Genomic DNA, 72,089 nt, shown 5'->3' with positions numbered 1-72,089 from the left:
AGCAGCCCTCCTAAATGGGCGCAAGGTGCTAACTCAGGGTGGTTTTGATGTGCTTTTCCCTAATGCCTCCTTTAAACAGGGTCTCTGCTCCCCACCTGCCCCAGACCCTGCTGCTGTGGATCCACGTCCCCTACGATGCTGACAAGCGTCAGCGGCATTTTGTCATCACACTTGTCTTGCTGTTGTCTCAGGGTAGTAAGAGGAGCATGAAGTCATTTTTGCACCCAAGTTTCTATCAAAAATTAGGGAATGGAAGATTAGAGGACAAGGTTGTGTATTTCATAAGAAATACGAGGTCTCTGTACCCCTGGGGATAAAAGTATATTATATGTTTATAAAAAATTTAAAAATTAAAAAAAAAGAAATACAAGGTCACATTTCTTTCTGGGAGTGAAGAATATCCCTTTATCTTTAATAAGTAAATAAAGTTTCTCTATACTTTAAGACTTCATTATCAAAGAGATCACAGTAAGAACTATGATGAGCATCTATAAAAGATGAGTGCTGGAGAATTAATGAAAATAAAGAGGATTAAAATTTTAGGGAAGCCTGGGTGGCTCAGTCGGTTAAGCATCTGCCTTAGGCTCAGGCCGTGATCCTGGGGTCCTGGGATTGAGTCCTGCATGGGGCTCCCTTCTCAGCGGGGAGCCTGCTTCTCCCTCTCCCTCTGCCTGTACCCTCCCTCCCACTCATGCTTTTTTTTTTTCTCTCTCTCTCTCAAATAAATAAATAAAATCTAAAAAAATTAAATTTCAGAAAGGTTTGTCTTTGAAAGTCTGTAAGTGATATTGCCACAGAACTGTTCTAGCACATGCTATCCCACAGATTTCTGTGGGGACAGATCACTGCTTTTCAGTGAGTGCAGTTGTTCTTATTGTTGAAGAGACCTTACTAGACAATAGTCACTCATCAAACCTGCCATGACAATTCTTGGGCATAAAAGATAAGTCTGAGACCTCGGCCAATGCAGTGGTCAAGTTTTCCTGGGTCAGAAGCAATAGAAACTGCGCCTGACTCTTAGGCAGTAGAGAGCCTTGCAGGAGGCACATGAGCTAGTGGACGGAAGAGCCCGGTCTCAGGGAGGACAGCACAGGAAGGAAGGGCCAGCATGACCTGCTGTTGGCCTGGCTTGGCGGCTCCAGCTGTTTTGGTTTCTCAATCTCTTGGCTCAAGACTCAGATTCCAGGGGACGGGAGGACCTACAGGGCCTGGCTGAGGTTACAGATCCACCCCCGGGCCTGCAGGAATAGCAGGCCTGTGCAGTGTTAATAGCTCCAATTCACAAAACGAGGGGATAGTGAGGAGGTTCCGTGAAGTAGAAAAATACTGGTTAAAAATAGGAGCATAAATGCTGTAACTCAGACAGAGAGAGGCTAGGACTCAAATCTGATTGACTCATTCTGGGATAAATGATTCTGAGTGAATGATGAGTTCAAGTAAGTAAACAAACAACAGCAACAAAAAAATCCAAAGATGAAACAGGATGTACAACAAAGGACTACCTGGAAATTATATTTTCCTCTACTGGGAATCTATTTGTCTAATCTCTAATGTGTGCTTTGTTATAAAGCTCAGTCCCTTTTGGCTTTGAGCTGCAGACTAGGTGGTCCGAAGAGCCTTCTTGCTGAGAGACAGGGCAGAGGACACACCCTTTGAGTTATCTTTGCTCGTCATAAACTACAGGAGAAGATTCCGGGAAGAGTGGGCTGAGGCCAGAGCGCTAAGGGCTGGGAAAGGAAGGGTGGCCTTAGGGCAGGGGCTTCAGTAGTACAGCTGTTTAAATTCTGAACTAGTGGAGAGGTTGAGAGACCTCTGGAACAAGATCAAGTATACCATCATTCGTGTTATAGGAATCCCAGAAAGAGAAAGAGAGAAAGAAAGGAACATAGGAGAACTACGAAAAACGAATGGAGAACCAATTAACAAAATGGCAATAAGTACACACCTGTCAATAATTATTTTAAATGTGAATAGACTAAACACTCCAATCAAAAGACACAGCGTGACTGAATGGATTAAAAAACCAAGATCCATCTGTATGCTGCCTACAAGAAACTCACTTCACCTAAAGAGACACATATAGACTGAAAGTGAAGGGATGAAAAAACATATCCCATGCATATGGAAGCAGAAAGAAAGTTAGGGTAACAATACTTACATCAGACAAAATATACTTTAAGGCAAAGATTAACAAGAGGAATCAATTCAATAAGAGGCTATAACAATTATAAATATATACATGACCCAACATAGGGGCATCTAAATATATAAAGTAAATATAAATGACATAAAGGGAGAAATTGACAGTAATACGTTAACAGGACACTTTAACACACAACTTAACATCAATAGATAGATCATCCAGAGAGAAAATCAGCGAGAAAATGGTGGCTTGGAATGATACATTACACCAGATAGCCCTGACATACACTGAACATTTCATCCAAAACCAGCAAGATATATATTCTTTTCAAGTGCACATGGAACATCATCAGGGAGGTGTCACATGTTAGTCCACAAAACAAGTCTCAGTAAACCTGAGAAGACTGAAATCATATCAAGCATCTTTTTTGACACCAACAGTGTGAAACTAGAAATCAATTATAAGAAAAACAAACAAACAAACAAACATACAGACACATGGAGACTAAACCACATGCTCCTCAACAATGAATGGGTCAATGAAGAAATCAAAGAAGAAATAGAAAAATACCTGGGAGGGGATGTTATATGCAACTAAGGAATCGTTGAACACTACCTCAAAAACTAAAGATGTACTATATGTTGGCTAATTGAACATAATAAAAAAATACCTGGGACAAATGAAATTGGAAACACAATGGTTCAAAATCTTTGGGATGCAGAAAAAATTGTTCTAAGAAAAAGATTATAGAAATACAGGCCTACATCAAGAAATACGAAAAACTTCAAACAAGCGATTAACCTTATACCTAAAGAAACTAGAAAAAGAACAAACAAAACCCAAGGTTAATAGAAAGAAGGAAATAATGAAGATTAGAGTGGAAATAGATGAAATAAAAAATAAAAAAGCAAAAGAAAAGATCAATGAAACTAAGAGCTGGTTCTTTGAAAAGACAGAATAAAAATTGATAAATCTTTAGCCAAACTCATCAAGAAAAAAAGGAAGAAGACTCAAACAAAATCAGATATGCAACTGAAGTTACAACTGATATCACAGAACAAAAAATTATAAAGGACTACTATGAAAAATTATACACCAACAGACTGGACAACTTGGAAGAAATGGATACATTCCTAGAAACATAAAATCTTCTTAGACTGAATCAGAAAGAAATAGAAAATGTGAACATATCAAATAAATGAAATTGACACAGTAATCAAAAACTCCCAACAAACAAAAGTCAAGGACCAGATGGCTTCACTGGTGAATTCTGCCAAACTTTTAAAGAAGAGTTAATACCTGGTGGGGACCCTGGGTGGCTCAGTGGGTTAAAGCCTCTGCCTTCGGCTCAGGTCACAATCCCAGGGTCCTGGGATCGAGCCCTGCATAGGGCTCTCTGCTCAGCGGGAAGCCTGCTTCCTCCTCTCTCTCTGCCTGCCTCTCTGCCTACTTGTAGTCTCTGTCTGTCAAATAAATAAATAAATAAATAAATAAATCTTAAAAAAAAAAAAAAAGAGTTAATACCTGGGAAGCCTGGCTGGCTCATTTGGTTAGGCATTTTTAACTCTTGATTTCAGATAAGGTCATGATCTCAGGGTTCTGAAATTAGGCCCCACATTAGGCTCTGTACTGGGCATGAAGACTGCTTGAGATTCTCTCTCCCTCTCCCTCTGTCCCTCCTACTTGTGCTCTCTGTCTCTCGAATAAATAAATAAAATAAAAAATAAACCAAAATAAAGAAGAGTTAATACCTATCCTTCTCAAGCTAGTCTAAAAAGTTAAAAAGGCAGGAATAGTTCCAAATTCATTCTGTGAGGCCAGCATTACTTTGATACCAAAAACAAACCAAAATACTACAAAAAAATTACAGGCAAATATCCCTAATGAACATAGATGCAAAAATCCTCAACAAAATATTATCAAACTGAATCCAACAATACATTGAAAGGATCACTAACCATAATGAACTGGGATTTATTCCAGGGATGCAAGAGTTCAAGATCAACACATCAATCAATGGGATATACCACAATAAAATGAAGGATAAAAATCGTATGATTATCTCAATAGATGCAGAGAAGCATTTGACAAAGTTCAAAATCCATTCATGATATAAACTCTCAACAAAGTGAGTATAGAGGTAACATGCCTCAACACAATAAAGGTCATATACGACAAACCCACAGCTAACATACTCAACGGTGAAAAGTTGAGAACTTTCACTCTAAAATCAGGAACAAGACAAGGATGTCCAGTCTTGCCACTTTTATTCAACATCAAACTGAAATTCCTGGCCACAGCAATCAGACAAGAAAAAAAAAAAAAAAAGACATCCCAATCAGTAAGGAAGAAGTAAAACCATCACTATTTACTTATGACATGACACTACATATAGAAAACCCTAAAGACTCCAGAGGCCCCTGCGTGGCTCAGTCAGTAAAGCATCTGACTCTTGGTTTCAACTCAGGCCATGATCTCAGGGTCATGAGATTGAGCCCAGCATCAGGCTCCATGCTCAGTGAAGAGTCTGCTTAAGATTTTCTTTCTCCCTCTCTCCCCCACTGTTCCTCCCCTTGCTCATGCTCTCTCTCTCTTTCTAAAACAAACAAACAAAATCTTTAAAAAAAAAAAAAAAAAGCAAGCAAGCAAGCCCTGGGATGCCTGGGTGGTTCAGTTGGTTAAGCATGTGCCTTCAGCTCAAGTCATGATCCCAGGATTCTGGGATCAAGTCCCATATTGGACTCCCTGCTCAGTGGGGAGCCTGCTTCTCTCTCTGCCTGCCACTCCCCATGCTTGTGCTCTCTCTCACTGACAAGTAAATAAATAAAATCTTAAAAAAAGAAAACCCTAAAGACTCCACCAAAAAACTATTAGAACTAATAAGTGAATTAAGTAAAGTTGCAGGATACAAAATCAATACACAGAAATCGGTTGCATTTCTATATATGAATAACAAGCTACCAGAAAGGAACAAAATAACCCCATTTAAAATTACATCTAAAAGAACAGAATACCTTGGAATAAGCTTAACCAAGGAGGTGAAGGATTTGTACTTTAAAAACTGTAAGACATTGATGAAGGAAATTGAAGATTATACAGATAAATGGAAAGATAGAATCATGGACTGGAAGAGTTAATATTGTAAAAAATGTCCATATTATCCAAAGCTAGCTACAGATTAAATGCAGTCCCCATCAAAATACCCATAGTATTTTTCACAGAACAAAAACAAATAATCCTAAAATTTACATGGAACTACAAAAGGCCCCAAAAAGCCAAAGCAATCCTGAGAAATAAGAACAAAGGTGAAGTATCACAATCCCAGATTTCAACTATACTACAAAGCTATAGTAATCAAAACAGTATGGTATTTGCACAAAAATGGACACCTGGATCAATGGAAGAGAATACAGAATCCAGGAATAAACTCATGCTTATATGGTCAATTAATCTACAACAAAGGAGGCAAAAGTATACAATGAAAAAAAGATAGTCTCTTCAATAAATGGTGGTAGGAAAACTGGAAAGCTACATGCAAAAGCATGAAACTCGACTACATTCTTATACCATATACAAAACTAAAATCGGAATGAACCAAAGACCTAAAATGTAAGACCTGAAATAATAAAACTCCTAGAAGAAAAGATAGGCAACAAAATCTTGGGCATTGGTCTCAGCAATATTTTTTTGGCTCTGTCTCATCTGGCAAGTGCAACAGAGGAAAAATGAACAACTGGGACTACTTCAAACTTTTCAAGCTTTTGCAAAACAAAGGAGATCATTGGGGTACCTGGGTGGTTCAGTGGGTTGAGCCTCTGCCTTCAGCTCAGGTCATGGTCTCAGGGTCCTGGGATCAAGCCCCACATCAGGCTCTTTTCTTGGCAGGGAGCCTGCTTTCCCCTCTCTCTCTGCCTGCCTTTCTGCCTACTTGTGATCTCTCTCACTCTGTCAAATAAATAAAGTCTTCAAAAAAAAAAAAACCCCAACCAAACAAAGGAGGTCATCAACCAAATGAAAAGACAAATGAATGGGAGATGTTTGCAAATTATATATCTGATACAACTCAATACCAAAAAAAACCTTAAACAATCCAATATAAAAATGGGCAATGGACCTGGGCATCTTTTCAAAGAAAACATACAGGTGGCCAAAAGACACATGAAAACATGCTCAACATCACTAATAATCAGGGAAATGCAAATCAAAACCACTGAGATATCATCCCACACCAGTCAGAAGGGCGAGAATAAAAAAGACAGGTGTTGGTGAGGATGTGGAGAAAAGGGAACACTTGGGCATTGTTGGTACATGGTAAAGTGGTGCAGCCACTGTGGAAAACAGTTCAGAGTCTGATCAACTAACTAAAAATAGAAATACCATACAATTCAGTAATTCCACTGGTGAGTATTTCCCTGAAGAAATTGAAAAACATTAATTTAAGAAGGTATATGCACTCTTATGTTCATTGTAGCATCATTTACAATAGTCAATATACGGAAGCAACCTAAACCACTGGTAGATGAGTGGATAAAGAAGATATGGTATATATAGGAATATATATATATATATATATATATAATATATATAATATTATATATGACATATATATATGTCATATATATTATATATTCCATTATATATATATAATATATATAATGGAATATTACTCAGCCATAAAAAAGAATGAAATCTTGCCATTTGTGACAAATGAGTAGACTTAAAGGGTATTATGCTAAGTGAAATAAGTCAGATAAGACAAATACTATATGGTTTCACTTAAATGTAGAATCTTAAAAACAAAATATATGAACAACAACAACAAAAAACCCCAAACAGACTTAGGTGAAACAGGTAAAGGGGATTAAGAGTACACTTAGAGTGATGAGCACTAGGTATTGCACAGAATTGTTGAAACACTATGTTTCACACTGAAACTAATATAATATTGTATGTCAACTGTAATTTAATTTATTTAAATAAATAAAGTCTATGTTCAAATAATGAAAAAAATAGAAGTAATAAAAAATGGAAGTGATAATAAGATATGAAAGATAGACTGAGAAAGTCTAACACATCTGTTTGGAATCCCAAAGATAAAGAATAAAGAGCCTGAAGAAGCAGCAACATTTGAAAAGATAATGTCTGAGAGAGTTCCAGAATCTTTAAGAAACTATAAATACACAAAACCAGGAAGCATAACCTATCTTAAGCAGAATAAATAAAAATAAATTCATACTTCAGTTCACTTTCATGAAACCACAGTACGCCAGAAACAAGATGGTCTTAAAAAGGCCAAGAGAGGAAGAATCTTTTTCATAAAAAAATACAATTAGACTGAGAATAGAGTTTTCCAAAACAACGGAATCCAGAAGACAGGGAAAGAACATCTTCAGAGAACTGAGAGGAAAGGATTCCCAACCTAGAACTGTGTACCACCAAAGCAACTTTTCAAGAAAAATGGTACCAGAAAAAGACATTTACAGGCTAGCAAAGACTGAGAACATTCACCATCAAGAAATCTGTACTAAAGACACTTCTAAAGGGTGTTCTTTAGGGAAGAGATATAAGCCATAGATACAAGCTCTAGAATACAACTGGAATAGAAAACAAATGGCATGTAAATACTATTTAAAACCAAACATTGAATAAAATAATAATAGTATAATGTATGGGGTTAAAAAAAAATATGGGATGAAAATAGCATGTAATAGCATGACAGGTAGACTGGAGTTAAAGCATACCAAGGTTTTAGTTTTATCAAGGAGGAGTTAAGACAGTAATTGATGTTAGGGGTGATTAAATTACATGTACATGGTAAAATTTCAATGGTACCCTCTACAAGAATAGGAATAGAGTGTATGAATTCCAAATGTGTAGCAAGAAAATTTGGAATAAGCAAAACAAAACAAAAACAAGAAAGGCAAGAAAGAATGGAGTGGGATACAGAAAAAGCAGAACAAATAATTTTTTAAAGGAAGATAATAAAGCAATTCTAAATATATCAATAATTCCCCTAAAATATAATCGTATATTTGCCAGTTAAAAAAGCATATTGTCAATTTAATTTCTTTTTTTAAAAAAATCTAGCTGTGTATTGTTTATAAGCGATTTATCTGAAGCATAAGGATACAGAAAGTTTGAAAGTAAAAAGGTAAAAGCATGGAAAAAGAAATAGCAACAAATAAAATGCAGGCATAGTTATTTTCATATCAGATAAACTTTAAGAAAAAAGGTATTATTAAGGATAGAAATCAGTGATGCCTGTGGCTCAGTTGGACTAGCATCTTCCTTCAGTTCAGGTCATGATCCCAGGGTCCTACATCAGGCTCCTTGCTCAGTGGGGAGCCTGCTTCTCCTTCTGCCTGCTGCTTCCCTTACTTGTGCACTTTCTCTCTCTCTGACAAATAAATAAATAAAATCTTTAAAAATAAAATAAATAAGTCTTTAAAAGGGATAGAAATCATAAATATAGTTGGTCCATATTATTCATGGATTCCATAATGCAAATTTGCCTACTCGTTAAAATTTATTTTAACTCCAAAATCAATACTTGCAGAGCTTTGCAGTCATCTGTAGACAGGCAGAGAGTGCCAAAAAATTTGAGTCACTCAATGCACACATTCACAGTTGAGGTTGAACAAGGTGACATTTTGCATTCTTGTGGCAGCACATCCTGCAAACAAGTTTCCTTTTTGCATCTATATGATGCTACATTTTGGGCATTTTTGTGTTTTTCATTGATTTTGCAGTTCACAGTGTCCCCCAAGCATATTGCTGAAGAGAAGCCTATTGATCCCATGCACAAGAAGGCTGTGAGGTGCTTTATGGAGAAAATACATACATGCATTATATAAGCTTCATTCAGGCATGAGTTACCGTGCTGTTGGCCATGAGTTCAATGTTCATGAATCAACAACACACATTAAATGAGATACCTTTAGGGGTGCCTGGATGGCTCAGTTGGTTAAGAGGCTGCCTTCGGCTTGGGTCATGATCCCAGGGTCCAGGGATCAAGCCCCACGTAGAGCTCACTGCTCCACAGGGAGCCTGCTTCTACCCTGTGTGCCGTTCCCCTGCTTGTGCATGTTCTCTGTCTCTCTACCTTGTTCTCTCTGTGTCAGATAAATAAACAAAATCTTAAAATAATCACCACAATAAATGAGATGCCTTTAGACAGAAGCACACATAAGACAAGGTTATGTATTTACTGACTAATGAATATGTTATGACCACAGACTCATAGAAACCTAACTCTATATTTTCCCTAAGAGCAATTGTTCAGTATTCATTAACTTTGTTTTTGCCATACTCTACAGAGCATAATTACAGAGAAAAATGAGAATCAATTGTAGTTCAATTCACAAAGATATGGCAATTCTTAATTTGTATATATTAAAAAAACACTCAAAACATATAAAGCAAAAATTGCTATAACTATAGAAAGACATTGCTAAATTCACCATCATAACAGGAGACACCTTTCTTTTGCTTTTGCTAGGTTAAGCAGACAAAACAAATCAAGAAAGATACAGAAGATTTGAAAAAAACATTAACAAACCTAAGGCTAATTGATGAGTATGGACATTACACGTTTTCCAGAAGCAAACATGGAACAGTTTTTTATCACATCCTAGGCCACAAAGCAATTATCAGAGAATTTGAACAATCAGTATTACACAGATGTTCTCCAACTAGTTGGGTTAGAAGGGGATATTGAAAGTTAAATAAGTTAAATAAAGTTAAATAAAGCTATCCACACATTTAGAAATTTGAAAACATACGTCTAAATAGTTCAAGAGTAACACATATAATGAGATGCAAAAATACTTAGAACTGAATGATAAGGAAGGAGCAATGTATCAATACTTAAGAGATGCCAGGAAAGTGGGACCTAATAGGAATTAGATAACTTTAAAGTTTTATTTCAGAAAAGGGGAAAAATTAATGAGCTAAATGTCCAGCTTGAATTTTAGAAAAAGAACACAAGATAGACTCGAAGAAAGCTAGAAGAAAAAGATAATAAATAAAAAGGCAGAGAATAACAAACTAGAAAACAATGACCAAAGTAATAAAGCAGTACTGGTACTGGCAATAAAAAAGATACTACTATTAAGCTACAAGATAAAGGTACAAGATACAAAAAACAAACAAACAAAAAACAAAACAAAGAAATGATCAACAAAGACAAAAGTTTATCCTGAAAATACAAACTGGAACTCTGGAGAAAATGATAAAGAATAGATTAGAGGCATGAATGAATAATATTAGGAATGAAAAAAAGAATATTAAATTTAAAAATGGAGATTTTCAAAGATAGTAGTATAATCTTGGTGCCAATACATTTGAAACAAAATGGAAAGGTTCCTAGAAAAACAACTTATCAAATCTGTCTCAAGATAAACAGCAGATAGTCTTAGAAACACTAAAAATAAAAATCAATTAAGCAGCTGCTAGAAATTGCCCCACAAACTAAACACCAGGCCCTGATAGTTTTCAGATGAGTTCTGCAAACATTCAGATAACAGACCATTTCCATCTCCCCAGCTAATTCCACAAGGCCAGTAAAACCAATAAGGAACATACAAAAAAGGAAAATTACAAAACAATCTAATTCAAAAACACTGATGCCAAAAACCCTATATAAAACATTGGTGACTAGCAGTATATAAGATGATAAAACATTAATCCTTGAAATTCAAGAAGCTTAACTTGAGAACATCTTTAAGTTCATTAATCATATTAATAAAGAAGAAAAACCATATGATTATCTTAATAATGCCAAAAAATTACTTGACATAATTCAACCCCAGATTTTGATTAAAAAAAAAAAGAAACTCTAGAAATAAAAGAGTAGTTCCTTAACCTAACTAAGGAGATCTACTTAGCAATCTATACCATACATTATTTTAAATGACAAAGTGTTAGAAGACAAGGATGCCCACTTTTACTGATCTTATTCAACTTTATACTGGAGGTCTTAGCCAGGGCTGTAAGACAAGAAAAAGAAATGAAATGCATAACAATTGTAAAGGAAGAAACAAACTGTCATTATTGGCAGGTGATATGATTCTTTACATGGAAAACCCCAAAGAATCTAACAATAAATTACTACAAATAACAACAGTTTAGTAAGAAATGGTTAAAAAGCATAATGAAAGAAGATATCATTGAACTGCAACCAAAAAAGTATAAATACCTAGAAATAAATCCTATCAAAAGATGTACAAGACCATTATGGGGCAAGTCATAAAATTTTATGATCTAAATTGAGTTAGTTAATGACCTAATTAAATTGAGAGAGACAGTGTGCTTATGGATAAAAGGATTCAATATTATAAAGATGTTAACATAGACACAAATTGAACTGTTGATGCAATGCAATTCTAATCCAAATCTTAGAGGGTTTTGTTGGTTGGTTGGTGGCAATTGCCAAGTTGATTCTAAAACACATAAAAGTGCAAATCAGAAATAGTTAAGACATTCCTCAAGAAAAAGAATTACAGCACTTGCCTTGCTGAATAGTAAGATGTTGCAAAGCTGTAATTCTTATGATTGTGTGGACTTAGCATAAGGCTATGGATAAAATGACCAGTGTAGCAGGAGAGAGCGCTCAGAATCAGTCCCAGCACGTATGTCTGAGGTCACACTGGAGACCTGTGGAAAAACAAACAGTGCCATCACTGGGTAATCCATGTGGAAAAAGTGGGTCTACACCATGCAGAAAAAATATTCCAGACAGATTGAGGACTCACGTGTGAAGAACAAAACTTTAAATATTTAAGATGATATGGTAGAATAGATTGCTAATGTGGATCTAGGGAAAGATTTCTTACACAAGACACAAAGAGACTTAACCTACAATACAAAGAGACACAAAGAGACTTAACCGATACTAATACATTTCACTTCATTAAAACAGAAATTAAGACTTCTCTTTATCTGAAAACATAAAGAAATTAAAACACAAATCACAGTCCAGAAATTGGTAGAAGATACAATACATATAGTGAACAATATTCAGAATGTATTAAGAATTCCTACACTTCAATTTTTAAAAAAAAGGCAAGCAACCCAATAGGAAAGAAAGACCAAAGACATAAGCATTAACTCATACAGGCAATAAACACATGGGAAAATATCCTCAACCTTACTAGTATTGGGGAAATCCAACTTAGCAATGAGATATCATTTTATACGCATTGGATTGTCCAAAAAATAAGGCTGACAGTAGTTAAGTATTGGAGAGGACATACATGGATCACCTTACATTGGATCATATAGGATCACCTTACATTGCTGTATGAATGTAAACTGGTTCAACTATCTTGGAAAAACAACTTAGCAACGAGGCATATCCTAACACATTCTCTGACCTAGCAATCCTATTCCTAAGTATATACACCCTAGAAAACCTCAGCAGATAGTTTAGGCATACATACCTATGGATAAACTTGTTAAAGAGTAAGAAAATGAGAGAGAGGGTGGAACATGTCGGTAGGTACAAGATAATGGTAATGGTCTAGCTCTAGTGTTGTAAGTTAGATGACATAAAGAAATACATTTCCTAAATGTTCCTTTTAAATGGAATAACTTAAAATGGGAATTTTGCCAATCTCAAAGATTACTGATTGGGTAATTTGACTTGCAGGGGCCAGTGGCTAATGAAATGCATTTCATTTAGATAAAAACTGAAAAACAGGGGTGCCTGGGTGGCTCAGTGGGTTAAAGCTTCTGCCTTCAGCTCAGGTCATGATCTCAGGGTCCTGGAATCGAGCCCTACATCGGGCTCTCTGCTTAGCAGGGAGCCTGCTTCCTCCTCTCTCTGCCTGCCTCTCTACCTACTTGTGATCTCTGTCTGTCAAATAAATACATAAATAAAATATTTTTAAAAATAAAAATAAAATTAAAAACTGAAAAACTCTTGCACACAAGCTCTTTCTTTACCGGTTAAGAATATGATAAATATGACATTCTGTTTCAAAAACTTTGGGGAAAATAAAAATGTTCTATGGATGATATATTTAACAAAAAATCTGCAAATCCAACACAGATTATCTAAAATAAAAGTGCCAAATAACGTCAGGAAACTATTAAAGACCTTTTATCATTTTCATTCACACACAATGACCTCTTTGGTGTATAAATTATAGACATATTTTTCCAGAATGAGGGCATTATAATGCTTTCCAAGAAACTCTTGTACTTTTTTGCTCAATGTAGAAGATATTCAAATGACAAAAACCTAATTCAAACTTATACTCTTCAGCATAAACATCAGAATGCTGCTAGGAAGCTTTCAGTGAGCATTGATAGTAATGAAAAATAATTCAAAGAAAATGCAGCATGAACTATTGACAAAATTCCTGTTCAGAAGACTTTGTGGGATGTTGCATCTGTATGAAGTCATACTATACAGTACGCAGTAACTAAGACATATTTGGGCTGGCAGGCATCTTGCTTAATAGTCCAACAAACCAAGGATCAGTAGCAGGCCACACTTGGAAAATGTGTGATATGTAAATGAACAAGTACTTGATTTTGTTGTTGTTGTTCTGTTAATTTCACAAGAGAAGAGGTTTTGAAATGCAGTCAAGCTCATCGGCATGTTTCTCCCAAAACTGCAACAGAACATCAAGACCTATTTTCCAGATGGAAAAGCAAACCAAGTGATTTAGAAATTCAACCATCATTGTCTCCTAGGATGAAACTTGCAAACTACTCAGAAGAAGTTTTCAACACCCCAGGTTTTGAGCATCATGGGCAGGCTATGAATAATTGAAGGCAATCATCAGCAGAGTGAAAAAACCTCTCTCCACGATTTTGGAATCCACAGTCAACCTGAATATCCAGAACTATCTGCCAGAGTTTCCAGAACTTGCTGTAACTTCAGATGTCCTTTAATTGAGAGTTAGGTTTTTCTTTTCTTTTTTTTCTTTGAGAGTTAGGATTTTCTAACTTCATAAAAATAAAGAGTAAAAATAGAAAGTGACCTGTTGAGAAACTACATGTTTCATGCTGTCATGATCCTGGATATGCAGCCCATAGCATAAGATTGTTTTTTTGTTTTGTTTTAAGATTTTATTTTATTTATTTGACAGACAGAGATCACAAGTAGGCAGAGAGAGAGGCAGGCAGAGAGAAAGAGAGAGAAGCAGGCTCCCCGCTGACTGGAGAGTCCAATGCAGGGCTCGATCCCAGTACCCTGGGATCATGACCTGAGCCGAAGACAGAGCTTTAACCCACTGAGCCACCCAGGCGCCCCCATAGCATTAGATTGTAAATGAATTTCCTCTCCAAGATATAAAACTATTATTACCATTATGATTATTAATCTTAAATAATTAAATAGTTATTTACAAAATGATGATGGGTCCTTTAAAATTTCACCCAATGTTGCTGTGTCTGCATTAAGTGACCCTTGGAGGCTGAAGATTTGAGGTCCTCTGTTCATACGGTCCGCTGGGCCCCCGCAAGATTCTGAGTCTTTATCATTATCAAGTTATGCTAGACAGCTCCTGTTAAGAGTGAATGTTTTTGGTGGCCTCCACATGGCTTCCTTTCATGCAGGAATTAAAGAGGAATTGGAGAGAGCCAGCGTCTTGTACACTGCCGTCAGCATCCCCACTCAAGGAGCAGACCCTGGAGTCCATAGTCTCTCATGGTTTGTCTCTCACTCTGATTTCTCCCCCTTCATTGTTCCTTTCCTTCTCCTAATGTCTTCCATGCTATTCCTTATGTTCCACAAATAAGTGAAACTGAGGGTTTTTAGAAGGGAGGGGTTGGGGAATGGGTGAGCCTCGTGATGGGTGTTAAGGAGGGCACAGATTGCATGGATCACTGGGTGTTCTATGCAAGCAATGAATTATGGGACACTACATCAAAAACTAATGATGTACTATATGGTGACTAACATAACATAATTAAAAAGAGAGAGAGAGAGAGGGAGCAGCTCCTGGCTTTGCCCTAATCACCACTTCTGCCTCAGTCCCCTATCAGGCAGCACAAGATCCAGGCTGAGAAATGCAGACTTGGACACAGCTCACCATCCTGGAGTTGGAGGGATCTGGGTTGGAGTCCTGCCCCAGCCACTCTCTGGATGTGTGGCTGTAGGGAAGTGACTTTTCCACTCTGAGCCACCATGTTCCCATGGGGAAAGCCCACTTAATTCCTTCATCCTGGCGCGGTGACTGTAAATCATGAATAAGAAAATACATGTGAAAGCGTTTTGACACCGTGATGAGGAACAGACTTGAAGGGTCAACTTCCGTATCTTCCACTGCCCCAAATCTTTCCCATTCTGCTCTTCTCCAGCAGAAGCCAACCATTGCTCGGTGTTAAAAGTGACAGATTATCATGAGGCACGAAGAATGTCAGGGGGAGTCTTGAGGGGAAGGAGATAGTGACTACCTTCTGAGTCAGACTTCGCTTCTGTCCAGCTGTCTTTCTTTCTATTAGCCATTCACCTACCTGTCTAACAAACATCTTTCATGCAACTGAGCTGGCAGCCCGGGATTCCGCGGAGTTACGTGTTACCACAATGTTGTCAACACTTCTCTCAGGTTCTGGAATTTGTGCTGAAACCAAAGCTGCTCTTGAGGGCTGGAGTGCAGATCCTATCTGGCCCCGTGGTTTGGCACAGGGTGGCTTAACTCAGACCTGCAAGCTGAAACACTAAGGGAAACTGAGCCCCAGAAAACCACACTGAGAGTGTCAGAATGCTTGTGGGGGTTGGAAAAACCCAACCCAGCCTAGTTATGGGCTTCTTCCATCCAATCTGACAAAGTCATGTAGACACAGGGCGGGTGCCTCAGCACCCACTGAGGACGTAGACAGACCACGGCCACACGGACCGGGCTTTGTGATCCAGCAAAAGGGATGTCTTCTTCTTCTTCTCCAGAAGAGCCCTGCCAAGTTTAGGAAACAGGCAGGCTTTTCATCCCGGCTCCTCCTAGGTCTCCATGTCTAGACGTTTGCTTGGTGACACCATGGTAACGATGATGCCACAATGGAACATTCTTCCCAAGGTGGCAGAAGGAATCCCTCTGTTGAGCTCTGCTGTGTAAGGTCAGAGTGAGTTCATTTCTCCTTAGGCAGTAGCAGTTCACAGAAGACTCTGAGAGCCATCCAGACAACAAGAAACATCAGTGTCATGAGTGGAACATGGTGACTGAGAACGGCCACTGGGCATTGTTTGAGGCAAGGGTGGGCCCGGTGGTATGGTGGATGGTGAGACACGTGTGGGCTTTGAACTCAGACGCTAGTTCAAATTCCAGCTCCACCACTTGGCAGTTGTGTGACCTTGGACAGGCTTCTCAGTGTCGGAATGTCAGTTTCTGGATCTGTAAAATGGGGACAGTGATACTGTCTACCTCACAGCGTTATTATACACATTAGCTGAGCTAAATGTTGGGCAGTTGCTATGTAGAATTACAAGCTGTCAGTGGTTAGAAGAAATCCCAGCATTAGTGGAGCCCTCCGAGTGCAGGAGGACAGGCAAACCGGGAATGGGCTTGCACTTAACCCTGCTTTTTCTTTCAGCAGCATTTTATGGCTACAGAGTTAAGAAAAGGGTCGAGTTCCATGAGTCAAGAAACAACTCTTTTCTGAGCCCCAACTCTCTGGGAAGCCCGGGGACCCTGGCTGGGTCGAGGAGAAAACTGACAAGCAAGGGCTTCCTCCCCTCCGTGGGCCACCCTTCCAATCCCAAGACTATCAGCGCTGGGCAGCTGGGCCCGGAGCTCTTCACTGCACGGAACCAAGCAATTGGGACGTGACAGGTCTGGTTTCCCACATCTTGGAAGCTTTGTCAGTGGAAAGGAAAGAGGCAGGGCATCTGACGCTGGGGGTTGGGGGTGGAGGGGAAATCGCCGCTTTGGGGAGGAGAGGAAAAGCCTGTGCCTTTGGATGTTGTGTTTTCACAGCTGCCCATGGTGTCCGCTGCAGTTCGCTTTGGGGATGGCAGAGATGCGAGGGATGCTCCTAGTTCTGCTGTACGTCTCGCACTCTTCCGCCAGTGAGTACACGCCTCGCTGTGGGGACTCGAGCTGCTCGTGTCACAGGGCAGGGGGAATGGGCCAGAGAAAGGCCCGGGATGCCCAGAGAGGGACCCAGGGGGAAGCTGACTCACAGGGCTTTGCTTGGATATCAGGCATGGGGGTTGGGAATCAGGCAAAGAAAGGGAACTGGGGTGTGGATATAGGCAACTGGCTTCCCCAGTCTGATGTCAGAGCTGATCCTCCGGCGAGACTGCCATTAGGAAAGTAAGCCTCGGGCTACCGAAAGGCCTGTTCAGAAAGCCCACCCTGCTCTTCCTGGGGCTCATCCCCCAGGCACCATGAGGTAGGGATGTCCTTCCCCCTGCCGGGGTGGGGCCCTGTGGGCAGCTGGTACCCTTGGGAACCACGCCCTCCCTGTGTTTCTACTTCGGTAATATTGTCCCAGTGAAACCTTTTCTCTCTAATCCGAAAGAGTGTATTGCCGAACAGACCCTCAATTGCAGGGCTGGACTCAGGAGCAAGGACGTACCTGGGAGCCTACTGGGGCCTCAGTCTTTCCTTTGACCTCCTGGTTGTCCAGGACTGAGATTCCAGCTAGAAAGGGGCAGGTGGCAAGAGGGGGCACCTGACTCAAGCAAGCTCTGTGGCTCTGGCTGCCACCAGCTGGCTCTGTCCTAACTTCCTGGAGTTCTATGAGAGACATGACAGAGCATCCACTCTCCTCCACCCTACCCCCCACACACCAACACCCCAACATCAAGGGTGAACCCCCTACCTTCCTAGCCTACTCCATTTCCTTTCAGCCCCCAAAAGACCAAGGGATGCCCACAAAACAGAAAGGGCCTCTCCTCCCTCTTAAAAAGCCTCAGGCAAGTGACCCAGGGCAAACATTTCATTTCTGGGTCAGATTTCCTCATTATATCCAAGGGTTTTATAATGTCAAATAAACTAGCCAACTAGAGCTTTCAGAGAGCAATAGTCATCACCCATCTGTTCTTGTTGGGCTGCGTGAGAGTCATAACCTTGTTCACTAGAGACTACCAGTGTCCCATGAATTGAATAACACCGAAAACATAGCCACCAATGATCTGACCCATAGCTGGCTAGTGGTGCCCACCGTGTCACACCTCTCACCCAGGGCCACCAATTTAGAAACAAGTACCAAGTACTTGTGGTCTGGGATTCATAAATAGCAACCAGAGTAGTGGTTTACATTAAAAAAAAAAAAGGAATCATCCCTTTTTGGGATGCCTTGGGTTTAGCATTATCAGTCATGAGGATAGAATTTGCAAAGCACCTTCCCATATCGTCTCCTCATGTGATCTTTGCAACTCCAAGAGATGTGTCACCACACATTTCAAAAGAGGAAACTGAGGCCCAGAAAGGTGAAGTGGCTTGTCCCAGGTCTCACGGCATAGGGGCCAACTGTACCTGGGACTCTGCCTCCAGGGCCCTCCCAAAACACTCGTGGCTCTCAACCCTGAATAGGCATTAGAAACTACCTGGGGAGGCTGTATGAAATACCAGTGCACCAGCCCATCCCCAGGGGCCTGGGAAGTGCTGGGCAGCGCAGGACTGCAACATGCAGCTGAGCTGAGAATCCTTGCAGTCTACTCTGTGTACCGAGGATGAGACAGATACCTCTAGGTCCAGTAAGGAGGCTGGGCTTGGGGACGCTTGGGACAGGAAGAGTGGCATGGGAGGTAGGACACAGGGCGGGGAGGGAGTCAGCAGTCCACAAGAGCAAAACACCCCACGTGTACGCCATCCCATAAGGTGCCTGGGAAGTAGGAGGCTTGGCTCACCCAGTCTGGGGCTTTGTGCTTCAAGGGTCCTTCCTGCTCTGTCACAGCTACACTCTCCATGATTCTATGTATATGGACTTCTTTTTTAAAACAGAGCAATACGGGGACGCCTGGGTGGCTCAGTTGGTTAAGCAGCTGCCTTCGGCTCAGGTCATGATCCCAGCGTCCTGGGATCGAGTCCCACATCGGGCTCCTTGCTCCGCAGGGAGCCTGCTTCTCCCTCTGACTCTGCCTGCCACTCTGTCTGCCTGTGCTCGCTCTCTCTCTCTCTGACAAATAAATAAATAAAAAATCTTAAAAAAAAAAAATACAGAGCAATACGGCATCTTGGGTGAAACCAGGCCTGGCAGGAGGAGAATATTATTTAAAACTTTAGGCAACATTTAACTCTCATTTGAAACAGAATCCAGACTCCCCAAGAGACTGCCCAGTGGGAGGCAACTCATTTGAGGGCTTGAGAAGGCAAAGGCCAAGCTTGCCTGAATAGGCCAGGTACAGTCTCCATCTAGTGGGACCCTTTCGCCCCTTGATGACAAGACTTCAGGAAGTGCTTGATACGGCAAAATGCTCTTATTCATTCACCAGATGATTTACTGAGCACTTACTGTGGGCCAGGTGGGCCAGGTGTATCCCTCTAGGGATATACCGGCAAGTAAAACAGACATGGGGGAGCCACTCATGCCAACTGCTGAGGTAGGGAACAGCAAGGACAAATCTGAGGATATGAAATGTTGGCTGGAACAGGGATGGTGAGGGGTTGAAGGTGTTTGGAGTATGATTCTGGCCCTGTAGCCTATCGGCTGTGTAACTTGGACAGTGCTTACCAGCTCTAGAACCTGATGCTCTCCCCTGCAAATGGAGAATGAGAAAGTCCATCTTCATTCTGCTGGAGGAATTATATGAAGTAGTATATATCAGCAGTGTTCAAACATTTTGGTCTTGGGACCCCTTTATATTCTTAAAAATTATTGAGGACCTCCCCCCCCAAATTTTGGTTATGACGCTGTATATTCCCATCTTTACCATATTAGAAATTAAAAGCTGGGAAAATTGTAAAACAGAAGAACACACAGGTTCACATGTGCTATTAGCCATCAGAGTGATGACATCATGTAGCCTCTGGAAAATTCCCCTGTACACTAGTGATAAAATGAGGGCGAAAAAAACAAATACTGTCTTAGTGTTCTTATGAAAACATTTAAATCATAAAGACCCTGGAAAGGGTCTTGGGTCCCAGAGGTCCCAGACCATGTTGAGAACCACTGATGTATGTAAAAGCTTTCAGATACTGTCTCGAGTGTGCTGCTAAGGGCCCAATGGATGAGAGAGATCATCGGTAGCCTAAGGTTATTTCTAGACTCAAAGATGTCATCAAGCATCTTTTATGGAGAAGAAGACCCACTAGGAAAAGAAACAAGGGGGCAGTGGCAGAGTTAGTGGTGACGGAGATGGAGAGCCAGGAGTGCAGAACCAGCAGGAGAGGGGGTCCTGAGGTCAGATGCAGTGATGGTGTCCACAGGCCACCGACTCCTTGCCCTAACAGTGAGGTCCCCACACACCTTCCCCACAGGTTGTGGCATCCAGAAAGCCAGCGTTATAGAAACTTCCGAGGAGGGTTTGGTCAACGACAAGGAATTCCCGTGGGTGGTGTCACTGCAGGATTCCCAGTACACCCACCTGGCTTTTGGCAGCATCCTTAGTGAGTTCTGGATCATCAGCATCGCATCCATCTTGCAGAACAGGCCAGTACCCCTGCCTTTGGGATTACACAGCCCCCCGGGGGTGGGGGTGGAGGGATCTTTTTCTGTTCAGCTTAGGGAAGCCTGGAGGTGGATTCCTGGTAACAGGACAACAGGGCTTCTTACTGTCTCAGCACTTGCTCGCCAGGACTCTCGGGTTCCTAAAATCACCAGCTGTCAAAGTCATGCTGTCCAATGTGTTGGCTGCCATGGGGACTGCAAGGTGAAATGAAATCCTTCCAGCCTCCAAAGGAAGGATATCCATCCCCATGTTACCACAATCTCAGGCACTGACTCCTGATACTAGAGGTCCTGACTCTAGTCTTGTTAAATGAATTGCTAGGAGCCCGCACCTAAAAATCTTAACCTCAAGCCTTAACAACATGTCTGCCTCAAACATATGCACACAGAGAAAAGACTTGAAGGAAATGAGCGAACGTTTTAGGAGCACTTATCTCCTAAATGCTGAGAATGCATATGATTTCCATTTTATCTTTGAACTTCTCAATTCCTCAAGTTCTGTACAGTAAATATGCATTCTTGTAAACCAGGAAAAAGAAACCTCAAACAGTATTAAGGGAATAATTTTTTTGTAAAACATCTTACTTTTTGACCCCATGATTTCACTTTTGGGAATCAACATTAAGGAAGTAACTTCAGCCACTGGAAAAATTTTATGCACAAAGTTCATAGGATAGTTTGCTACACATAAAACACTGCAAATGTAATGTCCAATTATCATGGATAAATAAATTATAGTTACTCTTTCATAGATATAGCATATAACAAACAGTATATAAATAATATATAATTACATATCTATCTCTCTTTATACTATTTATATGCCTTATAGGTGTATATAAATGTATATATACATACAAAGTATGGGGAGAGAGATTATAATTACTATAATTGGCTAAATAAGTAATAGTGTAAACTCTTAATGAAATATTGTATAGCTGCTGAATTTTTCACACCTATGATTTATATTATTTGAAAACACTTGCCTTTTTTTAAAAATACATGCATTCAAATGAAAATACATATATATAGTATAATGTTCAGGAGGAACCAAAGGGTATACAAGGAAAAGCAGCTCCTTCTTTCCTCTGGCCTTCAGAGACTAACTCCTTCCCTTAAGCCATAGCCTGTCATCAGTTTCTTGAAAACTCTTCCTTAATTAATGTATTTATGGTTATCTATATATCCATAGGTCTATCTGTATTGATTCTTACATCCATTGACAGAGAAAGAATTTTCCTTCCCCCTGTATTAATCTGCTAGAACTGCCATAAGAAAATGCCACAGACAGGGTGGCTTAGACAAGAGAAATTTCTCTCTCACCATTTTGGAGGCCGAAGTCCAAGATCAAATCCAAGATCAGCAGGACTGGTTCCTCTTGAAGATTCTCTTAGGCTTGCAGACCACTGCCTTCTCACTGTGTCCTCACATGGCCTTTCCTCAATGCGAGTACTCCTGGTGTCTCTGTTCCTTCTTACAAGGACAGCAGTCCTATCAGATTAGGGCCCCATACTTAGGAGCCCACTTGATCTTAATTACCTCCTTAAAGGCCCTCTGTCCAAATACAGTCACCTTTGGGGCTAGGACTTCACCTACAAATTTGGCAGGACACAGTCCAATCTATAACAACCTCCATACAGTTGGTAGCACACCAACACAGTGTTACACTCATAGTCCTTTTCATTCTACCGGGAATGTGGAGCCAACTTTTCTTACCATTACATAGAAAGCACCCACATTTATCAGCTGCACAATATTCCAAGATGGATCTACTATAATTGCATAGTCCTCTATGAATGGAAATTGGGGTTGCCTCCGATCTTTAACTGGTACAAAAATGCTGCAGTAGATATACTTGTACATATGTTATTCCACACACATGCAATGTCCTGTAGCATAAATAACCCAGGAGTGGAAAGACTCAGCCAAACAGTAGTAGCCATTGCAAACTAGCCTTCCAGAAAGGTTCTGCTTTCCGTGTTGTGTTTTCATTAGTGCTGTTTCCTATCTGGTCTGTTTCAGTTTTGATTTCTCTTTGCCTTAGAGTTTTATTAAAGACAGAGTTTTTAAATACCCAGGTTGTGGGGTGTTTTCTCTATTTTGTTTTCTGACATTATTGAATTTTGAGTTATACTTCATGGTGAACTGAACTATTTAAGGAATTTGTTGGAGTTGTCCTTGTGGTCTACTATATGTGATCCATGTGAATATTTCCTACAGTTAAAATTCAAATTTCATTCTGTCTTTGGTGTACAATTTAATATATAAAACCAGGGGAGGTAATCTCCTTGATCGTCCTAGGCTGCCAAAGGTAAATGAAAATCTATCACAAACAAGCTTCAGGCTTTTTCTGTTTCCTGAGTGTTCCCTTTGTGAACATTATGTCATGGGCTGCAGATGTTTATGACTATGACATCTTCACTGTAGACTGCAGACTGAATTCTTTCTCATCATTAAGAGCCTCTCTTTGTCTTACTTTGTGCTCTTCTGCTCTGAATTGACGGTCAGAATGAAACTCCTGCTTCTTGCTTTATTTTAGGTGATGTTTTCTGCTTTTGTTGCTTCTTTTCTTTTCACACTATTGCCTTTGTTCTGTTTTGTATGTCTCTTCTGACAAATTTGGGAAGTTTGAGTTTTTGTCTTGGTGTTCATTTTAGAGTTATAATTTCATGGAAGATGACTATATCCTCAGTTTCTTTCTGGACTGTCCTCTTAGACTCTGCTATAGTTCCTTGGGTGATTCCCAAGAGGAGAAAGGGAAAACACCCAGAATGAATTCCATCATTATTAAAATCGGAATTTCTCTGAAGAGTATTTACAGAGTATATAATATGAAAAGATAAGATGTTTATGTTAACATGTTAAGTGCTAAAATCGAGTCAAGTTTACATCTTGGCCGTAACAATGACCGTGTAGAAAAACAAAAAATAAAACCATGGGAAAAGCATGAAAAAAAGATAATCAGCCACAACTTAATGATTATTTTTGGGTGGTAGGACAAATGATGTTCGGATGGAGGATTCCCAAGATGCAATGGGCTCACAAGGGAGGACACAAGCCTCCCTTCTGAACAAGGGTTCAGAAAAGATTTCCTAGGGACTGGGGCCAAAGGGGTCAGTAAAAATTAGCCCAGGAAAAATGAGTTGAATGAGTATTCCAAGCAAAACAAAAACAAAAACCCAGTAAATAGGAAAACAGGGAAGGGTGACTCTTTCATCATGCCTTGGCTTCTCAAGTTTCCCTTGCTCTCTCTCTAGGAAGAACGTCATCGTTATAGTTGGTATAGCTAAGATGGATGCCAAAGTGATTTCTCATGAAGAGTATCCAGTCAACACCATCATCATCCATGAGGATTTTGATAATGAAACCATGACGAATAACATAGCCCTCCTGAAGACAGACACGGCAATAGAGTTCAGCAGCCTGGTCCAGCCCATCTGCTTCCTCGGCAGAAAGCTGCATGTGTCCCCAGTCTTGCGGAATTGCTGGGTGGCAGGATGGAATCCCACGTCCGCAGTTAATGCCTTCCTTCTCCTAGAGGAGGCTGTGTGTGTGCTAGCGGTGGGGGTGACTTGGATGAACCATTCTGGGGCTTATCTGAATAATTCAGGCTGCTCAAGATTCTGGAGTTGGGCTGGAACCCTCATGTAATCAGTCAAGATTTGCAATGCTTGCCTTATCTGTGACCGTTCTTGCATTTGGTCCTTTTTCTTCTAGTCCTACACCAAAATTAGAAGTACATAGGCAGGGAACGACCTGAAGTGAGTGCCAAGTTAGGGAGGGGTTAGGGAATCTTATTCCCTGAACTGATTATCCTCTTGGGTAAGCCATCTTTGTTTCTGTGGGACATGAACAAGGAAATGTATTCTCTGTGGATGTGGAAGAAGGGTGGAATATGTACATTTTCAGATTCAAGTTCAAAGCAAAGGTAGTTTTCAGAAAAACTCAGACACATGTTCTGATTTCTATAAGGAAAAGGAGTTTATCAGAACATTTTCTACTCATTCCCCTCTGGATATGTGAGTTGTAGTTTATTTGACATAGGCAAATGTCTTCTTGTTAATAATTCCTGGCTCTCTGTTGCATGGTCCAGACAGGAAATCACATGACGATGAGTATCCTGAGGAAAATCTCCGTGAAAGACATCGACCTGTGTCCTTTACACAGAATCAAGAAAACAGGATGTGGCAATCACGTAGAGCAGGAAACTGATGCTGTCTGCTTGGTAAGAACATGACGGAGTAAAAGCTGAAGTCTGAGATTAAGCAATGGTCATTTCAAGGAAGCCTTGGGCCTCTCCCTTGTTGCATGGTGAACTCCATGGGAACTGGAAGGGTCTGGCACTGGGGATTCCTAACTGTCTCCCAGCGCTTGGCAGACAGCAAATGCTCCATAAAAATCTACTGAATGGCCTAAACAGGCACCATTTTCAGTGTGACATGATTAAGCATGTCTAAGTCATAGACGTTTTCTCACTGGCTGGAAGTTTGGAAGTGTGAGCTCAAACCATGATATACTTGCAGCGTGTCCACAGGGTGGGGTCCTCGTCTCCAGCTTCTATGGAGCCTAGACTCTGATGCTAGGGGCTCATCAGTTATCGAAGTTTTTTTCTGTAAGAAGCCCTGCCCTCCATCTGCATGCAGGCTGTATAGATGTGCTTCTGCTGCCTCAGCAAAATGGCCGAAATGCACAAGCCCTTGGCCCAGGCTCCCTCACGTCCACACCCAGAGAAGGTGCAGTTTACAGAGGTCACACAGTTAAAAAACGTTAGGGTAAGGATGAAAACATAAGTCCACCAGATTTCCAGGTGCTTTTTCTCCTCTGTAAGTGCTGATCATCCACTCAGGATTCCCTGGTGGGGAAATTTATTTTCCAGATGATCTAGGGAAAGTATTTTAGAGAAAGAGGGGAAAATACCTTTATGCAGACAATTTTTTCTAAAAGTAATTTTATTGCGAATGTTTGAAGGACTGTGTTTCATTAGGCAGTAAGTTTGACCTTCCAAAGTTGGTTCAACATTTATTGAGGGCCTACTGTTTTAAAGATTTTATTTACTTATTTATTTTAGGGAGAGAGTGAGTAAGAGAAAGAGAATACAAGCCAAGGGTGGGGGAGGGGCAGAGGGAGAAGAAGACTCCCCACTGAGCAGGGAGCCTGACTCAGGGATGGATCCCAAGACTCTGTCTGTGATCTTAACACTTAACACTTAACCCACTGAGCCACTGTGGTGCCCCGAGTGCCTACTTTGTACTGGACTCTCTACCAGGTGGAAGACTAACAACTTTTTAAAGTAGATAATGTGTTACCATACAGTAGAAAATATAGCTATTTATCAAAATCCTGCTATCAGCCATTCCATCAATCCAGCACCTTATTTCCTTAAATCTAAGATCCTAAGTTGTAGAATACACCATTTTTTCTATGGAACATCAAGTGAGAAAATGCTGCCAGTTGAACTCTGATATCAACCAATTAAGAGACACATTTCATTCCAAAGATGCTAATTTTTCAAGAGCATCTTAGATTCAATGGAATATGGTAAGCTGCTCATACTCTAAATGATTACCTCTTTAAATCTATCTGCAAATAGATTGGTTTTTACCTGTTGGTTTTTAACTGGAGCACACCTGCAGTCAGTCCTTTGCTTTTGAACTGTGCTTGCAAATTGGCTCAGACAAACAGTGACTTGTCTACCTAGGATCCTTTCCTCTCAGAAACGTGTTCTAGCGTCCAGAGATCCTCAAAGTCATTCAAATATGTAGATGACGGTACAATAAATCACCTAAATCCAGTATCTGCCTAATGGGTGTCCAGAAACCCAGCCCAAAGTGGAATCACTCAGAATTCGCCGCCCCCCGTTTCCCCACAACCGTTAGGGCTTTTGTTCACTGTCAAGGTTGAGGATCACGAAAGGAAAGAGCCCCTCTAAGCCAGGGCGGCTCCCCTGGGAGATGCTCATCAGAGGAGCCCCTGTCCTACTTCTCTCAGCTGCTTGGGCTACAGATTCCGGTTCCATAGATTATGAGGAAGAGAAAAAGCGGTGTATTCCACCCCCACAAGACACGGCAACTTGCAAAACCATGCCACAGCCAGGAAAGTCTACCCCACACTCATTCATCAAACCATTTGTCCTAAATTGTGTTGTTGTTCTTCCTCAAGCTATGAAACCACAGTTTAAGTAAACTGGGGGTGGGACTGGTGACAGGAGGGGAGACCACGCTATGCTTGGCCCGAGAGCCTCTGTGCCCCAGGTAGACATGAGCAGGTGCAGACAGGAGCCAACTCGACAGTACTACCACTGCCAGCCAGAACTCGGGATGAAATCTCTGCCCTCTGCTCCCTGGCAGCACGGGACAGGAAGAACGACGTGTGCTTGCCCTGTCCTCCTACAGAGGCAGCCATGCAGATCAAAGGGGCTGGCTAGCCTTTGAATGACAACCCCTCTTGGGCCAAGATGGACCACCGAGCTGGAATGGGGGTCAGGTATTCCCTGAAGGGGAACCTCGGGGTGGGGCAGGTAAGGTAAATAATACCTAGAAGTTGTCTTGTTGCTATTCCCATATTTCTCAGCTTTTCACAGAGAAGTGATGGCCTTTTCTAGACACCAGGATAATGACAGCTGATTCTTTACTGAGCGCAGACTGTATGCCAGGCATGGTGTTAGGAGTTCTGCCCCTGGTACAAACACTTTAACTCAGAGACCAGTAGGTGACTCACTGGGGTCGTCATGTATGTAAGGGAAGCGTGCCAAGCTCCCACATGCTCCCTTGAAGGGAGATAAGGTCTGTGTGGCGGAGCACTTCATTTGGGAGCATGGGCAGGGCTGAAGAGCAGGGGCGTGGACAGACAGCTGCCCTGGGTGGACAGGCTGTGAACCTCCCTGGCCAGTGCTCCTGGGGGTGTGTGACTCTGACCTCAGCAGGAGTGTGGGATGGAGGGAGCAGCTTAAATGAAGGACAGAAACAAAGCAGAGAGGAGAAGGAAAAATGTAAGCATTCTAGCCAGAAAAGGGGAGGGGGAGGAGTCAACATTTGAGGAATGAGAAACTAAAAGACAGGGAGGATTTAGTCAAAGGGGCATGAAAATGAAATGGGAACCAGAAAGCTAGAGCCAAACTGCAGAAGCCTACAAATAATTTGCATAATAAAAGAAAAAGTCATTGTGTTGGAATTTGTGGTAGTGGCTGCCTAGTTTGGAATTGGTAGCCTATAATTTACCCCATCTCCAGTGAGTACTAGCGTAAAGCATTTCTAGAACAAATAGTAAATTGCAGAAGGATATATATTTTTTTTAAATAAGTTTTTCTAAGACCTGAAGCCTTCTGTCTTTTGTCACAGGGGGACCCAGGAAACCCAATGATGTGCCAGCTCCAGAAACTGAACATGTGGGTGCTGACAGGAATCTTGTCCCACGGTGGTGAGAAATGCCCCGGCCTATTTCTGTACATCAAGGTGGAAGACTATAGCGACTGGATTATGTCCAAGACTAAGAAAACCAGCCGTCCCCTCTCTTCCTTCCACCACTGGGAGGAATCATTTCCTTTCCCCAGCTACTCATCCCATGTCATCATGACGCCGAAAAAACACTCCGGGCTGGGCCAGGGTGAATGGTCCCAAACATACATGCAAGGACATATAAAGGTCACCTCTCACACATTGCCAACATTGCCAACTTTGCCAACATTTCCAGCATTGCCAACAAACAGCTCTAGAAAGAGTCTAGTCATGGGGGAGAAAGGGTTAGGGGAATTAGGCAGGTCTTCTGTTATGGCCGCACAACCCATGTACTATGACTATTACGGGGAGGCTGGGGACAGCGGTGGGTCTACTTCAGGTCAGAACAGGTTACATTGGCCCCAAGAAATTATCTTGTTTTTCTCTGTGCTGGTTTTCTTTTGCAACGGTATCTAGTCTAGGAGCTAACCCTCCCAAGTGAAGAGTAAGCTCGGGATGCTGAGTGCCCGGCAGCCACCACGCCGTTTTGGTGTCTGTCTTTTTGAGTTGGCACACCCAGGCTGCCACGGACAGGCCCACGGCGCATTCTGGGCTGGCTGGCTCCTCTGCCCCACTCCCGCATGCGGGATGGTCACTTTCCTTTGTGCTTGTGAACTAAATGTGGGCTAACAAGTGTCAAACCATTAGAGTGCCCTGTGGTTCTTTCAGTGTTAACGGCTCCAGAGTCGGGGATACCACGCAGCACAGGGAACAGTGAGAGGACCCCTTGACTGGAAAGGAACTGATGACTTTAATGGATCCCGCTGGTCTGCAGCCGTGGCCTCCCTCAGGCTATTTCTCAGGGGGGCAAATTGCCTGCAACTGCTCATTGGTGGTTTTCATTTTATTCCACACCTTGCGGTAGCCTTTTAAGGACATCTGCAAAAAGGAAAAAGGGGGTGGGGTGGGGAGAAGGTCATTTGGGGAAAAGCAATTGTGATTTTTCCAGAACACAACCTGCATCTAGCCCTGCAAGGCTGCAGGGGGTATGTGTGGGCAATTCGAGGCTGCAAGACTCTTCCAAGAGTTTGTTTCTGTCGGTGAAGGAAGAGGCTGCAGGTTCCTGTGGGGCTGATTCTGGACTCCAAATCTGATGGGCCCAAGCTTGGATACTAATTCACTCCCTGCCACCAAGTGGCCATGGCAAGGGCAAGAGAAAGTCCTGGGAGAAAAGGAGCCTGGGTCTAGACAGGAAAAACCAGGCTTCCAAAGTGACCTGCCTGGGTTTCTGAGCTACTCTGCTGATGTCTTCAGTGTCCTCCGTATGCAACCCGGCCTGTGGCAGACCTGGTGCCTTCCCTTCTTTTTGTCTGACCCTTTGCACCTTTCTCATTTTCTCTTCCACGCTCACAAGGGACTAGGGTGCTCTGAGCACGCTGTACCATACGGAAAGGCTGTGGGGTTACTAAGGATGAAAGACCCATGGCAACTATGTAAATGCATGGAATCAGGTTCTGATATTAAAAATCCATTATCTCATTTTTTAAAAAACTGGCTTCTCCATGTATAAAGTAGCAATGACTAAATCACCAATGGTGGGGGAAGTGATACAGAAACTTCCAGAATTCATTAAGAAAACAAGTAACTAAAAACACAATTACTACCGACTCTCCTCCTGATCACTTGAAAAGACCCTGTCCCTAACACTGAAAAGGCAACTTTAAAAAAAGAAAGAAAGAAAGGGCATCCAAGGGCATCCTTCATTTTCCTATAAGACTTGAAGGGACTGCTGAGATTTCTCATAGACATTACATGTCCAAACATTGGGATTCTTAGCTTGAAAAGCAAAACCCTAGATAAGAATGTGAAGGACATGAAAAGACTGCCTGTCTTGGGGGTTCTCTGGGACTTACCTCAGCAATCTCCACTTTCCTTTCCCACATCTTGATGGTCTTCTCCAGTTCCCCATTGAAGATCTTCTCCCGCACATACACCATCACCTGGGGCGAGCGGAACTCAGCCAGCTGTTTGCGGAGCTTTTTGTTCAAAGCCTCAGCCTTGGCCCGGTCCTGGGTTGGGAAGGACCCATTAAACCAGGGATCCTGGCAGTTCTGGCTTACTGGACTTACTGATCCTGACATCTCTCCCCACTTTCAATGGAGTTCTCAAAATCATGTTGAAATTTTCAAAGAAGTGGAGAGAATCATAAGATTCTGATGATGATTTTTTTTAACAAATGATGATGTTTTCATTCAGTTCAGAAACACAAAGTGCAGTCTAAAAGAGAATTTTTCCCTTCCATCTTTCCTTTATTGAGGAATTTATTTTCCCTGTTGTGATTTCTTAGGTTTGGTGGTTTCTGGGGAAAAACTATGTACTTAAGCACACTTTGATTTGATCAATCTCAACTCACTTTTTGTAAAATATATGTAACATAGAATTTCCTATTTTGAACACTTTTGAGTGTGTAGTTCTGTGGCATTCAGTATATTCACAGTATTGTACGAGCTTTACCACCCTCCATCTCCACAATTTTCTTCATCTTCCAAAACTAAACCCCTGTACTCATGAAACACGGACTCTCCAGGACCCCTTTCCCTAAGCCCTGACAACCACTCATCTACTTTCTGTCTCTATCAATTTCATTCTTCAAGAATCTCATATAAGTGGAATCAGACAATACTTGTACTTTTGTGACTGGCTTATTTCACTCAATATAATGTCATCAGTGTTTATCTATGTTATAGGATATGCAGAATTTCCTTCCTATTTAGGCTGAATTTTATCCCTTTTGTACGTATATGCTACATTTTGCTTCTCCATTCAACTGCCAGTGAACACTTGGGTTCTACCCCTTGGCTACCATGAATAGTGCTGCTGGGAACATGGGTGTGTAAATATCTCTTCCAGCTCAGGCTTTCAGTTCTCTTAGGTATGTACCTAGAAGTAGAATTGCCAGGTCAATAGTTAGTCAATTTTTTGAGGAATATCTTTTTTAGTTAGTTTTTTTTTTTAAAGATATTATTTATTTATTTGACAGAGATCACAAGTAGGCAGAGAGGCAGGCGGGGGGGGGGGGGGGGGGAAGCAGGCTCCCTGCTGAGCAGAGAGCCCGATGCGGAGCTCAATCCCAGCACTCCGGGATCATGACCTGAGCCGAAGACAGAGGCCTTAACCCACTGAGCCAGCTGGGTGCCCCTTTAGTGTTTTGTTTTGTTTTTTTAAGATTATATTTATTTATTTGACAGAGAGACACAGTGAGAGAGGGAACATAAGCAGAGGGAATGGGAGACGGAGAAGCAGGCCTCCCACTGAGCAGAGAGCCCCACGTGGGGCTCAATTCCAGGACCCTGGGATCATGACCTGAGCCGAAGGCAGACAATGACTGAGCCACTCAGACGTCCCTTAAGTTTTATTTTTTAAATTATCATATAGTAAATTAACTAGTCTTTTCCTTTCAGTGGTTTTTTTTTGAACTAGCAATGCCCTGCCTTTCTTTTTGGTTTAAATATTTATTTATTTATTTTTGGGAGAGAGTGAGTACTGGAACAGTAGGGAAAGAGGGAGAGAGAGAGAGAGAGAGAGAGAGACTCCAGCAGATTCCCCACTGAGCACAGAACTTGTCACAGGGCACGCTCTCGAGACCCTGAGATCACAACCTGAGCTAAAACCAAGAGTGGGATGCTTAACTGACTCAGCCACCCAGGCACCCCTTATTTTTTATTTTAACAATTGTTTTGAATAGGCAATACATGCAATTTAAATGGATAAAAGTATACAGTGACAATCTTCCATCCCAACCTGTCTCTGGCTGCACAGTTCTTCCCAGAGGCATGCACTATTTTTAGGTTTTTCATATTCTTCTAGAAATCTATACTCATATAAACCTATTTATTTTACCTTTTTTGTCCAAAGAGTAGCCAATGCTTTCAGTTTTACCCCCTCCAACTTTTTTTTTCACTCAATAAATACCAGCAGAGCTGTATCCACACATTAAAAAACTCATTCTTGGGGCGCCTGGGTGGCTCAGTGTGTTAAGCCTCTGCCTTCTGCTCGGGTCATGATCTCTCAGGGTCCTGGGATGGAGCCCCGTGTTGGGCTCTCTGCTCAGAGGGAAGCCTGCTTCCTCCTCTCTCTCTCTGCCTGCCTCTCTGCATACTTGTGATCTCTCTCTGTCAAATAAATAAAATCTTTTAAATTAAAAAAAAAAAACCTCATTCTTTTTAACAGCTGCATCATTTTCCATTGTGTAGATGTATCCTGATTTGACACGTCCTAACAACAGTTACTCAGCTCCTCAATCCCCTGCTAGTACAATAAACAATCCTGTGATTACTAATCTTCTAGGTGGAGGTCATACTGTAAATATGCAAGTACATCAGGAGGATGAACTACTGCAAGTGAAATTGCCTGCTCAAAGACACTGGTTCTCAACTGCGGGGTGAGGGAGGAGGCAGTTTTGCTCCCAGGAGACATGGCAATGTCTGGAGACTTTCTCTGCTGTCAGAACTAGGGGGGTGCCACTGACACCGAGTAGGTAGAGGCCAGGGATGTCACTAAACTTCCTAGAGGGCACAGGACAGTTCCCCACAACATGGAATTAGCTGACCCAAAATGCCGATGGTGCCTAGGCCCTGCCACGAGCATATAGGTATGTTTGGTACGGAATACTAAAGGGCCTTCTCTGACCATAAGCCAATTCCACCTATGCAGTGATGCCTGAGGTTGCCTGTGTTTTTGCCCATTCTCTCAACAGTCTTACCAATTTTTTTTTTACCATTCCTAATCTAGGAGATGGGGAAGTGGTCTCTCGTTACGATTTATTCTCTATTATCAGTGAGGTAGAATATTTTTCATAAGTTTGAGACTTTCTGGCTTTTCTGTAAACTTTATAAATCATTTACCCATTTTGTCTATTTTTTGGTTAGATTTTTCTTATTAATTTGTAAAAGATATTTGTTTTAAGAAAATTCACTCCTGGGCACCTGGGTGGCTCAGTGGGTTAAGCCTCTGCCTTTGGCTCAGGTCATGATCTCAGGGTCCTGGGATGGAGTCCCGCATCGAGGTCTTTGCTCGGCAGGAAGCCTGCTTCCTCCTCTCTCTCTCTGCCTGCCTTTCTGCCTACTTGTGATTTCTCTGTGGCAAATAAATAAAAGAAAAGAAAAAGAAAAAGAAAATTCACTCCCAGTGGTTTTGGGCAACACATTTTTCCAGTTATTTACTTTTTGTCTTCATATATGATAGGTTTTGCTGTGCACAAAAACTTTGCTTTTATAGAACTGACTTTATATACCGATTTCATGGTTTCTGGATTTTATAGTTCAAAAGCCCTCCCCAACCCAAGATTATAATAAAAATGTTCCACTATTAAGTTTAGGACTTTAATGGGTTTTTATCATTTATATTTAAATCTCTGATACATCTGGATTAATTTCACCATAACATATATAGCTCCAACTTTGTTTTTTCCTAAATGACTATCTAGTCATCCCGGATCATTTATTGAATAATCTGGATGTGCCCCACTGCAATACCTTTACCATAAACTAAATGCACCTATATCAAAATTTTATCAGATACCTGATCATATACATGACATATATGAGATCTGTACTGGGGCTTATCATAGGACTTCTATTTTTTTCTCTGAACTTCCAGTCTGTTCATGAGCTTGTTTTAAATACTGTAACTTTGTATCATGTTTCAGTATCTGGAAGGGCTAGTCCACTCATCTACTTAAGAATTTGGGGGATATTTTTATTTTTCCAAAATAACTTTTTTTTTTTTTAAAGATTTTATTTATTATTTATTTGACAGAGAGAAATCACAAGTAGATGGAGAGGCAGGCAGAGAGAGAGAGAGAGAGGGAAGCAGGCTCTCTGCTGAACAGGGAGCCCGATGTGGGACTCGATCCCAGGACTCTGAGATCATGACCTGAGCCGAAGGCAGCGGCTTAACCCACTGAGCCACCCAGGCGCCCCCAAAATAACTTTTGAACCAATTTAAGTCCTTAAAAAAACAACTTTGTTATTTTAATTGGAATACCATGATTTTGCACCTCAGTTTAAACAGACCTAACACTTTTATGCTGGTGAATCTTCCTGGCCTGGCACTGTCTTCTCATTCTTTGCTTCACAAGGTACAGTCTACGGTACTGGCATCACTTGGGAACTGGAGAAAATGATGACTCTTGTGCCCATCCAATCAGAAGCTGCATATTAACAAGATCCCCAGATGTCTGGTTTGCTCCTTCTAGTCTGAGAAGGACTGCTTTAAATCACTCTGGAGCAAACCAATAAAATTATTTTTAGTTAACATCAGAATGCAATAAAAACTTGTCAAGAAGGATTCAGTGAATATCTGCCATGTCTAGCATAGATATATTCCTGTAGTGAGATCTAAACATGAACCTGGAACCTCACATCTTGTGAGGAAAAAGATGAAAGAATACTTAAGATAAAAATAATGAAGGAACAAGAATCAAGGCATTAAAAAAAGGTTCCACAGAAACACCTGGATGGCTCAGCCGGCTAAGCCGTCTGCCTTCAGCTCAGGTTGTGATCCCAGGGTTCCAGGATTGAGCCCCGCATAGGGCTCCTTGCTCAGTAGAGAATCTGCTTCTCTCTCTCTCTCCCCCTCACCCCCCCACCACACTTGTGGTTTCTCTCTCCCAAATAAATAAATAAAATCTTTTAAAAAAAATAAGTTCTACAGCTTTGAGGGATGTGCTAATACCAGGAACTGTGATCCCTACCCAGCACTCCACTTGTAGAATAGGGCTGTTACAGCAAGACAGGTGGACCACTGTTCCCATCCTGAGATCCACTGCAACAGTACAGAAATTTTGCTCAAGGGGAGAGGCTATAAAACAGAGAGCTCTAGAATGCTGCCTGGAAGGACTGACTTTTTTTGGAAGAAAGTGTGGGGAGTTCATGCCCAAGAAGTTTGTGGAAAACAATGGAGAACTTTGAGGTGAGCAATTAAGAGGCAGATGGAAGTTCCATGATATTAGCAGCAACAGGCAAAACAGTAGACCAGCTAGATGTTTAACAGAACCAGGAAAAGAGACCATTAAGAGACCAAAACAACAGACCATAGAAAGAATAATTAAGAGATCATAATTCTACAGTATCAGTAGCAACAGGCAAAACAGAGGACCAGCTAGATAATTAACAGAACCAGAGAAAGAGACCATTGGGGTTGGAGCAAACCTTGAAGACTGCCAAAAAGGTCCCTGAAAAGGGGCATGACTTTGATTAGATCAGAATGTGCTGCAGTTAATGTCCCAGGGTGTTGCTGAAAGCAACAGAGCAAACAGTAATTAATGAAGGCTAACAGCTGGGTATGATACCAATAGAACTAGACCAGCAAGAAGCTTCACAGGAGGATGAAGGAGAGTTGAAGAGAACTCAGCAGAAACGCCAATCATTCCTGGTTGTCAGGGACACTGTATTACCAACACCAGAGGCTACCAACAGCAGGAGAAAGAGACTTTACTAAATTAATCCAGCCAAATCACTAAATAAGCAAGTGGTGGGTGGAATTAGTATCCAGCATTGCTATATTATCTAAAATGTCGAGTTTTCAACAAAAATTACAAGATAGACAAAGCAACAGGAAAGTGTGACCCACACAGGAAAAAAAGGAAGCAACATAAACTACCTCAGAGGGAGTCCAGATGGTGGACTTAGCAAAGGTCAAAGCAGTTATTATAAATATGTTCAAAGAACCAAGGTGACCATTTTTAAAGAATTAAAGGAGCATATGACAATAATGTTTCATCAAATAGAAAATATCTATAAAGAGAAATTTTTTAAAAAACAAATGGAAAATATGGAGTATTTTCAATACAATAACTGAAATGAAAAATTCACAGAAGGAGATCAGAGATTTAAGTCAGCAGAACAATTAGTAAACTTGAAGGTAGACCGATAGAGATCATGCAATATGGAGAAAACAGAGGAAAAAAAAAATTCAGTCTCAGAGAAATGTGTAGAACACTACTAAGTGTGCCAACATTCATGTAATGAAAACAGGAGAGGAGAAAGACAAAGGAAATATATTCAAGGAAATAATGGTTGAAAACTTCCAAAATCTGATGAAAAATATTGTTTTGATGAAAAATATTAAACCACATATTCAAGAAGCTCAAAAAACTCTGAGTATGAAACTGGAAATAAATCCACACCCAGACACATCAGACCCAAAATGCTGAATGACAGGCAAAGAGAAAACACTGAAAGCAGTGAGAAAACAATTCGTTACATTCAAAGGAAACCAAATAAGAGTAATAGCTGACTTCTCATCAGAAACAATGGAGGCCAGAAGCAGTGGGATGGCATATTCTAAGGGTTCAATGAAAAAAAAAAAAAAAAAAAAGACCCTGTCAAACAAGAATCTTATATCCAGCAAAACTATCTTTCATAAATGAAAGCAAACAATGAGCACACTCAGATTTTGGTTTCCAATGTTATTCTCAAATTAAAGGAACCAGGACTCCTTGGAGAAATGGCTAATTCTAGGGCTGGAGCGGGAAATATAGGAAATGAGTCACAAGCATTTTCTAGTGCCAGAAAAGAAAAAGTGTTCACACACACAAAAAATGGGGCTATGCCGAATGGACACAGAAGCCAACTGAAAGAGTTTCCAAAGTCCAAGGTAAAACAATGTGAGTAATAAAATATTAGATTATAACCCAACATATAAAATTAATATCCATGCTCACTTCAATAGCACATATACTAAAATTAATATCCAAGAATTGATACTTATATAAATAAAAGATTAAAAATAAACAAATGGAGAATAGACAAATGTCCCAGATAGAATTCCAAATAGTTTATAAGTTTCCACTTCTTAAGTGTTGGCTGCACATGGTAACATCCTTCCAAAAAGCTGTGTCTGAAAATTGGAGGAAAGAGTAACTGTATGATGGAGAAACCCTTTTAATATTACATCAGGCAGGGCGCCTGGGTGGCTCAGTGGGTTAAGCCTCTGCCTTCGGCTCAGGTCATGATCTCAGGGTCCTGGGATCGAGTCCCGCGTCGGGCTCTCTGCTCAGCAGGGAGCCTGCTTCCTCCTCTCTCTCTCTCTGCCTGCCTCTCTGCCTACTTGTGATGTCTCTCAAATAAATAAAATAAAAAATCTTTAAAAAAAAATATTACATCAGGCAGGTGATCAAGGTTAACATCAGCAATGATAAGTCATGTTGAGAGTATGCTCCCTTGATAAAATATGAAAATGGCACTTCACCTCTACAGTCTTCCTCCTGAAAACCATTTAACCTCAATCTAATCCCAGGAAAGACAGCAGACAAATCCTTCACAAATACTTGACCACTTCACAAAACTGTCAAGGTCATCAACAACAAAAAGTAAAGCCTATTACAGCCAAGAAAAACCTAAGAAGATGTGAAACTGAATGTAGTATGTTACCCTGGATGGGATCCTAGTACAGAAAAGGACATCAGGTAAAAACCAAGTCGATATGAATAATATTATAACATATTCTAACAAATATTTTTATATTTACATGTTATAAATTATAAATATTAATCACATATAAAAATCACAAGACATAAATATTGGTTAGTCAATTTTAATAAATATTCCACTGTAAGGTGTTCACAATGGGGGAAAATGGGTGTGAGATTTGGGGAACTCTGTACTCTCCACAATTTTCTAAAACAATTACAAAATAAACTTTATTTTTTTAAGTGAAGAATAAAGACATTCCCAGATAAACACACACATACAGAATTAGTTGCCAAGCAGACCTGCCTTATAAGACATACTAAAGGAAGACATTCAGGCTGAAAACTAGTGAAAGTAGCTTAAGCTAAAGTAACTTACAATCATGTGAAAACAAATAGCACAAGTAAAGGTAATTAGGTAAGTATATAAAGGACAGTAAAATTGTATATTCTCCTTCTCTTAACTGATTGAAAAAGCAATTCATAAAGCAATATGTGTATAATTCTATCGTGGACCTGTGACACATAAAAACAATATATTTGACAATTACAGCAAAAAGGAGGCAAGGTAAAACAAAGCTATATTTGAGTGAGGAAATAACATCAGATGGTAATTCGAATTCAGAGGAAGAAATGAAGAGAACCACACAATGGTAAAGACAAAGGCTAATATAACAAACACTATGAACATACTTCATCTCTGACGCACCTGGGCAGCTCAGTCATTTGAGCGTCCAACTCTTGATCTCAGCTCAGGTCTTTATCTCAGGGTCATGAGTTCAAGCCCTGCATTGGGCTCCACACTGAGTGTGGATCCTACTTAAAACCAAACCCACATACTTCATTTCCTTTCTTCTCTCAGCTTCTGGATCCCTTCCTCACATTCACAAGATTAACTCAAAATGCATCATAAACCTAAACATAAAATCTGTAAAACTTGTAACCGAAGACACAGGACTGAATCTTCATGATATTAAGTTATGGTTTCTTAGATACAACACCAAAAGCTCCAGTGCAAAAGAAAAAATAGATAAACTGGGGCTCACCCCAAAGTTAGAAACTATAAATAGCATCTTAAAGAAAGTGAGAAGGAAACCAACAGAATGGGAGAAAATATTTGCAAATCATATACCCAAAAAGTATTTGAATCCAGAATATATAAAGAATTCTTACAACTCAATTATGAAAAGACAAACAACTCAATTAAAGACTTACTCAGGGGCTAAGGGTTTGAATAAACATAGTTTGAATAAACATTCAAACTAAGGGTTTGAATAAACATTTCTCAAAAAAACACACGTGGCCAATAAGAAAATGAAGGGATATTCAATGTCATTAGTCATTTGGGAAATTCAGATCAAAACCACAGTGAGTATGTCACTTCATACCCACTAGGAAGCCACTAAAAAGCAGGCAAATAAACCCCCAAAATAACAAGTGTTGGTAAAGATGTACAGAAATCAGAACCCTCACAGGTTGGTGGGAATGTAGAATGTGCAGCCACTTTCACACACAGTTCTGCATTTTCTCTAAATGTTAACCACACCATCACCACATATGATCCACAATTCCACTTTTAGCTGTATGTCCAAGAGAAAAGAAAACATACATTTACACAGAAACTTGTATGTGAATGTTCACAGCAGCTTTATTCATTAGATCCTAAAAGAACCCTTGGGAAACAACCGCCTCAACTGATGAATGGCTAAAATAGGGTCTACCCACACAAGGAAATACGATTCAGCCATGAAAAGAAACAAAGTCTTGACACATACTACAGCAGAGATCTTGAAAATATTGTTAAAGAAGCCAGTGAAAGACCACAGACTGTATGATCCCTTTTACTTTTTTATTTTTTTAAGATCTATTTATTTATTTATTTATTTGACAGACAGATCACAAGTAGGCAGAGGCAGGCAGAGAGAGAGGAAGGGAAGCAGTCTCCCTGCTGAGCAGAGAGCCCGATATGGGGCTCCATCCTAGGACCCTGGGATCATGACCTGAGCTGAAGGCAGAGGCTTTAACCCACTGAGCCACCCAGGCACCCTGTATGATCCCTTTTAAACAAAATGTCCAGAACAGGCAAATTCAGAGGGACAGAAAGTGAATTAGTGGTCATGGGGCTGAAGGTTGGGAGTAAGATGAGGTGGTAAACAGACAAGGATTTCTTGAAGGTACAGGGTTTCTTTCTAGGGTGACAAATATTTTCTAAAATATTGTTCTGATGATTACATCATTCTGGGGATATACTAGAAATCATTAAAATGTGCACTTTAAATGGGAGAATAATATGGTATGTGAGTTATAACCCAACAAAGCTGTTAAAAAAAAAAAAGTTCACAAGAAAACTAAAATATACTAACAAGTAACTGCCAGGCTTTTAAAAACTGATGTTATATTTTACTTGTAATCTAATAAGTGTCCACCCAAAAAAATACCACAGAAATCCTGCATGGGGAGAGCACACAGACTTTTGCTTTACTTTTATTCCTGGCTACTCTGTACCGAGACCCACTTCTTTGCATGTGTCGGTTCTCCACTGAGGATAGGACTTGGATGCCATGACAAAACTGAGTCATATGTAGTCATCCTGTGGCTTTTCAGTTATTGTGGACAGGTCTGGGGCCACACACGCTGCTGGGGACACTTACACTCATTCAAGACAAGGCCAACAACAGCTGTACTAATGGCTTGGTACATTGGAGGCTGACAAAGCATCGCCATCCTGGTCCTCACAGGTCACCACAAGGCCTGTGACATCTCTTTCACACATGCGGAAACCGAGGCCTGTCTCATTAAAAGGCCTGTTCAAAGCCAGAACCTGGCAACACCAAAGCTTACACTCTTGCCCTCATCTTTCTAAAAAAGTCCTCTTGAGTCACATCCTTCATGTTCTTAGCTTGGTGAAATTCAAATGTACGTGCTCAGCAAAATACTGAGAGCACAAAATCCCAATGGAGATGTAAGGAGCTCAGATAATGCCACCTGTCTGTCCACACGGTGACCGTAGGCCCTGGAGTAGGCTCAGGACAGAGGTCCCAGGTCTGTCATCCCAGCATCCACCGTACTGAGTGAAAATTACATGTTTAAAGAAAAACCTCCCTCTTGTACATAGAACACTGTATTTTGGTATATGCACTTTTTCTTATACCAGACGATTACACTAATTACAGGCCTTTTTGTGATGCTGTACACATGACACCTTGAGTATGGTACTTTATGGGTTCCATTGGGTTATAAGAAGGTTATTCTTGAGGGTTATTTGGGCTCTACATGATTTCTAAATGGTTTGGTCATTTCCACATGATTTCTGACTCTAGACCCTAACCCAGCAGTAAAATTCTACTGGACTATGAGTCTCCAGGTACCACTTCCTCTCCAGCGGCCCAGACATATTTGACTTTTATGGTCTAGGCTTTTCTAGACAAAAACCAAGGTAGCTTGGTTTTTGGTGTACGTTGGCTCAAGTGCTTATAGACAGAATGAGACAAACACCAGAAATAGCACATTTTACCCTCTCCTACCTGTTCTACTTGTATGGTTTCTCTTTCAATTTTTTCAAGTAACTCATTTGTCAGCGAGATCTCCTTATCCAGACTGATGGACATTTCCATTGCCTGGTGTAGCTTGCTCTGAAATATAACAACAAGCAAGTCTTGAGCAAAGATGATCACTCAGAACTACAGGAAGGATAGACAGTTCTTCATTAAGCAGGATGACAGCAAGGCCATCCAGGAACCCAAGCCTGCCCTTCTCAGAATCCTGGTGCCTAATGGGAAGTAAAGACCCGCAGAGTGGCTGGACACACCAGGACCCAAACTCTCCCCTACCATTTGCTAAAAAAATACTTTGGGCCAGTCCCAGAACCTCTCTACACTTGGGCTGGTCACCTCACAGGGCTGTGGAGAGGCTCAAGGGAGAAAATCGTGGTAAAGTGCTGAGCAGAGAGCCCCTGGCACATGGAGAACACTCATGCAAGTGGCTGCCATTATGACATGAAGAGAGAGGAAACACTCCCCGTGAGCTAGGTGCTACTGGCATCGCACTTTACAGGCAAAAGAACTGACTCTTTGGTGAGTGAAAACAATTTGCCCAGGGTCATAGGGATAAGAGGTTAAGCAGGGCTTGAACCTGGGCAATCTGAGTCCAGGGCCCGCGGGCTCCACCACCACTGACCCTGAAGGGCTCCTGCCCGAACTGGCCCACAGCTGCCCCCCACGTCACTTGCCGCTGTCCTTCATCAGCTCCCCCCAGGCCCCTGCTTTTCAGATTTTCCCCCTTCGCTGCACCTTTGTCTCCCAGCAGGGAACGGTGAGCCTGGGGGAGTTGGCACATGCTCTGCTGGGCTGAAGAGCCAGTGACAGAAGCCAGTGACTCTGGGGGGATCGCTCCAAGGACTCTGAAATGTAGTCACCTTTCCCTAGGCACTGACCAGCATGACAGCCTAGGCCCTGCCAGCCAGATGTCGGCTTACCACCTAGACGGAGGCACCCTAGGCCATGTAAAGCCGCCACTGTGCCTGGCACTGAGAATGTGAGGACAGCGGTGGGGGCTTCCCTGGGGGAAAGGGTACTGGAAAGGTTGCTGAAAGGCTGTCGAACATGTCTAGTAAGAGGTGTGGCGGCGGGGAAGCCAAGCTAAGGAAAAGCCTGGGGCGGGGGGGGGCGTGCTGGCACAATATGTCCAGGGTATAAAATCCTAGACCTAGCAGAAAAGCCTGGAGCCACCTTCCTGGGGACCTCAAGGCACTGAGGCCACCGCCCCCCATTCCTCTTTTCACCAATCCTCCCTTCTTTAAGGTTCACTGTCTGCTCCCCATCCTGTACGACAGGCTCTGCTTAGGAAAGTGCCCTGGGTTAAGACACCAGACCGAGAGCGTGGGCTGTGGGAAGGGGAGGCAGCACAGGACTCCACTACAAACCACAAAGTTGGTGGGAGGAAAAGAGAGCAGAGGGACATTGCAGAGAGCGGGGGCAGGAAAGAATGGATTTGCAAGGCCTACTGCAAGGCAGCTCCTGACTCTGAAGGTGTGAGGCGAGCTATTTGTGATTCTGAGCAGAATGTCAGCCACTTGAGGTGGCTACTTCCAAAAAGGCACTTTAGCTTTCTCTTGCTGTGTAACAAATTACCACGAATTTTGTGCCATAAAGCAACACCCATTGTTTTTCTCAGTTTCTACAGGTCAGAAGCCCAGCACAGTGTGGCTGGAGTCTCTGCCCAGGTAGGGTCCCCTGGGGCTGCAGTCAGGATGTTAGCCAGGCTGGTTTTCCTCTGGAGCTGGGGTCCTCTCCCAAGCTCACAGACTGTTGGCAAAAAGCATTTCCTCTAAGTTATAAGCCTGACATCTCTGTTTCTTTCTAATCGTGAGCAGGAGGTGGCCCTCTGCTCTTTGAAATCCCTTCAAGCCAGCAGTGGAGAACTTCTTGCCTAGAGAATTTCCTGACTTCCTCTTCCAGACAAAACTGTCTCTTCAAAGGGCTCATGTGATTAGGTCAGGCCCATCCAATAATCGCCCTATTTTAACGTCAACTATGGCATATCATATTCATAATCACAGAACAGAACAGAACCAGATAGTAGAACCCATCATACCCATAGCCTTGCAGATTGTCCTGGGTATATACAGTAGGTGGAGAACTCTGGGAGACATCCTGGAATTCTATCTACCACAAGGCACTAGTTTACATGGGGATCACTAGTTTACAGTCAGTTAGGAATGACACATCGTGGCTGTCTTCACACGCTTACATTCTACCAGATTCCACCACGCAGGGCTCGACAGCATAAAGTTGGAGATAAAGGTGCCCCTTTGGCTGAAGCTCACACACCAAATTCACAAAGGAGACTATGTTTGTCTCCTTCATCTTACACCCTCAGCACTTAGCCCAGCGTCTGGCACTCTACACCTCCTTGTATGTTTGGTAATAGGTACTCTATATGTGCATTGCTAAAGTGAACACATTGGTAATACTTATTCTGCAAGCTTTTCCAAGGTCTGAGACGTGGGTGCTGATATTTATATGAAATTGGTCTCTCTTGCCACCCTCCCACCCCCTAAACACAACACACCTCATGCTAGTAGCTCATTTGACAATACTGGCTGAGGACTTGCTTTGGCTAGGCACTGTCCTCGGTACTAGGAACACAGCACAGACCAACATGAGCTCTATCCTGGTGGCAAGTCAGAAAAACCTGCCACTGACCCATGGTCCCTGTTGGAATCCCCACTCAAGTCCACCATGAGGCCTGACCCCAAACTCAACAGTTGTTCCACCTCTATTTCTCCCAAAAGACCTAAGAACTGACACACGGAAGAAATGAGTTTGCATCTCCCTCAAACCATCACTGCATCCACCGTAGCACTTCCGTAGGCATCTCCTCCCAAGCTCCACCATCTGCTTACCATTATTTGAAACAGGCCTACGGGCATGATGACCCCTGGGATTCTGGCTAGAGAAGCTCCCATTCCACCCACTGTGGCCTGGGTTGCTGCTGCGCGGGTATCACAATCTGTCCTCTGCGTTTAGATCTGCCCTAAAGAGCTCAGGCCCTGGACCTGGCAGTTTCATGTTATAAACCAGTAGCTCCACTCCAAAGCCCTGGCTTTTCTACACAAGACCAGACAGGCCCTGTGCTACTTAAGTTGATTCCACAGGATACAATCAAGATCCAATGTGGTATCGCCATGTACTACCCAGCTCTCCAGCCTATGAAAGCTCAAGTCATGGGGACTGGCTTTATCTTGAAGTAACAGCGATCAGATAAGCTAACTACTGATGAGTGGATGATCTGTTGCAGAGAGCTGACACATGAATTTCAAAATGCCAGCACAACATTGTCTATGTGCTTTATGCCAGAGAGAGGCATTGGCTTAGGTGGGACATGTACTGGACTAGGAGCCTGAGCCCTGTTGAACTTGTTGCTAGAAGCTGGCAATTACTCTCTCGTTGGACTTCAGGTTTTTCATTTTTAAAAGCAAAGTGCTGGACAAACATAATAATCTAATCTAAACACTTCCAAATTTACTTTTTTAAAATGATACTATGTGGGCCGAATGAAGACCACCTGCGAGTTACCTAAACCTGCAGTCACAACTGTCCTGCAGGCAGGAGGCCAGGGTCAGCCACCTTGCTTGATAAAAGGCCAGAGTGCCAATATTTGGGCTTTGTGGGCCAAGAAGCAAAATCGAGGATACTTACATTAACAAAAGAAAAAAACAAATTTCCACATGTTTTATTGATGACATTCAAAATATAATCATTAAGTACATTTTGGAATACAGATCTACTAATGAGAAGAATGGAATTTCTGGGGCAGAAACCAATTTTGCTTAATTGGATTTCAAAGGTAGCATTCTCTATCAAATTGGTTACTAATACCCTTCTGGAAAAAACACAGCTCACAGGCCAGTGGCAGGATACACTGGCCCCAGTCAGCTGACTCCAACACTGCACGGTTCCTAGCAGGGTGGCTGGGCACTCATGGCTATGGACCCTGCTTAGTCATTAACAGTATCTCCCTCTCTCCCAAAAGGGTTCTGTGTGGATAAGGAATTATATACTAGTTTTCTGATTTTTAACTAAGACAGTTTTCTTCTGGAAGGTTTTAAGCAGAGAAGTGCTTCTTACAGGCCTAAATTAAATGTGGTTAATTCTCAAAATGTGCAAGAAAATCATGAGGGCATTAAAAAAATAGATGCATGGCCCTTACCCCCTTATTCACCTGGTCAGGGCTAGACTAGGGTATTTGTATATTTAAAAAAAAAAAAAGTTCTCTGGGTGGTTGCAGTGCACAGCTAGTGTTGTGGGAACATTCAGAGTATTTGAGAATGGCTTTGTCAAGAGAAATCGAGGAGCAACAGTAGACAAAAGGGCCCCAAGCCCTTGTGTAGCACCACAGTGGTGCATGGGAACTTCACTGTGGCTGGAAAGGTGGGTGTGGGAGGCCTCGGGAACCTGGGCATCAGGGCAGACCTTACTTTGTAAGTATTGAGGACTTGCAGGGTGTTTCCGGATGCCAACTTTAGCTGGATCAGTTCTTGATTCTTTGCTTCAATTGTCTCTAAAAACTGAGCATTCTCAATCTTCAGCTGCTGAAAATCAACCTCATGGAGAGCCTCACCCACCTCTTCCTTCTACAGCTCAGAAAGAAGAAAGAAATGATGTGAGGTTGTGACTTTGGAATCTGATTCACACCTTGCAGTTCTAGATGAAATTCTAAAAGTCAGTCATCATTCAGTCATTCAACAAACACGGGCTGGGGATCTGCTTGGTGCCAGGTGTGATACAAGGCACTGGAATGGAGATCTGAATAAATACAATGCTCCCTGGCCTCAAGGAGCACATATTCAACCAGGGTTCACAGACAGGTCGCAGTGTGGTGTAGTGGGAGGGGCAGAGGACATACGGAAGCTCCTCAGCCAGGCCAGAGAAGAATGGAAAACTGGGTCAGGGAAGGCTTCCCACAAGAGGTAGTGTCTAAACAGGGCTATAAAAGAAGAATAAGAAGGAGACCATATAAAAGTTATTTTTACCCCAGAAAACCGAGGACCAGCAGCCCATAAATTCCCTTTCTGTGATCATGTGACATCTCTGTACTATGGCTGTGTCAGTGTATTGGGTTCCCTCCCTGGCCTGGCCCGCCTTACCTGCCCCACCAGGTCTAGGCCATCTCATATGGGTAGTAGGCCAAGAGCCAAACCTGGGAACTGTTCCTCAGCCCCATGCTCCACCCATGCAATACTGCCTCCAAGGAGGCTTCTTTCTTGTCCCCTAAACCAACACAACCATTTCCTTAAGTCCCAGTAATGACCCATCCACCAACTCAAACACTCCTAAACCATTTCCACACCAGGAGACTCCCCCGCTGCGGCTCTGTGTGCCATCCAGGCCACGCTCACCAAAAGGGGTGAGCTGCTGCCCATTGCCTCTGGCTAGCAGTTAGGGCATCCCGCTATTTCCTACCATCCCCACTCGCCGCTAGTCTGAGCTCCTGTGGGCAGGACCACCTCAGGGTCAGCTTTGTGCAGCAATGGCTTTCAGGCTAAAAGTCACTCATCTCCTCCCTCTCTCACACTCAAACCCCCTCCTCAGGACGCCTGAGCATGCACAAAGCCTGGAGTACCAGGAACTCTCTATCTGGAGGCAGCTCCTCTCTCCTTTCTTACACTAATCTCATAATCTCAAATCCTTCGATGACACAGCCCCTCTAGCTTTTGCTCTGCTGGGGACCTCCAGAGCAGCACGTTCTCTCCTCCCCACAGCTGCTGTGCACCTGCAGCCAGAAGCTGGTCCTCCTGAGTCCGCTTGGGCCCATCAATCCCAGGTCGTCTGATAGGCTCTCCGTTCCCCTTGGTCTCCAGCTCCCTCTCCTGTGTAAGCCCTAGGTTCCCCATTCTTTCCAGAGAGCAGCTCTCCTGGAGACACGGTGCTCCAAGTAGGCCTACTCAGACCAAGAGGAGCAAGCCCACTGCTTTCTTGGAGCGGGGGGGCTGTGGTTCTTTGGGTGCACCCCAGGGCACAGCATCGCCTCCCACTGAGCTGACTTTATCAGGCACTCTACGGCTAAGCCACCTGGCACCTGCGCAGACATCCTGGGGCATCAAAGTGGAGGAGCTGACATCTGCCCTCAGTCACTTCGTGTTGTTGAAGCTGTCCCAGTCTGTCATCTTTCGGGATCCAAGTCAATCAGGCAGTAGTTCCAAGTGTGTTGATTTGCACAACTCTGTATCATTGGCAGTGGCCACCTCTAATGCACAAGCTGTCGGTGCCCATATTCGAGTTAATTCAAGGGACAGAGCCATGCAATCACATTCGAGAGGCCCTGTGCCCCATCTGCTTACTGCCTTCCATCAGGAAGCTTTAGTCTGATGCACAGGTGACCAAAGCACCCTCAAAGTGTGCCATCCAGGCCACGGTCACCAAAAGGGGTCAACAAGTACCCCATGAGTGTCTTTTAAATTCAAGCCAACTCTGTCTGTGGCTGTGCCGGCACCGTAACAGTAGGTGCTTCCTATCACCGCTGTGGCAAATTACGACACACTCGGTAGCTTACAACAAAAATCGATTATCTTACAGTTCACGAGGTCTGAAGTTCAAAATGGTTCTTGGGCCTAAACTCAAGGTGTTTTCGCAGAGATGCATTCTTTCCGGAGGAACTGGAGGAGAATCTGTTTGCTTGCCTTTCCCAGCTTCTAGAGGCTGCCTGTTCTCTCTTGTTCGTGATCCCTTCCTCTACCTTAAAGGTTCATCACTCTGATTTCTGTTTCCAGTATTCCATCTCTCTCGCCTGCCTCCTTTGGGATTATATTGGGCCCACACAGATAATCCAAAATAATCTCCCTTAGAGTCAAGGGAGATTATTTTTAAGATCATCTCAAGATCCTTGACTTAATCACCTTTGCAAAATCCTTTTGCCATGTGAAGCCACAGATTCACAGACTCCAGAGATTAGGACATGGACATCTTTGGGAACGCGTTGTTCTACCTTCCATGGTAACCTTAAGAAGGAAGACAGAGAGAGAGAGAGAGAGAAAGGAAGAAAGAGCCACATACCTGCCTCAATTGTAAAAGCATCTTTTTCCTCTGCACTTTGAGAGAAACATTTTTCAAACGTAATTTATCCTTCATATTATCCTAAAAAATACAAGTAAATTTTAATCCACTCCTCTTCATCCTCCCTGTTGGTTTGAAAAGTTGGTAGGGCTGGGGCTATAAACCAGACCTTGAGTCCTAACATTCAGTCACTTATTTTTAGGTCTTCTTGCGTTTACTGGAGCTCGTGTACACTTCACTCCTGACAGGGGCACCTGGGTGGCTCAGTCAGTTAAGAATCTGCCTGGGTTCAGGTCATGATCCCGGGGTCCTGGGACAGAGCACCCTGTTGGGCTCCCCGCTCAGCAGGGAGTCTGCTTCTCCCTCTGCCTCTGCCCTCCCCCCCAACTTGTGTGGGCTCTCTCTTTCAAATAAATCTTAAAAAGAAAAAAAAAAAAGAAAAAACCCGAAAAACAAAAAACACTTCACTCATGACCAAGAAGCAGAAGTAACTTGGTCGGCTTTGTGCAAATTTTCTACTATTTTTAAATTCGAGATTATTGGGGTATATAATTTGGATACAGGGGTCATTCCTGACAAAACAACCTTATGATTCTCCAATCTTTTATTCTCTTGGTAGTTTATATAATTTTTCATCACTTATACATTGTTAGGGCTAGTAACCCTACCTATGTCCAGGATCCAAAGCTCGACATGCTACAAAATCTTTGAAAGTGAAGGAACATTTTATGTCTCGTTTTTATAATAATGGAACTTAAAGAGCTTGAGATTTACCTGTCCCCCCTCCCTGCAGTCACCTGGTTAGATAGGCTTGCCTCACTTTTCTCTAGGAAACGTATCAGATCTTGAAACAAATAGCAACAATAAAAAAGAAAAAAAAATCAGTCTGAGACACTATTAATATTCACCCAGCCTGATTGGTTTCAGCCTTGATAAACGTGCCTTTTAAGACATACACTTTGGGGGATGCAATAAATCTGCATGTGGGGAGAGCATTTACGGCGGACCAAATGGAGTGAGGCTGCTTCACGTGGATCATTTTTATGTTTTCATCCTCTGAATCTGTTCTCCCTTTCTAAGCTCCGGCCTCCTGCCAACTCACCCTCCGGCGGTTCATGTCCTCAATGTACTTCATCACTTTCTGAGTGGCCAAAATACTCCCTTTCTTCTTGGATATGGTTTTTAGGATATCTTTTTTAAAATCATACGCTGCTCTCTGAACTTCAGTCCATCGAATTTCAGCTTCCTCAATGATAGCCTGCAGGAGTCAGCACAAAGAAAGAACAGTTTCCAAAAATCCTCAGGGACAGTTCCCTCTGAGGAAACCTAAATTCTCAGGCTTCTTTGTGTCTAATACATAATGTTTCTTCTTAGCCTTAGAAATATATTGATAAGATACAAATTTGACTACGGGAATGTTACCATTAAAAAGCAGGCCTCGGGTCGCCTGGGTAGCTCAGTCAGCTGAATGTCTGCTTTTGCCTCAGGTCATGATCTCCAGATGCTGGGACCGAGCCCCATGGCATCAGGCTCCCTGCTTGTCGGGGAGTCTGCTTCTCCCTCTCCCTCTGCCCTTCCCCCACTGCTGGTACACTCTCTCTCAAACAAATAAACAAAAATTTTTAAAAGAAGCAGTCCTCAAAAAAAGGGGGGCATCCATAAGAAGGTGGTAAACAAATAAAAACAGGACCTCAGGTATCTCTATACATACACATTTCCGTATCTGAAATAATACTTATCCACTAAAAATTGTAACATTGATATATTATATAATGCTATACAATATTATATGTTATATAATATTATTATATATTATATACACTATACATAATATATACTATATATAATAATATATTATATGTTATATAATATTATATATATAACATTCATAATATTATAATATATAATATAATATAATAGGATAGGATAGGATATAAAAAATATCTGGGGCCGCCTGGGTGGCTCAGTGGGTTAAAGCCTCTGCCTTCGGCTCAGGTCATGATCCCAGGACCCTGGGATCAAGCCCTGCATCGGGCTCTCTGCTCAGCAGAGAACCTGCTTCTCCCTCCTCTCTACCTGCTTTCCCTGCCTACTTGTGATCTCTCTCTCTCTCCCTGTCAAATAAATAAATAAAATCTTTAAAAAAAAAAATCTGGAAAACATTACATCAAAACATTAGCCATGGGGCACCTGGGTGGCTCAGTGGGTTAAAGCCTCTGCCTTCGGCTCAGGTCATGATCTCAGGGTCCTAGGATCGAGCCCCACATCGGGCTCTCTGCTCATCGGGGAGCCTGCTTCCTCCTCTCTCTCTGCCTGCCTCTCTGACTACTTGTGATCTCTCTGTCTCTTTCAAGTAAATAAATAAAATCTTTTAAAAAAAAAATTAGCCACATCCAGAGAGATGGATTACTAAGGAGACCAACAGTCTTAATATATATATACTTCAGCAATTTGCAAGTGGTATAAATGAATATATGTATTGACATGGGAAGACAGTCAGTGCAAAATACAATTTACAAAATAATATAATACTTTTTATAAATAAATTCATATATGTCCAGAAAATAATCTAAACTCTAGGAGATAAACACAAGTGTCAACACTAATTCTCTCTAGGCGGATTCTTTCTGGATGTTTACAAATGCTCCTTTAGCTTACCTCTATATTCAAATTTTGCTACATAGAGATTGTCTTTAAATAAGGAAACACATACACATACACACACACATACACACACACACACACGCTATTTGAAAGAATAAAATGAAAAGCTAGCTGTAGCTGCAGAGCAAATCATCTCAGTCCCGACCTTGTCCCTGGGCACCAAGAAGCAAAAGCATCTTCCTTCACTGGCCAGCCTCTCCCCTCTCCCCGTGGTCTCCACCTGCAGGAACTTCAATCCACCATAACTACCACTTTCAGCATGTCACTTGCTCTCCTACTCAGCCATCCTTATCAGGGTCCTGCTTTCTAAGGCATCAAAGATAAACTCCCCTGCCTGGCTTTCAAGGTCTCACAGCCCCAGTTTTCTCGTACAGGCCCTAAAAGACACATTCATTCCCACTTCTACTTCTTGCTCATGTCATTCACCCAACCTAGGGTGCCCTTCTTTTCTTAAGCCTCTGCTTTATTCCTCATCATTCTTCAAAACCACGCCAAGCCCTACGTATAGCCCCACCTCTTCAAAAAAGACTTCTCTGGCCACTCTAGCCCACATTAACATGCATGTTTGGCAAGAGAGAGAAGGAGGGGGGAGGGCACAAAGAAAGGAGAGAGGGAGGAAAGGTTAGGTTTAAGTGGTACAGGTAATTCCATCAATAAAGACACGAGTCTACTGATCTGTCCCTCTGGAGGCAATGAGTGTGAGTCTGTGTGCTCATGTTTAGAAACAGAAACATTTAGAAACAGAACAGAAATATCTGTTCCTCATACAATAATGCTCTCTAATGCAAGCCAATAACTACATCCCATGGGAAACTGAACTAACACTGATGTTTCTTCTTTGGAGGAAAACTGACCTTTGTTGGTCACCAAAAAGACATGGATCACGGTCTGCATGCTGCACACAGAGGGCGATTTAAAGGATTTTTCACCCAACTCACTGACTTATACCTCAGATTCCTTATATTATTATTATATTATATTATTAGGAATTACCTAATAATTACCTAATAATTAGGTAATAATAGGTAATAATAATTACCTAATAATTACCTAGAAAAAACCTAACATTTTTAAAGCACTTACGGTTATTATAGTTATTTTTTTCTTTTAAGAATCCATATCTTAGGGACACCTGGGTGGCTCAGTTGGTTAGGCATCTGCCTTTGGCTCAGGTCATGATCCCACGGTCCCAGAATTGAGGCGCTCTGCTCAGTGGAGAGCCTGTTTCTCCCTCTGCCCCCTCACTCACCCCCAGCCCATGCACTCTCTCTCAAATAAATAAAATCTTAAAAAAAAAAGAATCCATATCTTAGAGACATATACTAAAATATTTATAGATATAGATACATATTGAGGTATTACTTCATAATAACCCAGTGGCCTATCATGAGGGAGAAGTTGGGATATGGAGGAAACAAGGGTGGCCGTATGTTCATGATGCTGCATGTGGCTATTGAGTACACAAGGGTCCATTGTGCTAGCCTCTGTACATTTGTGCATTTTTGAAATTTTCCATTTAAAAAAGTTTAGGGGTGGGGCGCCTGGGTGGCTCAGTGGGTTAAGCCGTTGCCTTCGGCTCGGGTCATGATCTCAGGGTCCTGGGATCGAGTCCCACATCGGGCTCTCTGCTCAGCAGGGGGCCTGCTTCCCTTCCTCTCTCTCTGTGATCTCTTCCCTTCCTCTCTCCTACTGTGATCTCTCTCTGTCAAATAAATAAATAAAATCTTAAAAAAAAAAAAAAAAGTTTAGAGTTACCTGTGTGGCACGGTCAGTTAAATGTCTGACTCTTGGTTTCAGCTTAGGTCATGATCTCAGGGTCGTGAGATCGAGCCCCGTGTCAGACTCTGTACTTGGCACAGAGTCTGCTTGAGATTCTCTCTCTCCCTCTCCCTCTGCCCTTCCTCACTGCTCTCCCTCCCTCGCTCAAATAAATAAATAAATAAATAAAAGTTTAAAATTTGTTGTCTCCTCTAGCAGATGGGAAGTTCCTTAAAAGCAGTCCTTAAATTTGTCTTCTCCTACTTATATTTCTTTCAAAATAACAACAATATTAACATACTCCAGGTACTTCTCAATGAGGTGGAAGTGGGGAGCCCCGGTGGGATGGGCTATAGAGAAAACAGTATACCTCATGATGCTGTAGATCTCGTTCAGCATTTGCTCTCATGTGCCTTATTTCATCCTTCATGTCTTCCAGCTCCTTTTGTACAAGCTCACATTTTTGGTCACAACTGAGGCCTATCACACGGTCCATACCCATGCGGGACTTGGACCTACGCCTGCCTCGTAACTGCAATACAAGAAGAACCAAGTCATTGTCAAGTAGGAATTGCTGCTCAAGGTAGGTGTCAAAATGACCACTCAGACCTGCTAGAAATTACTCTGAGTGACAGCCAGGGAGAACAAACTCAAAGTGAAAGGATTCAGGATATTAGGCCCAAGGTAATGTTTATTTCACCAGTCAGCCTAAGTCCTGTGTTAAAGAATTCAAAGGCCTATACTGGATAATGAACTGAAAATAAATAAGGGAATGTTTCTTGAGGTTGTGGAAGGACTATGAAACTGCTAAGGACTAGCATTCAGGTCAGTGTTAGGGGAAGCCCAGAGCTCAGTGCTTCCTAAACTGAAAACAGAAGAGAAATTGCATCTGGGGGCACAGTGATCAGCATAAAAACCAGACATGATTCCCTACATATTTAAGCCAAAGGTCACCAGCAGATGGCCCTAAGGAACGTATGGGCCTGAAGAGATTGACCCTCAAAAGACAGTCTACATCCAGTTTTAAATTTTCAAAAATTAATTACCCACATTTGGAAATCAGGAGATTCCACCAAATAATCTAGATTTCCAGCTTCTGTCGAAAAATCAGCTGCTCTGGCAATACCAGTCCACCTGGTTGGACTTTCAGATGAGTGAGGAACCTTCCCATGCCCACAGCAGACCTACTTCACTCGTACATGTGGTTAGCTGGGCCTTGTAAACATTGGAGTCCCCCAATTTAAGGGAATTATTTCAAGTAACCTCAGATATTTTGGGTAAGTCAGTCCACTAATAATTGAACCTGATTCCCTTCACGTTCACTTGAAAGAGAACCTTAGTAGGAAAGGAAGAATTAAAAGTAGAACAAGAAGGGGGTTCCTGGGTGGCTCAGTGGGTTAAAGCCTCTGCCTTCAGCTCAGTTCAGGATCCCAGGGTCCTGAGATCGAGCCCCGAGTCTGGCTCTCTGCTCAGCAGGGAGCCTGCTTCCTCCTCTCTCTCTCTGCCTGCCTCTCTGCCTACTTATGATCTCTGTCTGTCAAATAAATAAATAAAATCTTAAAAAAAAAAAAAAGTAGAACAGGTTGAAAATCATATGCCACTCAGCCTCAGAGGGCACACCAAAGGCAGATACACAAAAACCACTTGCATCTAAAGGAACAGAATAAAAGAATTCTTAGGTCGCTACAGTGTACCTGTGCAAATTCTGCTCCTGATATTTTAATTTCTGATAACCGTGGATGTCGCTGATCCCTGGGCTCCAGCTTATTATAATATTTCTCAAACATCTCCGTCTCAGTTTTGAGAGCAGAGTTTCCATAGCTGCAAGACAGAGGGTACCTGAATAAGTTCTATTAATATGACTTTAAACTCCAAATAGTGTTTAACACTTAATAGCAATTACATACCTTCTGCAAAACATATAACCTCTTGATGCCTCAATTTCCTCTTTTGTAAAATGGGAATAATAATAGTACCTATTATTCAGGGTTGCAATAAGGAATGCAAAGCCTTTAGAACAGTGCTTTTAAATATTTGATTTTTTTAAATGTCTAATGAGCCACAAAGTTGAAAGAACTAGGATTATATTGAAAATTGTTGCTGAGATGAAGCTACAAGTTCCACCTTCCAGTATCCTCTAAACCATTTGTGAAATTCCTTCTGAATTACTACATGCTTGAAGTTATTACCTAGGCCACAATCTTCGGATGTTTCCTTTGGTTTATGTGTTTCGGCTGTTCTTTCCAGCACCCGAGAGACGAAGAATCCACAAGAAGTGTATTATAAAGAGTATTATAAATGGTGGAAAAACTTGGAACAGACAGTTTTTAAACAAGTAGAGGTGACAACTAGAGTTCATCCTGCATAGGCTTGCCAAGATTTTGACCTTTTAAGCTTTTTCATGTATATAACATACAGGTTATGCATGTGTCTACTTTTATCTATGAACAGTTTGGATATTTTCATATGTTCCTGAATGAATTCCTGTAGCCTGAATTTTAAGATTAACGGACACAGGTTCAATGGAAAGCCAGAGAAATCAAAACACCTTTTTAAATTTTATTTTATTTATTTATTTATTTATTTATTTATTTATTTATTTTTACCCAGCATGTCGACACTCCCAGTGTCGGCTGTGGAGTCGCCCCTGAGTTTAAATCCTGGCACCACCATTGACTAGGAAAGTGAGTTAACCTGTGTCTTGGTTCCTTACCCACTTTCTGGGGCTCCCGTGCTATTATTAGAAGGTACTACGTGCAAAATAACTGGCACAAAACAAGTTTTCAAGAAATTGTGGCTATGAGGAATACCACGTCAGTTCTGCCCTAAACTAGGTATAGACGTACAGAAGTTACATCTATTCAGCTGCTAGAAGGGGGGTTGGCCGTGAGCCCAAGAAGTTGTACAATGAACCTCTGGGCCCCCAGAAGCCGGCCGGCCGTACCTGAGCTCTTCCACCAGCCCACACAGCTGGATAACAGGCAGCTCGTTTTCCTCCCCGCTCTGCAACTCGCTGACGGTGGTCTCAGAGTCCTCATCAGTCATCGCTCTGCCCAAGTGGCCCTTGCCAATGCTCAGAGGCCAAGAGCGCGCTGTGCTAGCTGCCAAGCGTCACGCGGGCTGCGACCTAGCTCTGCGTTGCCAGAGCGACCAGACGCGTGCGTGGGGGCGGGGCTCCCAGAGGCTCCGCCCGACGCCGCTCCGCCTCCCCCCGTGCTCACCCGAGCGTAGACACCTACACTTACTCAACCATCATTCTTAAAATGCTAATACTGGCAGCTATTGCTTGCGCCGCACTTACTACGCCCTTGGCGCCGTGTTCAGCGTAGTTTATGCAAATCCTTGCGACAACCTTGTAATATTATCTACTATTCTGTGTATTCTCCAAATAGAGGAAATAGATAAGGGAAGTTAATTCCATTTGTTGCAGTGTCTTCCCCTGCCTCTTCGTGAGGCCTCTACTCCGGTCTCCCTCTGGTTCTTCACACATGCTAAGTGTAGTTTCTCTCACCAGATACCGAGGTCCTGCATTCCTAGAAGGAAAAAACCTGGCTCATTATTAAATGGTATAAATTCAAGAGACATCCCAATATAGGGATTATATCCTGGGGGGAATATACAGAACAGACAATTCCGGCTCTTGCTTCCAGTTCAATGAGGAAAAGAGCCCCTAAACCCGCTGTTGAAAGTGGAGTGAGAATGACAGCACTGTCGCGCCTCACACTTTTTCATAGTCATCATTTAATTTAATCCCCAAAACGGTCTTATAAAATTGGTATTACAGTCTTCATTTCACAGATCACTAACTGAGCAATAGGGCAGCATAGGTGAGTGGTCCGTTGTCACACAGGAAAGGAATCAAGCTCTGGCAGCAACCAAAATCCATGCCGTTAACCTCTACACTGATGTGCGTCATGGCAAGGATAGGCAAGGCAGGGGCCGGGGGAGGGGGGCAGCTTTCTGTCTGCTCCCCCGGGGATGGAAGAGAGCAAAGGGCAGAAGGGGCAATCTTCTCTGAGGTGGAGGTGGGCGCTGGATGTGGTTTGAAACCAAGCTATGATAAACCACTTGGAGTGGAGGTCAGCCACCTTCTCCCACCAAGGGACATGCCTTAGTGTCAACATATAGTCACTAAACTCCAAAGAAAAACTTCTGTTTTTTTGCATAGGGTGCACAAATTTGAGGCCAGAGTGGAATTACTGGGGATGACAGCAGAGAAGCTGAATTGTGCCATCACCTTTTCTCTACTGGTAGGTCTCTCCAGGAACAATACAGACATATTAATATGTCTGTACAATACAGACATATTAATATGCTTGTATACCAGGTGATACAAATAGATGCCATCCCCAAGAGGGCCTGGGGCAAGAAAGGACTCTGCCACAGGTCCAGGCTATGGCGCGAATAGCCCTGTCAATTGCGCTATATGATAGAGCAGGCCCTACGGTGTTGGAGGTATCTGTGGAGAGGAAAGAGGCAGTGTGAAGCTTAAAGCAAGATCCAGTGGAGAGACCATAATACAGGACTTGGAATTCTGGAAAAAGATCATGCTGTCCACAGGAGGAAATTTCATTCCTTTTGAAAAAGAGCTCCTGGCCTGTTTCTAGACTCTGGTAGAGATGGAATGCTCAAACAGGCATCCAATCCTGCTCACTGGGACCCGGGGTCTGCTGGACCCACTGAGGCATAAAGTTGGACAGGCACAACTTCAGTCCATTGTAAAATGGAAATGTTCTATCCAGGGTCGAGTCCCAGGGGGTCCAAAGAGCTTGAGAAAGCTGCATGAGTAGGAAGTCCAGACCAACTTGTCCTCCACCACATTCACCCTGTCTTACACCCAGGACGACATTCAGGGAGGGGACAGGGTCACGACCAGCTAAAAAGGTGGGAAAGCCTGAGCTTGGTTTAGACATGGGCTGGTTTAGAATGTGGGTACAAGACAAACGTGGAGGATGGCTGCATCACAACCACATTTTTGGGAGGCCCTGAAAGACAGGAGAGCAGGAAAATATTTTCAAGGGGCAAAGCTGTGAGTGGTGCATCTGGTCACCTATTTTGTATGGAAGAAGTGATCTCAGGTAAGAAGTGGTTACAGGGACTCATCTAATGGGCAACTTTGGCTTAGGGACTCCCCATCGGCCTGGCTGAAATGCTGTTAGATGCTGTCGTCTGAGAAATTTCCTCTCCAATCCTTCCTCTTTTCTTTCCCAGCCGTGTGACCTGTACTGTGGTCTGAACACTCTCACAGGCTACTTCAGCTTCATTTCCTTTGCCCACCACAGGCATTTCCCCCTTTAAATAAATCTCTTCTTGTCTAATTTCATCTTAGCTTAGAGGACCTGAACTAATACAAATCATAAATTTCAATCACAAAGACATTATTCGAATTGAGCTAACAACATGTACAAACTGAAGTCTGAAGTTACCAGACAAAAATACCTTGCTCTTTGCACTGTTTCACAGCATTACACTCTTTAAATTGTGGTAAAAAACACATAACATAGGGCACCTTGATGGCTCAGGTCGTGAACCCGGGGTCCTGGGATCAAGCCCCGCAGGAAGCCTGTTTGTCCCCTCCCGCTCCCCTGCTTGTGTTCCCTTTCTTGCTATGTCTCTCTCTGTCAAATAAATTTTTAAAAACTTAAAAAAAACACACACAGGGGCGCCTGGGTGGTTCAGTGGGTTAAGCCGCTGCCTTCGGCTCAGGTCATGATCTCAGGGTCCTGGGATCAAGCCCCGCATCGGGCTCTCTGCTCGGCGGGGAGCCTGCTTCTCTCTCTCTCTCTCTCTCTGCCTGCCTCTCCATCTACTTGTGATTTCTCTCTGTCAAATAAATAAATAAAATCTTTAAAAAAAAACACACACACACACATAACACAAAATTTAACATCTTAACCATCTCTAACTGCACAATTCAGTAGTGTTTAGTATTTCCGCATTGTTGTGCAACAATTGCCAGAGATTTTTTATGTTGCGAAGCTGAAACTCTGTACCCGTTAATCAATAATTCTCCATTCCCCCTTTCCCCTGCCCCAGCCTCTGCCAACCACCATTCTACTTTCTGTCTCCCAGCCCCTTGTGGCGGCTTTAAATTCCTCATATAAACTCAATCAGAAAGTATCTGTCTTTTTGCGACTGGCTTTTTCCCTTAGCGTCGGGTTCTCACAGTTCATTCATCCATAGCACGTGTGAGAGTTCCCTTCCTATTAAAGGCCGCATAATATTCCATTGTATGTACCTGCCACATTTTGCTTCTTCACCATCTGTCAGTGTACATTTGGGTTGTATTTGTCAGTGCTTTAAATTCTAAACACAAATAACCACAAAATTCCGAAACTTAATTAATAGTATGCTGCTCAGTATTTAAATATGTGCTGTGTGTTATATGTCAGTTATGCCTTAGTAAAGCCGTAAAGCACACAAGCGAGCAAACATGCTCTCTTCTCTACCCAGCCTCATACATCAAACCGCCTACCCAGTAGCCACACTCAGATGTGTAGTGGGCGAGTCAAACTTGACATATAGCCACCAAAGTTATCATTTTTCTTCTCCCTCCAAATCTGCTTTTCACCCATTCTTCTCCAGCTCAGTGACTGGCAACTCCATCCTCCCAGGGACTCAGGCCAGAAAGTGGGGAGTAATCCCTGACTAACCCTTTTTTTCTTGTCCCTACATCCGATCTGTGAGCAGATCCCACTGGCTGTGCAGTCAGAATAAATCTAGAACTCTGCTCATTACTACGATCACCCTAGTCTGACCTACTTTTGTCTTTTGCCTGAATCATTGTAGAAGACCCCTCACTGTGCAATTTGTTACATGTCAGTTATACCCCTCAATAAAACCTAGGGTGAGGAGGAGAAGACACTGCCTATTTGCCAAATTTTCTCCCCTTTTGTACTTTGCCTATTTGCCAAATTTTCTCTCCTTTTGTACTTCACCTCCTTCAGGTCTTTGCTTAAATTAGTATCTTTGCAATGAGCCTCTCTTCATCACCCTAGGAAAAATTAAGTCCTCTTCCTATCGGCTTCTCCACCCCAACTTTGGTATTCTCTACCCTTAATTTTTCCCATAAGGCTTACCATAAATAAATTATTTTATTTATTCATTTTTAAAAAGACATTATTTATTTATTTTGAGAGAGAGAGCGTGCAAGCTGGGGGAAGGACAGAAAGAGAGAGAGAATCTGAAGCAGACTCCCTACTGAGCATGGAGCCCAACCCAGGGCTCAATCCCACCACCCTGAAATCATGACCCAAGCTGAAATCAAGAGGCAAATGCTAAACCAACTAATCCTCCCAGGTGCCATTTACCTATTTTTTAAAAGATTTTATTATTTATTTATTTATTTGAAAGAGAGAGAGAGAGCGCGCATGAGCATAACCGGGGGTGGGGGAAAGGGAGAGGAAGAGGAAAGGAACCCCAAGCAGACTCCATGCTGAGCTTGGAGCCCAGTGCAGCTCACAATGAGATCATGACATGACCCAAAACCAAGAGTCAGACCACTTCACCGGCTGAGCCATGCAATGCAAGTGCCCTGCTTATTCATTTATTTATCTGTCTTTCCTCGCCAGTCCCACCCTACCCCTAGCAGCTAAAATATAAGCTCCAGGGACGCCTGGGTGGCTCAGTTGGTTAAGCAGCTGCCTTCGGCTCAGGTCATGATCCCAGCGTCCTGGGATCAAGTCCCACATTGGGCTCCTTGCTCGGGAGGGAGCCTGCTTCTCCCTCTGCCTCTGCCTGCCATTCTGTCTGCCTGTGCTCGCTCTCTCTCCCTCTCTCTCTCTGACAAATTAAAAATCTTTAAAAAAAAATAAAATAAAATATAAGCTCCATGAGGGCAAGGAATTCTATTTGTTTTGCACACAGCTTTATTCCCAGTACCTAAAACAGCATCTGGTAAGATGCCCCACAGATATTTGTCAAATAAATACAAGAGTGTGAAGGCCGGACTGTGAGGGGTTTAAGAGCTCAGGTTCTGGGATCAAACAGACTCGGGTTGGAATCTGGGCACTGTCACTCTTTTGTTGTATGAGTCACTCTGGACAAGTCCTTCATCACCTCTGTCCCAAGGTCTCTTCCTTCAGAGAAAGATGAATAAATGGGTTAAATACCTAGCTCGTGGGCAGCCAGGAAGATTCACTAAGGCGAAGGGGAGGTATAGAAGAGAGGTGACAGGAGATGTCATTCTTGGTCTAGTTCTAACACTGCATTACCATTGTCTTCACTCCTACCTGGGAGGGGACAGTCAGCCTTGGGGACCAGCAGGAAGGCCATTGAGCTAGCACTAAGCTGAGAATCTCCAGACACTAGGGAGGAAAGCTAAGTCAAGTGGGCAGGCCTCCCTCTTCTGGGCTTAAATCGGATGTTGTATCCTCCCCTGAGGTAAGCTGTTAAGGAAGGAAAGGTACAGACTGTTCCTAAAGACAAACTTCCATGCACTGCCCCTTCTGCCTCCCTCCATTTGTAATCCAGAATCCAGCCTTGCCTGGTAGATGACAGTAGGTTCCTCTCCCCAGAATGTGTGGGTGTTGCTGGTCTCAGAACGCATTTGCTTCTTCGCAAGAGCACAGCCAGACTTAGCCATCTGACTGCTAGCTTCACGGACTCTCCCTGCACACCCACACCCACACCCCCAACATCTATGCCCTTCAAAAAGCCAATTTAAGGCACAGAATCTCTGCTCTCCTCACACCCTTGTGAGCACCAGTTAGCTGGACAGCTTGCTTTCAGAGGACATAAATTACTAGATTCAGTTATCTTTCAAGGATATCTCCTTCGTCTTACCCCCTATAGAGTCCAGGCAACTTAGCAGACAAAATTAGTTGGCTTTTGAAATAAGCCTTTAGGATACAAAAGGCAGAGCCAATACGTTCAGGCTTCCTGAGCATGGCCAAAGGGTTCACACGGATATAGCCCACTCACATCAATTCCTCGCCTGTGCTGCTTGCTGATTCTACCTCTGCCCTCTTCACATCACCACCCCTCCATCTTTGTGCTGGTGTATCTCCTACTCCCACAACCCTCTCCTTCCTTCCTCTATGCCCTGGGCGACTAGTTCCTGTGGACTCCACTTCCCAACCTCCCTTGCTGACTGACTTCCTGGTGGCTTCAGCCAATGAGAGGCACCCTCAGGAGACTGGAGGTTGGGAAGAGAGAGCATCTGGGGGATTTCTTCCCTGCTGCTTCCCTGCTTGGGCACCACAGTCCTAGTGGGACATATAACCCAACCCCCAGAACTACACCTTCTGTCTGGTGTCCCCTCACTCACAGTACCAGCCATGGAAAGACACTGGTTTCACCATCCCTCCCCATCCCTTCATACTTAGAAGGTTGCTGGTTCCTGGATACCTCACCATCCTTTTTTGTTCCTTAGCTCTGCCCATGTGAGTGTAAATAGTCTGTTCATGGGACACCTGGGTGGCTCAGTTGATTAAGTGGCTGCTTTGGGCTCAGGTCATGATCCTGGGGTCCAGGGATCCTCGGGCTCCTTGCCTGATGGGGAGACTGCTTCTCTCTCTCCCTCTGCCTGCTTGTGTCCTCTCTCTGACTCTGTCAAATAAATAACATCTTTAAAAAAAAAAATAGTCTGGGGGCACCTGGGTGGCTCAGTGGGTTAAAGCTTCTGCCTTCAGCTCAGGTCATGATCTCAGGGTCCTGGGATCGAGCCTTGCACCGGGCTCTCTGCTCGGTGGGGAGTCTGCTTCCCCCCCACAACCCCGACCCTCCTCTCTCTACCTGCCTTTCTGCCTACTTGTGATCTTTCTCTCTGTGTCAAATAAATAAATAATATCTTTTTTTTTTTAAAGTCCATTCACTAAGATCTATTCAACTGAACTGAATGGAATTCTATTTCCCACAGGACCCTGACTCTTAAATATAACTGGACTCCATCTATCTGAAGAGCATCTCAGTTCCAAAAACTATCTGCCCAGTAGCCACAGATGTTTGCTGAGCAGATACCAATAGGAGAGACAACCATTAAATATGAAGACACTCAAAACTGTAGGCCATCATTTCCTTTCCAAAGAGTCAAGCTTTGTTAGGGAGGAAGAATTTGATATCTAAAAAAGTGGGAAAGGTAGTAACTTGGAGGTGGAGGAGGCAGGGACAGAGTGGTTTAGTGGTCTAGGGTTCTGGGCTGGCTTGGCTGTTGGCCACTGAACTTGGGCAAGTCACTCAGTGTTTTTGTCCCTCAATTTCCACCTCTGAAAATGAGGGTGACCTATTTTAAGTGGCTACCCTATGCATCTTACAAGTTTATTTTCAGGCTGAAATGAGATGGAGGAAGAAAAGATAGTAGTTTGGAAATTACAACGCTAAGATAGGGACCCAGTACCTCCTCCCTCTGGAAGGAACCACCACCCCAGTTTGACAACCATCTATAATAGATTAAGTGAAAAATCAACTCAACTTGCAGGCCTCAATAGTGATGATAGTTGCCATTATAATTTCTTAAGATATTTATTATCAATTATGTAATATTATTGCTTAATAAAAACACAACAATTATTGTTCCAGTGGCTACTTATTAACTGTCAGCTCTGTGTCGAACGTTGGGCTAAGCACGTTCTACACATTCTGTCATTGCATCAGTGTGATGATTCTGCAAGATACGGGTACCTTCTGAACTCCCATTTTGCCTGTGAGGAAACTCATGTTCAGAGAAGTTAAGCAACTTTCCCCAAATTACATGGCTGTCCTGGGGCTGAAATTCAAACGCAGGTTCATCCTATTATGTTCTGTTCTCTCATGATATCCGCTTGGTAGAGTGGTGGTTCTCGGGGGGGCAGGGCGGGCAATGGCACCCCCCAAGGGACATTTGGCAAAGTCTGGAGATACTTTTGTTTGTTTTAACTGAGGGGAGTCGCTATTGGCATCTAGAGGACAGAAGGCCGTGGTGGGGCTTGCATCCGTTCCCCCTGGGTGCTGTAAAGAATTATGAAGCCCAGGCAGCTGTGACAACAAGAATTTATTGTCTCGTGGTTCTGGAGGCTAGACGTCCAAAATCAAGAAGAGGTCACACTCCTTCTGAAGGCTCTAGGGAGGAATCCTTTTTAGGTTCTAGTGGCTCCCAGCAATCCTTGGTCTTCTTGGCTTGTAGCTCTCTCTGCCTCCATCTTTGCACGACCTTCTTCCTTGTGTCTTACTGTATCCTCTCCTTTTCTTATGAGAACAACAGCTGTGAGATTCGTGGCCAACCCAGAATCAACGATGATTTCATCTCACCATCCTTAACTAATTACATCTGCAAAGATCCTTACTTCAAACAAGGTCATACTCTGAAATTCTATGTGGACATGAATCTGGGGGGGTGGAACACTCTTCAATTCATTAACCCTTCAAAGCACAGGAGAGCCCCCCACAACAAAGAATTATCTGGTTCAAGATATCAATAGTGCTGAGGTTAAGAAATCCACTTTAGAGGGAGGTATTTCTTCTCTGGGAAGCAACGAGAATGTGGCTCTGTTAATCCCACAGCTACAAACGGACAAGGTCTCAGATTGCCTTAAAGTCCAGAGGTCACCTTCTCCTTCCACTTTTCAGGCACCACAGACTCTTCTGATAGCCTTGAGTCTCTATGCTGCCCCCTGCATTTTTACAGCACTTTGTATTTTGACTTGAGAATGATATGGTCAGGAGGCTGGGTGGCTCAGTGGGTTAAAGCCTCTGCCTTGGGCTCAGGTAATGATCCTGGGGTCCTGAGATCAAGTCCAGCATCAGGTTCTCTGCTCGGCAGGGAGCCTGCTTCCCCATTTCTCTCTGCCTGCCTCTCTACCTGCTTGTGATCTCTGTCAAATAAATAAATAAAATCTTAAAAAAAAAAAAAGCATGATATGGTCAGGGGTGCCTTGGTGGCTCTGTCTGTTAAGCGTCTGCCTTTGGCTTAGGTCATGATCCTAGGGTCCTGGGATCGAGCCCCACACTGCGCTCCCAGCTCAGTGGGGAGCCTGCCTCTCCCTCTCTCTCTTCTGCTCCCCCTGCTTGTTCTCTCTTTGTCAAATAAATTAATAAAAATTAAAATTAAAAAAAGAAAGATTCGGTCAGATCCATCCAAAGGATTAAGTGTCCATCATAAATAAGAAATGTCTGGCTTCTTTCCCAAAAGGGAAGATACTCAAAACCCAAAGAAAGAAACTCGAGCTTGTGGACAAGTGACTATTTGCAGGTTACGGAAGAGGGACCAGCCCTGCCAGGTGGACCATCACTGGATGACTAACAGGGCACTTTCCTCCATTCATTCAACAAATATATGTTGAGCACTTACTATATGCTTAGCCCTGGGGATGCAGTAGTGAACAGCAAGGCTGTTGTGCTTGCTCACATAACCTTCCAGTCTGACATAACCACTTACAATCCAGTGTGGTAAATGCTATAGGAGGGAACTCCAAGATGCTCAGATTTCAAGGGGTTATAAAAGGTTTTCTGGAGCAAGTGAGCTCTAAAGTGAGATTTGAAAACTGAGTAAGATTCAAATGCATGTGGGTCAGGCTCATTAGTCCAAAGTCAACACAGCTTTGGCCCCCAAGCAAAGACTAAGGGAAGAGTAGGATTGGGAGAAGAGAGAGAGCTTGTGAAAAGGCCCAGAGGGAAGAAGGCCCATTTGGGGAATTGAAGGAAGGTCAATCTAGGCTTCACCACCACAGAAGAAGAAAGCAGAGAAGGTGATTGCTAAGGTCCATATTCTGTTTTCCTCTTTGTTCTCCAGGAACTCCCTTTGACCTCCCTTTCCAATTTGAGATGCCACTGCATGCTTTCTCTTGCTGTCCATGTTGAACTCAACTCCCTTCTCAGTTTCAGGGACCCCCATCTAAGTCTGATCTCCAGGTCAGGACAAAGGCCTTTGACCTCACCCAGAAGCAAAAGGGAATATCAGGCATGACCAGATATCTCTGGTGTCTTATAAAATATGTAGAAACTGCTTTGTCCCAGCCAGACTAAGACAGAGGCAGAAAGTCCTGGGTAAGCATCAGAGCTGGGACTAATTCACTCACAAAGTAGCCCCGACTTTGAAAATCAGATAAGGACCGGGACCCACAGTCAACGACACTGTGTCTCTTGCTTTCTCTGGATCATGGAGGAACAAAGATGTTAAGAGCCTGGGTTCTGCAGCCAATGGCCTGAGTTCAAATCCAGCCCCAGATCATTCCTAGTTGCAGGACTTGAAACAAGTCACCTCATTCTCATTATCATAGTGCTGCCCCCTAGAGGAACATGTGTGTATCCAATTGAGGGAGTCACAAAACCACTCCAGTAAGAGACCAGGTGTTCACTTTTTAAAACAGTCTATGATGGGGCTCTATGCCCTCTTCCCCACAATCAATCATTTCTTCACACACATCTCTGAAGCCTGGATCTGTGTGCCAGGCACTGAAAGAGCTCTGAGAAGGCCGCAGGGGAAGTTCCATGGGTTAGTCTGGCCCTGTGTGCCCTGAGATCTTTCTCCTCCTCATTCCCCTCTCTTTTCTTCTTTCCCTTGAACATGTGTGTGAGGGCAGGGAAGGGGTAGCCCAGAGAGCCCTTCAAGCTGCATGTCCCAGACTCCTGGGTCAGCCAGTGGGCACTGGCTGTTGCTCAGCAGACAGGAGAAAGGAGAAGGTTAGGGTAAGGGGGTTCTTCCCTCTCTCTGCCTGAGGCAATGTTTCTAGTCATGGCTACACATCTTCCATGGCTCCAGCTCCCAAAGACAGGCCTGTTATGGTTCTGGCCTCCTCAGGTGACCCTGACTCTTGGGCTCCAGTGACCTTTCCCTTGCCCCTCTGGCTGATGGGGAACAGTGGCTTTTTACACTTGGCGGCTCCTGGGCTTCTCCCCTCTTCCACCACCTGCACATCCAATCAATTCCCTGTCATTTACCCTCTTTAGTTAGAATGATTTCTCTTTTTCAGGTTGGAAAAGTAACTGATAATTCAGTCACAGTTTGTTGATGACAATAGCATCATTAATGAGTGTAGCAGAGTACTTAAAAATGCTGGCCTTGGAATTCCAAAGACGATGGTTTGGGGGGCCCCCACTCGGTTCACTCGGTTAAGTGTTCAGCTTTAGGTTGCAGCTCAGGTCATGATCTCAGAGTCATGAGATCAAGCCCCCGCGTGAGGCTCTGTGCTGAAGGAGAGTCTGCTTGGGATTCCCTGCCTCTCCCTCTGCTCCTTTCCCCGCTCATGCATGAGCGTGCTCTCTCTCTCTCTCTCATTCCCTCTCAAATTAATAAATAAAATCTTTAAAAAAAATAAAATAGGGACGCCTGGGTGGCTCAGTTGGTTAAGCAGCTGCCTTCGGCTCAGGTCATGATCCCAGCGTCCTGGGATCGAGTCCCACATCGGGCTCCTTGCTCAGCAGGGAGCCTGCTTCTCCCTCTGCCTCTGCTGCCATTCTGTCTGCCTGTGCTGGCTCTCTCCCCCTCTCTCTCTGACAAATAAATAAAATCTTTTAAAAATAAAATAAAATAAAGGGGTGCCTGGGTGGCTCAGTCGTTAAGCATCTGCCTTTGGCTCTGATCATGATCCCAGGATCCTGGGATCAAGCCCTGCATCAGGCTCCCTGCTCAGCGGGAAGCCTGCTTCTCCCTCTCCTACTCCCCCTGCTTGTGCTGTCTCTGTCTCTCTCAAATTAATAAGTGAAATCTTTTTAAAAAATAAATTAATTAAATAAATTTTAATAAATAAATAAATAAATAGAACTCAAAAGACGAAGCTTTGAATCTGGATCCTGCCCCTTGCTTATGGATGGTTTTCCTCAGTTTCTTTTCTTTTTTTTTTTTTTATTTACTCTTTTAAGTTTAAAAAAAAAAAACATTTTATTTATTTATTTGACAGAGAGAGATAACAAGTAGGCAGAGAAAGAGGACGAAGCTGGCTCTCCACAGAGCAGAGAGCCCGATGTGGGGCTAGATCCCAGGACCCTGGGATCATGACCTGAGCCAAAGGCAGAGGCTTTAACCCACTGAGCCACCCAGGCGTCCCTCAGTTTCTTTTCTGTAAAATAAGGTTAATGATGTCCACCTCCCCTGATTCCTGAGCAGATTAAGTAATGGGTGAGCATCAATGGTAGTAGAGCTTGCAAAATTTAAACATGTATGTTTATATATACATATAATATATAGTGCAAAATTACTCTTTACTGCATATGTGTTACAATTCAGAGTTTTGCAATCATATACTTATGGCCTAAAAATAACTTAAGACCTTCAGATTTAACAAGTCATTAATTAACTTATTTTATCTGATAAAATTATATATAGAATGAATTTGCCTATGTTATTCCAAATACGAGCCTCAGATTATAAATTACCACTTTGGGGTTCACTTTAATAAATCCAATCCAAGAGGTGTATTTTTAATATTGCACTATAATTTTAGTTGAAAAATATAATAAAGAGTTGCCATACACCTTTTACACAGATTTTCCTCATTACCCATACGTTAACATTTTACTAAATTTATCATTCTCTCTTATTTATATATATTTATATTTATACATTATTTGTATATATTTCTATATATGCAAATATATTATATATTTCTATATATACAAATATATTACATATTTCTGTATATACAAATATATTATATTTATTTTATATATCATTTTATTTTTAACATTTTACTTATATAAAAATATATAATATATAAAGTATTTATGACAAAATGTTATATTATATATAATAACATATTATTGTATTTATTATTAAATATATAACATATTTGTATATATAGATATGTAAATATAAATTTATATATATGTGAGAGAGAGAGAGATATAAAAAACATAAATCTAGATGTTGGTCTATATCCCTTATTCAAATGTTTCCTTTTTTCTGAAACATTTGAGACTAGTTTCAGACCTGATGTGTCCTCTTTATCTCTAAATATCTCAATGTATATTTCATAAAAGCAAGAACATTTTCTTACAAGATTCTAAAAATCAAGATATAAACATTGATTTGATATTGTTACCTAACATAGAGATCTTACCTAAGTTTTCTCAATTGTGCCACAACTGTCTTTTATAGCAAAATAACAACAAGAATTTTTCTGGTCTAGAATTGTGTTACACGGTCATGTGTCTGTAGTTCCTTTGATCTGAAACAGTCCTTAGTCTTTTGTCTTTCATGACCTTGACATTTGTGAAGAGTAAAGTCTGGTATTTTGAACAGTGCTCTGAAATTTGGACTTGTCCTATGTTACCTCGTGATTATGTTCAGGTTCTGCATCTTGGGCAGGACTATCGCAGAAGTGATGTGTCATTCTCAGGGCAAAGTGTCAGGAGGCATGTGATATCATGTGGTTTTAACTTTAATCACTTGGTTAAGATGGTGCCTGCCAGAATTCTCTGCTGTAAAGTTATTGTTTTTCTCTTTGTTGTTTGTAAGTATCTTGTAGGGAGATACTTTAAGTCTATGTAAATATCCTGTTTTCCATGATACCTTCTCCTACCAGTTTTATTATTCATTGTTGACACTTGCCTGAGTAAATTGTTACTATGACAGCTGCTGAACAACGATTTTTCTAATTCTACCACTCCTTCTATGTTTCTTAAGTTGGGATTCTACTTATTTGCTTATATCAATATGGACTCGTGGATTCTTATTTGATTCTATGCGTTGTGATCCCTTACTATCATTATTTAATTTGATGTTCAGTTTATACCAAATTTGGTTCCTTAAAGCTGGTTCCTTTGTCCTTTTGACATGTTTCCATGATTGTTTGTGTGTTTGCTTAATTTCTGGAAACTAGATGTTCATCTATATTTCCCTTATGCAAATCTGGAATCAGCCATTTCTTCAAACAGCCCTTGTTTCTTTTAGTGGATAATTTATACCTCAACTCTTAAAAAACAATAAAGGAGAAGAAGAAAAAGGAGGAAGAGGAGGAGAAATGCCTAAAAAGGGGGCAGGGAGGTTTACAAATATTACAGTATGTGTTTTAATAAATCAGTTTTTTTTAAGATTTTTATTTATTTAGTTGAGTGATAGAGCATCCACACACATGCAAGCAGGGAGAAGGGAGAGGGAGAGAGATAATCCCTAGCAGACTCCCCCCTCAGTGGGCAGCCTGACTTGGGGCTCAATCTCACAACCCTGAGACCACGACCTGAACTGAAATCAAGAGTCAGATGCCCAACCGACTCAGCCACCCAGGTGCCCCAACAAATCAATGGTTTTAAAACTAAAGATATGGGGTGCCTGGGTGGCTCAGTGGGTTGAGCCTCTGCTTTCAGTTCAAGTCATGGTCTCAGGGTCCTGGAATCGAGCCCCGCATTGGGCTCTCTGCTTGGCAGGAAGCCTGCTCCCCGCCCCCCGCTCTGCCTGCCTCTCTGCCTACTTGTGATCTCTCTGTCAAATAAGTAAAAATCTTTAAAAACAATTTAAAACAAAAGGTATGACGCAAATATAGTGGTGCTTCTCATAAGACAGTTACATCAAGTCTGCATTTGAGGTTCTTCTGAATATGAGTCCAAATCACCTCCCTGTCTCCCCAGAACCTCCATAATGGCCCTATGCCAGCAGCGCTTAAACGTGGAGAGAAGGGAAACCCCCAGTGTGATGGTAAATCTCAGGGAGCTCAGGTCTTTCTTCTCTGAACCCTGACCTTGACCTCCTCACCCCCAGAATAGATGTTTTATATATTGATAGATTGGGATTTTACTCAGTTTTATTTGGGGGCATTTTAGGGCAGTGGGGTAGGGAAGGTGGGGTAGGGAAGAGCCAGGCTACTTGATTCCAAATCCTGGTTCTGGGGTCTCCTGGGTGGTTCAGTCAATTGACGTCCAACTCACTGTTTTTGTCTCAGAGGGTTGTCCCAGGATTGTGGGATCAACCCTGCATCCAACTCCACGCTCAATGTGGGATCTGCTGGAGATTCTCTCCCTCTCCCTCCTCTTCTGCCCTGCTCTCTAAAATAAATAAAATCTTTTTTAAAAGGTGGCTCTGGCAAGTGACTTAACTTCTCTATGTCTTAGTTTCCTCATCTGTAAAATGGGGAAGTATTGCCCCCAGAGGACTTTGAAGAGGGTGACACTGTCAGATGTATGTCAAGTACAAGAAGCAGCAGCTGGCTCGCAAGAGTTTTATGTTGGTGTCATGACTTCCCCTGAAGACTGCTGTCTTTAGAGACATCTTCCCATTCTAGATTTATCACTTCAATTTGGCCTCGGGATTTCCCCTGCCCTCAAGGACTGGAGCTCACAAATCAGAAGTCATGACCCACTGCAGCCTATCTTCAGCCCTGGCAACCTGCAAGCACCTGTGCCTCAGATGCCCACATTTGTCAGGACCCTTTCCAGGGTGAGTGACAGAATCCCAGATCCTACCAGGTGACACAAAGTAAGGATCCCACTGGCTCCCAGAGTGCTTTGTCCACCTTCAGGCATGGCTGGATCCAGGGACACAATTATACCACCAATGCCCTCCATCTTTTCTGGACTCAGTTTTCCTCTGTGTTGGCTTCATTTTGAAACTTCACCTTCATGTAGCAACAAGATGATCAATGGCCGCAGCCTCATGTTCGACCAGCTGAGGGACTTCGGAAAAGAGAGAGAATGTGTCTCTCCTAGTAACATTAACAAAGGTCCTAAGGCTGATGCCAATTGATCTGTTTGGATCATGTGATGCTAGACCTCTCCCATTTGCCCCACCATGGCCACTCTCCATCCCTTTCCACCCTCCTCTGTGCCTTGGGAAACTGACGCACACAGACTACAAAAGAGACTCCCTTGCCTTCTGGGTTGGGGTTGGGCTCAACGAATGGGAGGCACATGCAAGAGCTTGGAGGATAGAAAGGAGGTTACAGTTAGGGTGTGGATTTTCAAGCTCTTTCCCTTCAAGGTTGCTTTGAGCTGGCTGTGTGTTTTCACTAAAGGTCCCAGCTCCTGCCAAGGAACCTTCTCCACACAACACCATTCCTCTTGGACCCTGTAATCATTCCCTCTCCTTACCTCTCTGGGCTATGAGGATGATGGCTCCTAAAACCTGGAGGCCCCAGGGTACTACCAGCTCTTGTAGGTTTTCCTGGATCCTGCCTTCACACTTATAAAAGACCCTTGATTATACTTTCCTCAGTGACCCGGTTGAGCCTACCATCTGTGTCCTGCTGATGTCCAGACTCATTTCAGGAGCCCCAGGCTGGTCTTCAGTGATCACAGAAGGAACAAACCATGCAACAAAGATGTGAATGTCAGAGTATTTGTCAGTTTCAAGACAAGAGACCGTGGTGATGGTATCAGTCTGGAAAGCCAGGGTCCCCCTTGGTCTTACTTTTTTAACCTCCCTCTTCTAAGGACCCCTTCTTCTAAGGTCCCCAGTTCCATTGAGTGGCAGGGTGAGAAACGGAACTGGATTTGGAGCCCAAGGCCAACCACCCCCTCTTTTGTATATCTCTCACTGATTGTGTGACCTGAATAAGGGACTCAGGTTCTCTGAGCCTCCCTTAAGCAAAGAAACCTTGCCTGCCTCCCTCAAAGGCTGCTAGCAGAATTGGAAAAAAATGGCTACGGGGAAGGATGGCTAA

At 42.6% G+C, this 72,089-nt stretch overlaps 2 protein-coding genes across 2 annotated transcripts; one reads left to right on the top strand and one right to left on the bottom strand.

The window, feature by feature from the left end:
• Positions 1–17,067: 17,067 nt before the first annotated feature.
• On the top strand, positions 17,068–28,841 carry PRSS54 (serine protease 54). The gene is given in 6 exon segments (XM_059383996.1): positions 17,068–17,106; positions 17,108–17,156; positions 20,515–20,686; positions 23,962–24,220; positions 24,798–24,929; positions 28,042–28,841. Coding segments are annotated over 6 exon segments (1,221 nt in total). The 5' UTR covers positions 17,068–17,070; the 3' UTR covers positions 28,615–28,841.
• An 88-nt stretch (positions 28,842–28,929) lies between these two features.
• On the bottom strand, positions 28,930–55,696 carry CCDC113 (coiled-coil domain containing 113). The gene is made up of 9 exons (XM_059383995.1): positions 55,529–55,696; positions 54,279–54,405; positions 52,955–53,116; positions 49,265–49,420; positions 48,163–48,243; positions 45,588–45,743; positions 41,134–41,241; positions 30,051–30,206; positions 28,930–29,076 (listed from the first exon to the last, which is right to left on the bottom strand). The coding sequence occupies exons 1-9, from the start codon at positions 55,627–55,629 to the stop codon at positions 28,990–28,992; spliced, it is 1,134 nt and encodes a 377-aa protein (XP_059239978.1). The 5' UTR covers positions 55,630–55,696; the 3' UTR covers positions 28,930–28,989.
• Positions 55,697–72,089: the final 16,393 nt, after the last annotated feature.

This window comes from Mustela nigripes, chromosome 17, assembly GCF_022355385.1.
Source record: "Mustela nigripes isolate SB6536 chromosome 17, MUSNIG.SB6536, whole genome shotgun sequence".
Taxonomy (NCBI): Eukaryota; Metazoa; Chordata; class Mammalia; order Carnivora; family Mustelidae; genus Mustela; species Mustela nigripes.
Note: the sequence above shows the minus strand (reverse complement) of the source record. Positions and strands in the feature narration are given on the sequence as shown.

Bases quoted from the DNA above. Each gene is read 5' to 3' on its own strand.
- CCDC113 (XM_059383995.1), bottom strand. From the start codon at position 55,629: ATGACTGATGAGGACTCTGAGACCACCGTCAGCGAGTTGCAGAGCGGG. The intron at 54,406-55,528 runs GTACGGCCGGCC...TCTGTCTTGCAG, and splicing joins GGGCTGGTGGAAGAGCTCAG to CTATGGAAACTCTGCTCTCA. The intron at 48,244-49,264 runs GTGAGTTGGCAG...TGTATTTTTTAG, and splicing joins AGGACATGAACCGCCGGAGG to GATAATATGAAGGATAAATT.